Below are 72,089 nucleotides of genomic sequence, written 5' to 3' on the forward strand. Positions count from 1 at the left end.
TACTCCACCCTGATGGGAGAGAATTCTGTCTGCAAACATTTTTGACTGTGAGCTCAGTATTAGAAAAAATTTTATGTGTATTATTTCTAACTGTGCTTCATTATGAATATATGTCTCTTCCTAGGAACTGTAATGGGGTGCTAAATTGTAACTATGTCCATCTTTGTTTTGTGAGAAATTCCAAGAAAATAGATGCCATCTTCCTTGCTATTCAAAATATAAGATTTGATAAGCTTACATGACTTTTAACCACAAACCTGTGATCTAAGAATTTCAGCTTTATCCTCCCTGGTTTTCTAATAACATCCCTCAGCCAACACCCTGGATAATCCCTATATATTTCAGCCTCACAAATGCAGCCATGCCTGGGGTTTGGGGTCACAGAAACATCAGGACAATGAGAAGCTGCAAAATCTGAGGCTCCAGGTCTCCTGTACTCTCATGATAGATAACTTATAAACTGAATTTTCCCTCCAGATGATCCTCCTATTCATAAAGATCCAAGATATTGAATGGAATATGGCATAAATGCTACAAACACCAGAAAATTCCCCCCCTAATACAGACAGTGACTGCATTTTTGCTGGATTATTTTTCCCTTTTCTGGGATGCCCAGAATTTCTGGATCAGTCCCTTGTAATTTCATCACAACTTTATGACTATCAAATCATAACTTCTCAGTGTAGCCTTCTAAGTCCCCCCGTTCTCCAATTGTTTTATCCTGCCCTGTAACATACATTTGATGATGTGCCTTTGCAGCTTCACCTGTAAAGTGGCAGAGTCTTTGAATATGCACTGGTCCTGTGAATTGCATTGATCAGTACAATGCAACAAAAACAACAGAAAATGTTCTGATTCTATGTTTCAAGAGACAAAGAATAGTTGCAAAATGATGTGACCATCCCAAATCCCCAGGTTCCTGATCCACTGTTTCAGATGAGAGATTTGCAAACTTGAAGATATTTTTCCTACAGTGAGATCCTCCTATACAGATACTGAGTTAAAGTGGTATATGAAATAAATGCTAGAAGCACCTGAAAACATAATCACGAACCTAAAAAAGAAAAAATGAATTTCTCTGATACAGTAAGAGACTTTTCCCCTCCTACATTCCCTTAGATCACTTACTTTAAAAAATTCTAATTGAAAACTAGTTCCATGTGCCTTGAAGATGTATGCAATTTTTAAAGCTAATTAAGCCTCTTCCCTGCTTTACAATCAGGAGTGTCTTTCTCAGACACCTGGGAACCACCTCTTTGAAATGGAACCATCAGGAAGGTTGTGCTGTTCTCTCCCATTTCTCTGGGAATGTAGGAGTCTAATTTACATGGACACCTGGTTCTAAGTTGCAAACCTATGTCCTGTCATAAAGTTATGAGATTATCTTCCTTTGAATAAATGCAATTCACTAAGGTGAGCATCACCCATATAACAAGGTGAATTTAGGAAGAATTATGTGTGATGTGTCATGTCCTTTTTCTGGAGCACTAGTTATCATTTCCCTCGAGAACATGCAGGTAATCTGTGGCATCCATCTGGCTTGAAGAAAAGGTGAGATTTTTTTCTGTCTTTGCAGTCATTTTAGGGTACTGTCTGGATGTGCATTATATTCTGGTTTGATTCAATAATCAAACCATTTCCTTTGTGGAGAGGTTTCACAGATTGCCAGGATAGTTTTCCCTTGTTATAAAGTACTTTTATTGCATTGATGTGGACATACTGTAGGTCAAACAATATTTCCCAAAGATTACAATATGGACTTTAAAGGCCAACATAAAATTAGTAGCTTCAGAAGTGTTAGTGATATCCCCAGCAAGAGCCTGATAAAATAATTCAACTCTAGAAATATAGAACTCTAAGTCTAGTTGGAAACTGGGAAATTATTTAGCTTAATATCCTCATTTTTTAAGTGAGAAGACTACTCAATGATTAAATAATTTGTCCAAGCTTACATACCTACTAGTAATAAAGGTAGAAGTAAAGCTAATTTTTCCTAAAACTAAAACTCTATCAATGATATTTCAACTGGCTTCCTATCACCTGAAAGTCTAGGCTTTTCTCTAATGTTCCCTACTACTGTGACATGAAAGAGTGGTAAGACAATACAGTAAATCATAGTCTCAGAATTTGGGCCTCAAGGGGCTTTACTAAATAAGTAAGCCAGCCCTCTCTTTTTCAGGGGGAAATGTATGTGAAGTGACTTACCAAATGTTTCTTAGTAGAGATGTCTGGATTAAAATCCAGATAATGACAAATTCACTCCCCAAATCCCATCTCTAGTTTCATGGCCCACCTATTGAATCATGTGCCCCTTTTAAATCTCATGTGTTCAGGGTTTAATTACACAAAAACCCTTTCTAGTCAAATAGAAGAAATAATTCAAATATATAGAGAAAAACCAAACTTTGTTTCATTATTTCAATGAGTATCACACATAGTTCATTTTCCAACCACTGAGACGGCTGACAGATATTACTAACCTATATCACCCATTTCAGAGATTCAGAGATCCTTTATCTCCCCAATTGACTTCCTGAGCAGAAGGACTACATGGGGAAATCAATGGAAACAGGAATGAGAAGAGAAACAAAATGAAAAATTGGTTGATTTTGTGCATTGGGTACTTTTGGACTTCTAAACATTCTTTGAGTTCCTCCACATGAGATTTCAATATCAATCTAACTAAAAAAGAAAAGCCTATAAAAAGATACTGAGCCACTCAGTTCCACCCCCTCCCCATTGCTCACTGCAGTCCAGCTGCCTGGCCCCTCCCTCCCTTCAACTCCAGCAAGTCCTCCCAGGCTCAGGCCTTGGCTTTCTGCCAGCTGGTGCTTCTCATCCTTCTGCTCTTGACTCCAATGCCTCCCCTTAGAAATGCCTTCCCTGACTGCTACCTAATGTTGCCTCCAATCCCAACCCATCCCACCACTCTAAATCACTACCCTATTTTTCTTGATAGCACTTTAATCTCTACTGCAAACCACATTAATAATTTGCTTACTTCCTTATCTGTCGTATGTGTCCTCCACCAGAAGGAAATTCCATGAGAGCAGGGACCTTGTCTTATTCAGTGCTATTCCCAGCACCTAGCCCAGTTCCTGGCACAGTGGAGGCATTCAATAAATATTTGCTTAATGAATGAATGAAGAAAAGAATGATGGATTAACAACAGAAATCATGCTTAAAGAGGAATTGATATATAATCCTCAATGAAGCATCAGAGAGGACTTCTACACATTATTGCCTAAGTTGCAGAACCAGAGACTATATATTATTAGTGGCTCCTCCTACTATCCACTACTCATAAGGTCCCCCCTAGCTACATAATGGGCCCCCATATGGTACAAAAGGAGCTGGAAAGGGCAATTCTGGGTAGAGAAAATTTCTAACTTTGTTTGATTCTTACTCCCTGCTATTTATGTTCAGCTATTTAAAAAAAAATTCAAGTTAAAAATATGTGATGTAGCCACACAGGATAAGTCTAATACAGAGACACAATGATTAAAAGAATCACAAAATTAAGGAAAATTGTTCATGAAAAGTTCAAGGGCATGTGTGCCTGCCAATAACTTCATTGACAGGCCAAGTGAATGATATTATGAGTCATCTAAAATCTAAAATGAAGTTCAATGTTACCTAGGAAGGGGTGGATATTTAAGGATATTTTGAGAACATAGAGTGGGTTCAAAAATAATGGAATATAAGGAAAGATACATCAGAGCTCATTTAAGTGGTAACTTCAGAAATACCAGAGTGCTATTTTAGTGGGAGTTGTCTGTTTCAATTACATTAACCAGTATGCTTGAATTAAGAGGAATGAACGTTATGAGCTCCTAAAGGGGAAAGTATCAGATAATTTTTAAATAAAGAGTAGATCAAAGATGACTCAGAAGTTAGGGCAATGATCATGAATTTTTATGTAGCATTTCAACTATTGAGGTATACTGCCTGAAATCCAGGAAATGCATATTCATGACTGGAACCTGATATGGTCTGATATTCAGAGGGATTTTGTATTAAAAGTCAAGTTATGGAACACACATGGCATGAATAAAAATCAACTCCATATTACACATCTTCAAAAAGAATTTTCTGCTGGGGATTGCTGTATTTTTGGGTCAATGTGGGTAATTACAGGATTTCCTTCCTAGTGGCATTTAGGGGTTTCAAGTTTCTTTAACTGTTAGAAAAACTTTTTATATAACTGATATTGTGAGATGGTTTCTCTCTTTTGTGTGGACACTGATGGATGCAAAGTCTTGAATTCTGACTGAAGGCCTTACTCTCTTATGAATCTGAAGATGTGAGCTCCAGTTGAAGGCTTTTCCAAACTCATAACATTTATAGGGTTTCTCCAATGTGTGGATTTATTTATGTTTATTCAATTTTGTTGTAGTAGTAAGATCCTTACCACAGTCATCACAGTTATAGATGATATCTCCTGTGTGGTCACTCCAATGAATATGAAGTTCTGATATATGGAAGAAACACTTATCAAACATATCACATTTATGGGTCTCCTCAGCTGTGTGAATTTTGTGATGCATAAAGGTCTACTGTCTCAGAAAAGAATGCCCTATACATGGGGCACTTGTAGATCATTTTTCCTATTTGTTATTGTGATTCAGAGGAGAAATTTTCCTTGCAACTACTATACTTGCAGGATTGCTGTTTCATGAAGTCTCTTATTTGGCTGTTTTGGCAGATTTGCTCGGTCTTGCTGTATTTGGTAATTTTCAGGTCAGCCTAAGCTTTTCCCTGCCTGACTTTCTATGGAAGGCATCTTCCTGCATAGTGTTCCTCACTCATTGTTTTTACTAATTATAAAGTGACATTTACTTCCACATGAATTCTGCAAATCATTAACACAGAACATTGTTTTAGATCCTGAGTGCTCAATATTCCAAGGGACTCCCAAGACGTAAACCTTTGTTTTTCTAAGCCCTTGGAATCTTCCTCTTGTTCAATAATCAGATACTTCACACATCTAGACAAAGTACTGTACAGTGTCCCCTGTAGCTGAGGATGAGATACTGCTTGTTGGTCTCGATGCCTTAAAGCCTCCCGTCGAAGAGTCAGTGTGATGTCCTGCCTCCTACACATCAGACAAGGAATGTTTCCAGGAAGAAGATCCTTGGATTCCAGGTACATCCATCTCTCTTACTGAGGACTCCCCACATAGCTACCACTCAAGTCTCCTTCTTTATCTTGAGAATGAAGCTCTCTTACCTTCCAGGGTGATTTATCACTTGGATATGTAGATCACAGTAACAAGAGTCAAAACCCCCAAGACATAATTTAATTTGGTTAAGGAAGGAAATGAGAATATCACACATGTAGGGCAAGAGAATACAGTTTTGTTAATATTTTTTTTAGAAAAGCTAAAATCATGATTCTTATACAAGTATAAAAATTAATATAATTTATTTTGCTCATAATGATATGAGGGAACCAGTCCAATATTATAATCAGTTCAAAGGAAAAGTCAAAACACTAAAGATATATTTAGAGAAAAGGAATGTAGAGATGAATTGCAAATGGAAATAAAAGTGCCTTTTTAAGGGGAAGGGGGCAATTTCATGATCACCAGATAGGATAGAATCTATCTATTGCCTACAATTTACAAAATTTTGGAAATAGTAAAAGGACCATGAACAGGGCAATAATCTGACAACACAAAAGTTTAAGTTATAGATGATGGATAGTTTTCAACTGAAGCTTTTGATAAAATTTTGAGTTATTTTTAATCTTTTAATACAACAAAGGATGTTATGAAGACCAACCTTGTGTATGTGTCATTTCACACATGTGGGAATATGATGACTTGAACACAAAACCTCTGACAATATAGGTAACAGTGAACTTTTAGTGAGTTTTTACGGGTCACCCACCTTAAAAGAGAATTATAGAAATAGGACAACAATCAAAGGAATATGAAATTCAGTAAAAAGTTTTGCATACAACATAAGATCAACACCTTCCACTTAATCAGCATCATCCACTATGATTTAAGCATTTTTCAGTGAGCATAGATAGTTAAGGCATTTACGATTGTTATTTTAATGCAATGATAAATAAAAATGCTTATCAAACAAAGAAGTTAGAGCTGGAAACCAACTTAAATAACAATGACCAGAGAGGCTTGACTGGAAAACAGGCTCCATGAAAGTAAAATGTAAGGGAGAAAGGTGACCTGCCATGTGGGAAGACATTTTTAAATTTTTTTAAATTTTTTAAATTCAATTTTACTGAGATTGTTCACATACTATACAGTCATCCAAAGTGCACAATCAGTTGCCCATAGTACCATCATACAGCTGTGCATCTATCACCATGATTAATTTTTTTTCAATGTTTAGAACATTTCATTACTCCAGAAAAGAAATAAAGACAAAAAAGAAAACAGAGTTTCTCCCATAGCCATATCCAACCCCCCTCCATTATTGACTCATAGTATTGGTATGGTACATTTGTTACTGTTGATGAAAGAATGCTAAAATACTACTAACTATAGTACATAGTTTGCAATTGGTATATTTTCCCTATATGCACCTCTATTATTGTTTTAGATATAGTGTCGTATATTATTTCTACTTCATGAAAGAGGTTTCTAATAGTTGTACAGTTAATCATGGACATTCACCACAAGATTCACTGTTTTATACATTCCCATCTTTTAACCTCCAACTTGCCTTCTCATGACATACATGACTCTGAGCTTCCCCTTTCCACCACATTCACACACCATTCAACACTGGTAGTTTTTCTCACAATAACATGTTACCATCACTTCTGTCCATTTCCAAACATTTAAGTTCAATCTAGTTAAACATTCTGCTCATAAAAAGCAACCATTCCCCATTCTTTAGACTCATTCTATATCCTGGTAACTTATATTTCATGTCTATGAGTTTACATATTATAATTAGTTCATATCAGTGAGACTATAAAATATAAAATATTTGTCCTTCTGTGTCTTATGTCTTTCACTCAATGTAGTGCTCTCAACATTTCTTCATCAGCCCCCTTTTTTCTTTATGTTTGTTTTTTTAAGATGGTTTCCTTCACCCACCATACATTCCATCCAGAGTAAACAGTCAATGATTCCCTTTGTAATCACATATTTATGCATTCTCCACCATCACCACTGTCTGTATAAGAACATCTCCATTTCTTCCACAAAGAAGGAGGAAGAGTCAAGTAAGGCAGAGAGACAAAAGAAAACAGGAAAAGAAAGGAAAAAAAGACAGCTAAAAATCAAGAAAAAGAAAGACAGAATTAAACTTAAGTACAATAAAAGTCAGACCATATCACCAATACCAAAAGTCTAGATCCCTTTCTTATGTCCCCATCGTATAGGCATTTAGCTTTGGTATATTGCCTTTGTTACGTTAAAGAAAGAATAAAACAGTGTTTCTGTTAACTATTGTCTCTAGTTCACACTGTATTTTTCCCCAATATCACCCAATTTTTAACACCTTGCAAGTTTGACATTCATTTGTTCTAACTCACATAAAATATATATTTGTACATTTTATCACAATTGTTGAACACTAGGTTTCACTGAGTTATACAGTCCAGGATTTATCTTTCCTCTTTCCTTCTGGTCTCCCACATGTTCCTAACTTTCCTCTTGCAACTATAATTGCAGTCATCTTTGTCCAGTGTAAATACAGTGTTGTGCTACCATCACCAAGAATTGTGTTCCAAACCTCTCACTCCTGTTTTTTCCTATCTGTCTGTAGTCTTCCCTTTAGTATTTCCTATACAGCAGGTCTCTTATTGATAAACTCTGTCATTGTCTGTTTGTCAGAGAATATTTTAAACTCTCCCTCATATTTGAAGGACAGTTTGCCAGACATTGGATTCTTGTTTGGTGGTTTTTCTCTTTCAGTATCTTAAATATATCACACCACTTCCTTCTTGCTTCCATTGTTTATAATGAGAAATCCACACAGTCTTATCAAGCTCCCTTTCTATGTGATGGATTGCTTTTCTTTTGCTGCCATCAAGATTCTCTCTTTGTCTTTGATGTTTGATAATCTGATTAAGTGTCTTGGCATTGGTCTATTCACTTCTATTCTTTTTGGGGAATGCTGCACTTCTTGGATCTGTAATGTAATGTCTTTCATAAGAGATGGAAATTTTCATTGATTATTTCCTCTATTATTGCTTCTGCCCCTTTTCCTTTCTCTTCTCCTTCTGGGACATCCATGGCATGTACATTAATGTGCTTCATGTTGTCATTCAATTCCTTGAGATGTTGCTCATATTTTTCCATTCTTTTCCCTATCTATTCTTTTGTGTGTAGGATTTCAGGTGTCTTGTTCCCCAGTTCCTGAGTGTTTTCTTCTGCCTCTTGAGGTGTGTGTTGTATGTCTCCACTGTGTTTTTCATCTCTTTTGTTATGCCTTTCATTTCTATAGATTCTGCCAGTTGTTTTATCAAATTTTTGATTTCTCCCTTATGTTCACCCAGTGTTTTCTTTATATCCTTCATCTCTTTTGCCATAATGTCCTTGAACTCATTGATTCGGTTTTTCAATTGATTTACCATATTTCTTTGAAAACTTTAATTGGTTGTTTCATTGAACTGAAGCAATATCTCAACTGTATCTTAATTGAGGTGTTAGTTTGTTCCTTTGACTGGGCCATACCTTCATTTTTCCTAGTGTAATTTGCAGTTTTCTGTTGTCTAAGCATCATTCCTTGGTTACCCCAATCAGATTTTTCCACATCAGAGTGGGTTCAAGTCTCAGAAAGGGGTTATATTTAGCTTCAATTTTCCCTGAGGGCATATCTTAGACTGACAGTCTTTCCTGTGAGGCCTCTAGTCTCTCTGCTTTTACTAACATGCCCAGCAAGTGGTGCCTGTCAACCTGTCAGTCCCAATTTGTTTAAGGAAGTGTGACCCCTTTAGTTCACAGCTTAGGTTGTTTCTGTTTTGGCTGTTTTCCCCCAGGTGCTGGGGTCCAAGTTCTGAAGGGAAGGCTGGCACTAGATCTGGTCCCACCTCCTTCCTTTTAGGGAAGATACACCAACTAGGGAGTTATCATCTGCATTTGAAATACTCCTTCGTCTCTCTGACTCTGTTAACTCCACCCCTGCCTGGGTCAAAGGGGTGCAAACTGAAAATTGTTGAAGCTTTCTCCATTGAGCCACTTACATAGAGAAAGAGAAAAAGGGAAAGAAAGCCACCTTTCAGAGCTAGTCCATGGAACCCTGGTTTTGCCTATTAGAGAGAGCACCTGGTCTTCTCAGCTCCCTTTACTGGGGCCAAGTGTTTTCTGGCTCTTTAAGGTGAGTCATCTCTAAAAGCCTCTGTATTTTTCCATCTTTTTTAAAAATGTTTATTTTTCCATCAGCCCCATCTTCTGTCCACTGGGAGTGACCTCAGGGTACTTTGCTGCTTGTTAGGGTCTTGTCTATGTTTGTAGCTTGTGTTCAGCAGTCCACATTTGTTAATTAAAACCCCAGTTGGAGCTGGGCTGAGCTATATTCACTTGCTCTGGGAATGCTGCTTTCTCCTACAATGAGGTCTTGCCACTCAGCCTTCTGTGGGAGGAGGGGGCTCCCGGTGAGTCTCCACAGTTTTTAATCACAGATTTTATGCTGCAATCTCAGCCATTGCACCCAATCCAGGTTGGTGTACAATGGGAGGATGATCAAGGTTGTCCCCAAGCAGTTGTACCAGATTATTTACTTGTTGTTCCTGGTTGTTTATTTACTAGTCATTCCTGCACCAGGGGACTAACTAAATTATATACCTCTCTATGCTGCCATCTTGCTGCTCACCAAGGGGGAATTTTGAATATGAAGGATCAAAAGTTTAATATTGGGAAGCTCCATTATTAGAAGGTGATGTCACAACTGGAAAAAGATTATAGGAGGAGTAATTAAAATGGGAAAATTTTCTTCATCAAGAAAGCACATGCAAGTGAGAATCAATTCATCAGGGTGTAAAATTTACTAGATGTTTCCCCAGAGTGTAGAGAAAGAATTTTATTGGTCCTGTCAATTGTTCTATCAATAAAACTGATGAAGGTTTCTTTAATGCAAACTTTTGAAAACATTTATAAAAGATTTCACACTATTTTGTTCTTTAATATCTATAAACAAGGGATTCAGAAAAAGCTAAGTCAATTAATACTTTGCTTTCCCTGAAAACCTTCCCAGGAATGAGGCAGGAGATGAGGCTTCTCAGATGGAGGAAACATAAATATATATGGCTGTTTTGGGAAGAAGCAACTGGCACTGCAGGACTCAATGAACCATAGCCCTGTGAGGAGGTTTGTGTTTTAGGCTGAAGCACTGAGTACCAGGAAGATGAGGAGTTGGATTGTAATACCATCTTGCTCACCCATCTGAGGCACTCAGGCTCCATCTCCAGGGAAACCTCATTAATAGAGTCTGAGCAGACAACCTAGACCCCAGGAGTGCATGAAACTCATCAGAGACTATGAAGGCAAACATGCCTGTTCATTGAGTTGTGACAACAAATAATGAAAGAAAGGAAATAAAAATATCATTACTACAGGAATTGTAATTTTATTTCTGCAAAATTCCCAGAAATCATCTTAGGACTAATTTCTATCAAAGTTCATCAAAATAGCCACATTGTATATATATTTATTGTCAATGATACTTTTTAAACCAGTTGCAATCAACTTGAAAACATAAACTTTTTAAAATAAAATATATGTGTCTGTGAGTGCAAAATTTCAGAACTTAATGGAACTTATAAATATGATATCAGAACAATCAGAACTGACAGGTATTGTGCATCTGCTACCAGGCCACTGCAATAAAGTGTTTAATACAATTTTTTTTCTAGTGCATATAAAATTTATGTTTGTACTACAAGGTAGCTTTTAACTCTTTGGTAGTATGAAGTTTTAAAAATAATGTACACATCTTAATTAAAAACACAATGCTGCTAAAAAATGACAACAATAAACTGAGCTCTCAGCAAGTCATAACATTTTGGCAAGTATATGGTTTTGTCATGATCTGGATGGCTGTTGAATGATCAGGGTGTAGTTGCTGAAGGTTTGTGATGGCAGTGTTAACCGTTTAAAATAAGGTAATAAAGTGTCACATTTGTTGATGCATATTTTCAAGCAAGATTTCTCTGTAGCATGTGGTGCTGTTTGATAACATTTTACCCACAATAGTTCCTCTTTCAAAATTGAAGTATATCCTCTCAAACCCTGTCACTGCCTTGTCAACTAGTGTTATGCAATATTTTAAAACCTTTGCTGATGTTTCAGTAATGTTCAGGGCACCTTAACCAGGAATAGATTCCATCCCAGGAAAACAGTTTCTTTGCTGATCCATAAGAAGAAATTCCTCACTCATTAAACTAATTCAGAGCCTCTTCAGACTCTACTTGTAATTCTAGTCATCTTGCTATTTCCACCACATTTGTAGTTACTACCCTGCAAAGTCATCCATGGTGGTTGGACTCTACTTCTTCCAACCTTCTGTTAATGTTGATATTTGTTTTCTTCACATGAATCACTAGTGTATTTAGTGGGACCTAGAATGGAGTGTCCTTTCAAGAAGGTTAAGAAGGTTTTCAACCAGCTGTGCCCAGACCCATCAGAGGAATCACTATCTATGGCAACTATAGCCCTTTCAGATATGCTTCTAAAATAATAAGTTCTGAGAGAAAAATGACTCCTTGTTCCATGGCTTGTGAATGGATGTGTTATCAGATCTCTCATTTTACCTCTCCATCACTGTTCTTGGGTGGAAAATTGCACTACTATTTTGAAAGAGATCTTTTATTTCTGAGCAGTAGATCTAACAGTGGGCTTAAAATATTCATTAACCATTTTGTAAGCATTTGTTGTGTCTTCCAGGCATTCTTGTTCCATTTATAGGACACAGGCAGCACATATTTAGCATAATTCTTAACAGTGCTAGGGTTTTGGAATAGTAAATGAGCTTTGCATTCAACTTGAAGTCACCAATTTCAAACGCCCCCAACAAGAGTTTCAGCCTGTTCTTTCAAGTGGAAGCAGCAGAGAAAGGAGGTTTCTATGAATGTGAAAGTGTCTTTAATTTTCACATTTCCATTTTTCTCAACCTTTCCTTCTGCCTATCCATATGACTTCTTCATTTCCTTTAAAAAAGTGTGCTGATTCCAAAAATCCCAGTAATTAATTTGCTTGAGATGAAGTGCAGCAAATAAGTTAATTTATCCAAATCAAAAGAATCTTCCTCAGGCAAAATCAAGATGGTATTCTCATAAACCCATTCCCAGTATGACAGAGAGAGATGTTACTTCTTTAAGAGAAGTAACTAAAGGAAACATTCTGGATTTCCTTATTATCCAGCGCAGTGGTGATCCTGATGGAATTTTAGAACACATAATACGCTTGCTTACTCAATAATGTGGTTCATCTCTTTAGTTCTCCCAAATACTGATGGGCTAGAAGGAATGCTGTATAATCTGGAGTCTCTTAACAGTGTTATAAAGCCCCAAGTCCTTCAGATGATCTGAAGATTTCAGGAATTTAAAGAGGAAGTTCAAAACTGATGAAAATGTCACGGAGAGAGCTCATATATATCCAGGGAAATAGGGTTAAAGAATAAGAGAAATGCTGTTGGAAAATGAGTATCATGAAGGACATGGAAAGAAGGGAAAATAGCACTAAACAGAAATAGTGTAGGAAAGGACTCTCAGTGACATTGGCACTTACATTTGAAGGGAAACAGGGAAAGAGGGTGTGTGGGAGAAAAGAGTAAGAGTGGAAGACAATCTTCTATGCACAGGGCTTAGAAGATGAAACGCCATATGTTGGAAGGACCAAGGATAGAGGGTAATTGCAAAGGAAGAAGGAAAACTGGGAGATGATGGCATCAAAATCAAATACAAAACTTCCAGAGTCTTGGAGGCACACAGAAGAGAATCATCTGTCACACTGGACACTTCTTTACAGGGTAGAGATAGAAGTTTATTTGCTCAGAAATGTGATCTGTCTGTGTGAAACATGGAGGTTTTTTTTGTCACAGAAAATGCTTCACAATGTCTGTAAAATAACTTTACAGCATTTTTCTTTAGTAATCTTCCACAAAGAGATCCAGAATATGTCAAGTCCCTTAACATTCCCCTCTTTCTGAAACCTTCTGAGAAATCATTCAGGAGACACAGGCTTTGGGGCAGACAGAGGAAGTGTGCATGTTCAGGGCTGTGAGGGAGGAAACAGCTGCTGCAGCAGGACTCACTGACCAACAGCTCTGGGGAGGAGGTTTGTGTTCAAGGATGAAACACTGTGGGAGGAGAGCTGTAATCTTGCTGACAGTAATACTCAGCTGCATCCTCAGGCTGGAAACCACTGATGGTGAGAGTGAAATCTGTCCCAGACCCACTGCCACTGAATCGGTTGGGGATCCCAGATGCCCGGGTGGATGCGTAGTAGATGAGCAGTTTAGGAGGCTGTCCTGGTTTCTTCTGGAACCAATTTAAATAGTTCTTCTTGTCAGAGCTGTACAAAATACTCTGACTCGACTTGCAGTTGATGGTGGTGGTCTCTCCTGGAGACACAGCCAGGGAGGCTGGAGACTGGGTCATCACAATGTCTCCAATGGCACCTGCAAACAAGAATGGACAAAGATCACATATTGAATATAACATATATTACAATATTTATGTTAAATTTTGATTTCTTATGTATCATAAGTTTTAGACCAATTTTGGATGAGTTTGATCTTTCACATATTAAAATCATTTTTCCAACTTTTTAATGATCCTAGTCCTCTGAACCTCTCACCTGAGACCCAGAGCACCAGGAGGATGAGGAGTTGGGACAGTGGCTGCATCTTGCTCACCCGTTTGAGGCTCTCAGTCCCCATCAAAAGCGAAACCCCATTAATAGAGTCTGAGCAGCCAGGCTTGTATCCCAGCAGTCTATGCAAAGCATCAGAGAGTATGAAAGCAAATATGCCTGTGCAGTGAGTTGTGAAGACAAAGAAGAGAGAAAGGAGACAAAAAATATCACTAACATAGGAAATTGTTTACATGCCAAAGGATCAGAATTTAATTTGACCATAAATTTCAAAACACTTAGCAAAATTTGAAATTTAAAATATTTTGTAATCAACTCAATTTTTCAAACCAAATGCAATCAACTTGAAAACATAAACTAATTTTGTAATTGAATATATGTGTTCAGGAATGTATGATTTCAAGATGTGATATCATGAATATACATGGGATGTATATTCGCTAGATATATTCAGTAGAAACTTTGGAATACATGTCAGTGGATAGAATGAGGTTGTATTGCACAGATTTATATCTTTGTCTCGGATTCTTTGGTGAATTTTAAATTTATACATGAAGCTTCTATTGGACATCTCAAGGCCCCTGAATATGTCCAAATCCAGACTTAGGATAGCTCCCTTTAAGCAAACAGTATATGAAAATGAGTCACCAGATGCCTAGCAATCACTGTAGACATGGACCTTTAGATCAGCCAGATTCTCAAATCACAATTTAAGTCATTCCAAACCACTTTGTCAATCACAGACATGTCAGGTGTCACAGCTCCACCTGGGGGCTAATGAGGGAAATAACTTCATTTCCCAAATTCTAATGGAAGAGTTCTTCATTCATTTTGTAGAAAAACAAAATGAAACAGAACAAAAACAAAATTAGCCATACCATGAATCTTCTGGGCACGGTGTTAAGTTACAAAGAAATCAAACAGAACCCCTGACCTCATAAAGCTTTCCTTTCATTGGGAGGGACAGATAATAAACATAGAAATCAACTCTGCCACCTTTTTGAACCTGAACCCTCTGGGATTTCTTACCTGTGGCAATGTTGGGACTCAGGGTAAGTGGGGCAATACATGTTCAACTATTTCATTTCATTATTATCATCCCTCACCATGAAAGGGCTCAGACAAACAGAGAACATTTTCATTGGCAACAAAATTCTTCCTCTCTCAGGATTTCAAATTTAGCAACAGAGAAACACCTCTAAAATACACAAGGACTTCTGTTGAGGAGCACCTTCCCAAGCATGTTTTATTTTTCCATGTCTAATAAATGAGTCCATTTCTCTATAGTTCATCTTCCTATGAGAGCATCACTTTAGGTGAGGATCCCTTTGTCAGGAATTCAGGAATGAGTTTCAGCACAGACCCACTGCCCCTTGAAAGTATTCTTACCCAGTCAAATGCTTGCAGGGTTACTGGTCCAACACATGCTGGGTTTACTGGGTGACAGTATACAATTTTGCCTTCATTTCCCTGTGTTTTGCCTTGTCTTCCAGGCAGATATCTTTACATTTATATAAATTCTTATATCTTCTAATGTAAACTTTGACACTATTCCTTAACATTGATAATTTTACTGCTTCGATACAGTAGACTCACTTTCCCAACATTATAAATATTGAAATATTTCATATACTAATGAATGACAATTTGATAAAACAGCATATAAAATAGACAGTGAATGGTGCAGGGGTCCAGCTTAAAATGTGGGGCCAGGAATGTCCATTTTGACAAGGAAACAACTGAGCTGATGCCTGGATGCTTGAGGGAGTTGGCCATGCAAAGTTCTGGGAGGAGTAGAGAACCTCTTCAAATGCAGAAGACCTGGGAGAGGACATGATTTGGCATGTTCAGGGAGGAACAGAACAGTGTATGGAGAAGTTTAAATGCAAGAACATATGGGTCAATGGTGGTAATTAATTCATGCATTTACCAAATATTTTATATGGCATATTAACAGTACAAAGAAAGAGAAATGTGGAAGCCATAAGCATTTCTATGCCAACTGGGAAGTTACACTTCCATCTTCTCCTTCTTTGAAGTCATGTAATGATTTTAAAAACAAAATTGTCCAAATATTACCCAATGTCAAAGATACAATTGGGGCCATGTGTTATCTGGTAAATAATGCAGTAGGATAATATGCTGTGTCCTAAGCTGGCCTTGAAGATTTCTCACCCCTGATTATACATGCCTCTCCCAGCTCTTCAATTTGACAGTAATTTTTGTTCTGCTGAGAAGGGGTTGTCCAGATGTAAGGAATTCAGTCACGTAGGAAGATTATCACAGATGTATTGAACTAATCACAAAAGCCTTTTATCTGAGTGTAGAGGTTGGAAAGAGTGATGCCAGAAAGATTCAAAACATGAGAAGTTTCAACAAGAGAAAGATTCTCTGATGCTGAATTTTGAATGGAGAAGGCAATGGCAAGGAATGGGTGCAGCCTCTGGGAACTGTCAGCTGACAAGGAAACAGGGACCTCAAACATACAATTCCAAAGAACTGATTCTGTCACAACTATGTGGGATTGGAAGAAGATATCAAATTCTGGAAAGAATGTAGCCCCAATGACAACTTGATTTTTGCCCTGAAATACCCCAAGGAGAGAACCCACCACCTATGCCAGGACTTCTGATCTACAAAAGTGAGCTAATATCCTGCTATCTGGTAATTTGTTATGAAGCAATAGAGACCAATTACAGATAAAAATGAACCACAGGTTGAAAAGTGGGTCCTAAATCCAGATAGAAGAAGTTATCATCCCACTTCCCTCATGGTGAAGATGAGGCTGAAACCTCCATCTCCTGATGTGATGTGATGTGCCCTCTTCCTCACACAGTAATTTCCTAAATGTGTCCATGGCCACACGGTCAGGGCTGAATATTGCTCCATGAAAATACAAATAGGAAAAGAATCACATTTGAAGGTAGTCCTGGTCTCTGCTTTCTTGTTCTCCACAGTCATGTTCTGTGACTACTGATGAAACTCCAAGAAGGGAAATCTCCAAGAAAAGTCAGTGACCAGGCAGATATCAAAGTAGACTGTCTTTACTGCTGCCTGCAAATTGGATTAAGGCTCAGAAGTTCCAGATGCACAAATAAGAATATCTCTCTTAATATGAGGTGTCCCTGAACTGTCTGAATTGTCTTGATTTAAGGGGAAAGAACATGATATTCTTTAATTTGTTTTAGAATTTATAATTCTGAATCAGGGTTCAAAAATTTCACACCCCCCAATGTTCAAATGACATAAATCTCCTAATTATAGATAAAATCTATATGACAACCCATTGTACATTTTCTCAACAGAACTCACTCTACCCCACACTCTTACTGGGTAACACTCAAAACAACCATTTTACTCTTTCAGATATACCATTAGCATGAGCAAGTTTGGAGGTGATGATGACCCTCCTCCAGCTTCAACATCTTCAGGGTCCTCCAACACTTGCACATGCTCCATGAGACCTTTGGTCCACACTGTATACCCAATGCACAAAACAGGTTCTTAATTAATGTTTTAGATAAATAAGTGAATGGAATTAGTTATGAAATACTTAATTCGGGGACACAATTTTTTCAAACATTGAGATTTTATAGATAGATGCAATATTTGAGGAGTTGAAGGTAGAATTTTATTGCCAAACCATACGTATCCTTATTCTGGACTGAGTTTTCCCAAACTCTTTTAGTTTCCAAAACAGATACAGTGCTGCATTATAACCTTTGCAAAGAAATCTCAGGTGCCATTACTCTTATGCATATTTCAGGAAGCAGGTTTGGTATTCTAGCTTTGAGAACCAGATTAATCATTGACCTTGAATGATCAGATTTGGTGGCAAAAGCATAGAATATTGATATAATCAATTAACTGTTACCCTGCACATTTAAATTGCATTGCATTAACAGCAGCCATGGAATATTTTTATTTTCAGCGTACCTTATTGTCCATAATTAAATCCATGGAAATCAAATACAGCACAGCGTCCTGGATTCAATCCTTCACCAGTAAAAGGACAATAGTGAAAAGATACTTAATCTAAAACAAGGTCTGCGGTTTAGTTAATATTGATAAACAAATGTAAATTTCATCATTTTGAGAAAAGGCACCAAAGTTATATCAAATGTTAACATTTAGGGAAACTGGAGGAATTGTATATGGCAAGTCTGTAATATCCCTGCAGACTTCTATAAATCTAAAATAATTCCAAAATTAATTTTATTTAAAAAGCTCATGGAAAGATGCATTTGTAAAGCTGCTTAAACACTGGGTGGAACAAACTGACATCTGCACAAGGTTCTGTTGTGTAAGATAACCTTTCCACAAAGCCAGAACCCATTTTGACTGACATTGTAGATACTGCCTCAAATATTCAGTGTCAATCTTTGGAAGGTAAAACTGAGCATTACCTGCTAATTTTCTTTTGCTCATTTGACCCTTCATTTCAAACACATGTCCTTTAAGCAACCATTTTCAAACCAGGCATGTGGAACACAGGTGTGTTCAAAGATTTTCCAAGGTGTTCCTGGGAATGAATAAGTTTAAGGGAATTAATTTCTAGATATAAGTGTTCTGCTAAAACACTTCCTAAAGGGGATATGACCAAAAGAGTTAAGTTGTTTTGCTGACCAAGTTCACAGTCCTCCTGCTGCAATCTAATAAAGAAAGCTGGCACTCATCTTTCCTTGGGCATTTCATGCAGCATCAAACAAGAGAACTTTCTCAAATCACATCAGGATCAACATTGGGAAAGTGAATGATTCTAGAAAATAGGCAACAATCCCTCTCGAAGTCCTGTTGTTTCCAAAGTTTTGCCTTTCAACAATAATTAAGGAATACCTAATGTAATTGTCAACCCAAATACTCCAAAATGCTATCATGGAATTTGAAAATTAAATCATTGCTGGAAGTCTCTCATTTTTATTTCTTCAATTTCTGCCTTGCTTTTAATGTTTGCAATCTTTGTTTCTCCTAATTAAAATTCTCTGAGAACTGAAAAACTGACATTTTTGGCACTCTGTTGAATAACTTGATTAAAGATTTCCCTCTGAATTTCAAGAATATTTGAACAAAAGTTAGAAGATTTTTTTTAAAAGTTCATTTTCCTTGATCATGTCCACTTAGACTTAACTATGTACTTCTTGAATGGCACGAAATTTTATGTAATTCAACTGATAAATGGCAGCCAAGATAAAAGTTGTACACTGAAGTATATTTGTTTTCGTTCAGCATCTGCATATGTAAAAGTTGTTATTCAGTGATTTTGTGTGTACATGTGAGTATGCTAGTACATTTGTGTGTACAAAAGTCTATAATATCTGAATGTGCAGGACAAGCTTAACCAGGTAGCACTATTTGGGTGGCTTAAAAACAAAAGAATTTTATTATCTCTCTGCAGTTCTGAAGACTAGAAATCATAGATCAAGGTGTAGGCAGGGCCATGCCCCATGCACAGTCTCTAGTAAAGAATCTGTTCCATGCCTCTTTCCTGGTCCTGGTGGTGGCACCAACCCTTGATGTTCCTTGGCTTTTGACATCTTAATGCCAATCTCTGCCTGCAGGTTCACCTGGTCTCCTCTGCTGGGGCTGTCTGTGTCTGGTACAATTGTTCTCTTCTTTAGGGACCCCAGGCATATTGGGTAAGGGCCCACCTCCTCCAGGATGACCTCATCCTAATTTATCTAATCCACCCTGCAATGAGCCCAATGTCACATTCTGAGATCCTGGAGCTTAGGCTTCAACATATACTCTGGGGCACATCACACCTGTCTCAATACGTAGCATTTGCTGATTTTCACCAAATCAGCTTCCTTTTCAATTAATAACATTTACAAGTTATTTGAAGTAAGGAGATAGTAGGAGAGTGGAAACAGGTGTTAGAAGGTGATGCCCTTGAAAACAGAAGCAAGTCAGCCCCAGCAATCACAGAAAAAATTCCTTGCATTAAATCTGTCAATATGTGTCCTAAGCTCTATGTCTGTGGTGGAATCTTGACTGACACAGAGTTTGGTAACAAGAATGAGTTGCTGCTATAACAAATACCAAAATATGTGGAAGTGATTTTGAAATTGGATAACAGGTAGAGGCTGACAGAATTTTGAGGCAAAAGATTAAAAAGCCTAGATTTCCTCAAGCAGAGTACTGATAGAAATATGCACATTGAAGCTGCTTCTGTTGAGGGCTCAGAAGGAGATTAGGAACCATAACCTTAAACTGATAATTTTACTCAAGGTCACTTAATCAACAAGAATAATCACTGTTTCCTAGATTAGCTGCATATCACAATCACGTGGGAAGTTGTTGAAAATAAGAAAGTTCAGCAACATTTGGTCAAACCAGATGGAATTCCTACAATTAGAGTTTGGAAGTCTACAATTTAACAAAGTCTCCAGATTTTCTTTTAGACTATCTGCATCAGTCAGTGATTGTGCATTTAGAAACCAACAATGAAACATATAAGCAGTCCCAATGTCAACAAGAATAACAACAAAACCTATCTGAAATAGTTTTATGAAGATTAAATGATATATGTAATGCATATGACATTAAAATTTTAATTCCCTAGATATTCAACTAATGATTTAAATAAAATGACTGCTCAATTTTGAAATTAAAGATTTGTAGTTGCTATCATTGTGAGGTTGGTGAAACAGCAAGATGCTGAGAGTATTCAAGAGAATACAAGGCAAACTAGGTGATTCTGAGGTTTGAGGATATACTTATATTACAATAAAAATTGAGGATGTAATAGCCTGAGAAGGAAGAGGCACTTGTGCAGCATGGAAATGATGGTGCTCCCTAGTGTGGTCTGGGTTCCAGGCACTGCTCAATGCATTTTACATGTATTGACTCATGGCTCACAGCAACCCTACAAAATACATACAATTGTTATAACCACTGTAATATGAGACAGCCAACCCAGAGAGTAGTAAAATAGCTTAACTTCCCAGATCTAGCAAGGGAGAAAACTATAAAAACTAAAATTCATATTTAGGGATCAAGGTCATTGGGAAATTTGTACTCATTTGTTGATAGTTAGGTTTAGAGAGTAAGAGAAAGGTCCTTAGAAGGAATATGAATAAGAGATGACTTTTCATCTTTATTTATTTTCTTTGTTTTCAGAAGAAAATGCAGGAGTGAGCAAAGATGAGGTAGGAGTTTAAACAGCACAATCAGAAGACATTGAGCAGAAAGGTCTGGCTGGAAAGAGGGTCCAGTAGGGAGGGAGGGAAGGAGCAGTTCAGTGGTAAGGATTCTGAACCTGAAAGTATGAGTATTGTATCTTGGAAAACCCCCAGATATGGAGGAAAATAGCAGGGAACAGTGGAAGGGAAGGAGACTGAGAACAAGTTAAAATAGGAAAGTTTAATATCAAGAACTTAGGCAAGTGGATGTTGATTCATCAGGGTATCAATCTCACTGGTCCTATAAACCAGCAGGTGGACCTGAGGCATTGCATACTTCAATCATGTGCATCATCTGTACGGAACATGCTGACAGCATTCCTGACAATCCTCCTGACAATGTAAGGAACACAGAAGGTTCAGGTAGTCAGAATAATATCCCGCAAACATGTTCACAACCTAATCCTGGAGCCTGTGAATATGTTACCATAGATGACAAAAGGGACTTTGAAGCTGTCACTAAAGTATGGACCTTGAGATGGGGAGATTCTCCTGTATTATCCAGCTGGGCCCAATCTAGTCACATGAGTCCATAAAAGCAAAGAGCCTTTTCCTGCTGTGGCCTGAGGGTGATTGTGAGTATAGATGGTCAGAGAGGTGCAACATTGATAAGTATGAAGATCCTGGAAGAGGTTGACCAGCCAAGGAATTTTGTGGCCTGTAGGAGTTAGAAAAAAAGGAAGCAGATTCTCTCCTGAGGGTACCAGAATGTAATTAGCCCTGCTGTTCCCTAAATTTTATACTACTGAGACCCACTTTGGAGTAATGAATGTCAGAATTATAAAGTGAAAATTCCTTCATGTTTAAGTCACTAAGTGCATGGGAATTTGTTACAGGAGCAATAGGCAACTAATACAGAAATCTTTACTACATTTTCTTACAGTGACCTTAAAAAGAGATTAAAATGACAAGGAATCACTAATTGTCTCCTGAACCTTGAAAATTCTTCCCGAAATAAGTTAGGAGACACAAACTTCAAGGAGAAATGTGGATAATTCCAGGGCTGTGTGGACAGGAAACAGCTGCTGCTGCAGAGAATCACTGACAGAGCTACAGGGAAGCGGTTTGTGTTGGAGGCTGCAGCACTGTGGAAGGAGAACTATTATGTTTCTGACAATAAACTTCAAGTGTACCTGCCACTTGGAATCTGAAGATGTTAAGAGTAAATTCTGTCCTAGGCCCACTGGCACTGCATTGGTCTGAACACCAGATGTTGCAGGGGATGCCCAGGAGATGAGCAGCTTAGGGACCTTCCCCATTTATTTCTGGTACCAGGCTTGTTAGTCCTTGTGGTTGGAGATGGATACAATATTCTTGATGGACTAGCAGTTGATGTTGACAGACTGCCCTAGAGACACAGCCAAGGAGACTAGAGACTCAGTAATCACAGTGACCCCACTGGCACCTGCAATGAGAATGAACAATTACCAAACAGGAATGGATTATGTCAGCAAATTAAAAAAAACATATTGTTAACAATATTTTTCTTATGGTGTTACTTGCAACACTGACCCTATTTTATGTAGTACCCTCTATATGGGAAACAACTGTTAGTTCAGTTCAGTCTGCATTGAAAATCATGTTTCCTAAGCACAAGGCTATAAATCTGGTTCATTTAGGTTCTTTAACAACTTTCACTGGAGGACCCTAGCAGGAAAATCAGGAGCAGCTGGGTCTTTCCTATCATCTTTCTGCCATGGTTCACCAGTTGTAGCTGTGTTCACATTACACAGGAAGAAACCTACTTATAAAGCTATGGGCAGCTTGCTAAGTCCCAGAAGGGCCTATGAAAAGCTCACTGTGATGATGGAAGTCAATTGCAAAGACTGTGTGATGTGCATGTATAGAATGAAAGGAAGAGCTAAAAATATTATCACAGGAAATGTGAATGTTTGCCTAATGAAAGCCCAAATCAATGGATATCAATGGACAAAATTTCCAATAAAAGTTCATAAACAAGTTGAAATACAATATGTAATTTCAAAATCAATAATATTATGTTACACAAGCTACAAAGAGTACAAGGCAAAAAAAAGAAGAATCTCATTATTATGCATGTTTCCTTAAAAAAATTATAGATCAATGAAAAGATAGTGGGTTTCCTATAACCAACAAACATTTTAATACCAAAAGAGATTTGTTGTGAATATACCATACTCATTGTAAAGGAGAAATACTCAAAGAATTATTTCCCTTATAAGAGATTATTTATCAAAAGGTGAATTTGTAAATGAAAGGCGATCATTGACAACTGCCACAAACATTAACAAGAATTGACCATAACGCATCTGCAAATGGCTTAAAATTAAGCAAAATGTAATCAACCTCAATTTCTATGAGCACTTCATGTTGTAACACTTAAAAAGTCTAATAATCTAAAATATTGGCTGGTTAGTGCAACACCAAAGACATCTCACACAATACTGATGTGTGAACATAAATACATACATCAACTGCCTTTGTGTCTGTGGACACAGGACAATACATACAATAGTTCTGATGAATAGTGAGACATGGTCCAGTAAAGATCCTGATGCATTTACTCTGTGAGGAGGAAAATCCATTTAGAGGTATATTCCCTGAAGACATGTGTGCTTGGGTGCCCCAGTGAATACAAAGAGGAATTTTCAAAGCAGTTTTTTTTTTTTATCATAAATGCCAGGAAACAGAAAAGAAAAATAAATGCCAACAAAAGTAGATTTTGTATGTGGTATCATTGGAATGGTGATGTAAACACTTACTGGAAACCTCTCCCCCAAGTTTCAATGAAATAAAAGGACAATTCTCACTTGTTCAGAACTCTGGAGGAAGGTAAAGACTGGAGGAAGATCCCAAAAATGGTGAATCAAGAAAAAGAAAAATATCAGGTAGGAAACTTCTGTCCCAAACTGGCTGGTATCTCCTCTCCACCTCACTCAGTCTCACACAGCTTGGTGAGTGTCCAGAGGCAGCAACCAGGATGCCTTCCAATTCCAAATGGGGACAAAGCTTATGATATCTCACATCAGTGAGGCAGATCCACACTTATATCCAGAAACTGAGACCAAAGCGCACCTGGACACATGGCGGGGCTCAAGTCACAGGGGAGTAAGGAATGCAAAATGACAACAAGAAGGAGCTTCCAAAATGGAGGATCAGGGATGGAACCACAATATCCTCCCCCAAAACTGCAAGCAACCAGGTAGAATCTACCCAAATCAAATGTTTGGGAATAGGGGAGGATATTCAAGACCCAGGTCAGTGAAGAATGAAGAATCGGGAAAACAGAGACTCTGTTTCCAGCTATGGTAAACCAGTATCAAAAAAAATAGCCTTTAATTGCAAATATGTTCTAACAGATAAAAAAGGACCCTATGTTGGAAAAAAAGGGGCAATTCAACAAGAAGAAATAACAATTGTAAATATCAATACTCCTAATCACAGTGTCCTAAAATACATGAGGCAAACAAAAGAAAACTGAAGCAGTCGTAGAGGACTATACCATAATAGTGGGAGATAAAACATCCCACTGTCTCCAATAGTTAGAACCACTATCCAGATATTCAAAAAAGAAACAGAAAATCTAAATAATATGACAAATGAACTAGACTTAATAGTGCATCCAAATCCATCAGGATAAGCCTTCTTCTCTAGTGCTCATGGAGCATTCTCAAGGAAAGAAAGTATGCTAGGGCACAAAACAGGTCTTAAGAAATTTCAAAACCCTGAAGTTATATGAAGCACTTTCTTTGATAATAATGCAATGGAGTTGGAAAAAAGTAACAAGTGGAGAACTGGAAAATACCCAAATTTATGGAAGTTAAACAAGCTCTTAAACAACCAGTGGGTTAAATAATTTTCAAGAGAAATCATCAAGTAGTTGAGATGAAAGAAACAAGAAAATAATGTACAAACCTTATGGTATGAGTGATAGCAGTACTGAGAGGGAAATTTATATCCCTAAACACTTACATCAAAAACATAGGAAAGTGCTAAATACAACGACCTAACTGAACAATTAGAGAAACTGGAGAAAGAACAGCAAACTAATACCACAGCAACAAAGAAATAAGAAATATTAGTGCAGATATAAATGAAAGAGAGAATAAAAACAACAGAATCAATAAAACCAGAAGTTGATCTTTGAGATCAATAAAATTGAACAATCATGTAGATTGAGAGAAACAAAGAGAAGCTGAAAATACGTAAAATCAGAAATGAGAGCATTTCCATGAACTCTGAAAAAATAATAAAAAAAAAACAAGAGATTTCTACAAATAACTCCATGTCAACAACATAGACAAATTAGAATAGATGGGCAGCTTCCTACACACACAAGAAAAATCTATTCTGATTAGAGAAGAAATAGAGGAACTCAAGAAACCAATGACAAAAAAAAGAGACCAAATCAAACATTAACAGCCTAGGAACAAAGTAAAGGCCAGGCCAGGAAGGCTTTACAGGTGAGTTTTACCAAGCATTCCAAGAAGAATTAATAGTATTCCTGCTCAAAATATTCCAAAAAATTGAAAAAGAGTAAACACTACCAATCTCATTCTACGAAGCCAACATCACCCTAATACAAATCCAAATAAAGGAACTACAGGAAAAGAAATCTTCAGAGCAATTTCTCAAATGAATATAGATGTAAAAGTCCTCAAAAAATACTTCTAAATTGAGTGAAATGGAGGATTAAAGAATTGTACACCACAGCCAAATTGTTTTATCCCATGTATGCAAGGGTTGGGAAACACAAGAAAATCAATTAACATAAGACATTACATTAGCCTATCAAAAGGGACAAACCACAAGGTCACCTTGATCTGTGCAGAAAAGGCATTTAAAAAAAAAAGGCATTTAGAGCTTCAGTGATAAAAGTACTTCAAAAAGTAGGAATCCAAGGAAACTTCTTAACATGATAAAGCATTTATATGAAAAAAAACAAAGCTAACATCACACTCCATGGTGAGAGATGGAAAGCTTTCTCTCTAAGATCAGGAGCAAGACAAGGATACCCACTGTTATCACTGTTGTTAAATATTGTTCTAGTTCTACCTAGAGAACTAGGCAAGAAAAAAATTAAAATGTCATGTGAATTGGAAAGGATGAATTAAAACTAACACTACTTACAGATGACATGATCCTTTATTTGGATAATCCTGAAAAAAAAAATAACAACAGAACTACTGTGGCTAACAAACAATTTCGGCAAAGTGGTAGGATAGATCAAAACACAAAAATCAGTTGTATTTTTTACACTAGTAATGAGCTATATGAAGAAGTATAGAAGGATAAATCTATTCACAATAGTAACTAAAATAATCAAATATCTAGGAATAAACTTACCAAAGGATGTAAAAGTCCTGTATGCAGAAAATGACAAAACATGCCAAAAGAAATGAAAGAAGGCCTAAAAAAGTGGAAAATATTCCATCTTCATGTCATTAAGATGTCAATTCCACCTAGATTGATGTACAGATTCAATGCAATACCAATCAAAATTCCAACCACCCACATTGCAGAATTGGAAAATCAAGTTATCAAATATATTTGGAAGGTAAAGAGGCCTGAAATAGCCATAAACCTCTTGAAAATGAAGAATAAAGTGTTAAGGATCTAATTTTGTGTCCTTAAAGCATATTAGAAAATCACTGGTCAAAAGAGCATGGTACTGGCATATAGATGATTCATCAATGGAATCAAATTGAGATTTAAGAAATAGACCCTCGGATGTTTGGTCAATAGATTTTTGACAAGGCCCCCAAGTGCACTCTATTGGGACAGAACAGTCTCTTCAATAAGTGGTATTTGGAGAACTGGATCCATATGCAAAAGAATTAAAAAGGACACCTACTTCATTCCCTATATAAAGATGAACTCAAAATGGATCAAAGACCTAAATAAAAGAGCCAATACCATAAAAGTCTATGAAGAAAATATAGAGAAACATCTTCAAACCAAGTGTTAGGAGGTAGTGTCTTAGACTTTACACCCCAAGCACAAGCAACAAAACAACAATAACAAAACAGGTAAATGGGAAATCCTCAAAACTGAATACTTCTGTATTTCAGGGTATGTTATCAAAAGTGTGAAAAGGCAGCCAAATCAATGGGAGAAAATATTTGGAAACCACATATCTGATAAAGGGTTTATATCCAGAATATACAATGAAATCCTACAAATCAAAAATGAAAAAAAAAAATTTAAAAATAAGCAAAAGACGTGAATAGGCTTTTTCCAAGGAGAAAATACAAATGGCCTAAAAGCACATGAAAAGATGTTCATGTTCACTAGGTATTAGGAAAATGCAAATCAAAACCAAAAGGAAAGGTATCGTCTCACCCCCATTAGAATGGGCACTATTAAATAAAACTGGAAACTAATAGTGATGGGGAGGATGTGAAGGAAAAGGAAGATTTATTCACTGCTGATGGGAATGTAAATGGTACAGTCAGTGTGGAACACAGGTTGCTGGTCCCTCAGAAAATAAATATACAGTTGTGCAATGACTTGGCAATCTAGCTATTCAGTGTATACCCAGACCTAAAAGCAGGGACACAGACATTTTGCACACCAATGTTTATAGCATTATTATTGACAATTGTGATAGGCTGGAAGCAGCACATGACCAAAAATTGATGAATGATTAAACAAAATACGGAATGTAAATACAATGGAATATTATTCAACAGTAAAAAGGAATGAGTTCTGATATATGAGAGATGATGAATAATACCTTGAAGATATCATATTGAGTGAACTAAGGCAGACACAAAAAGACTAATATTGTATGTCCTCACTGACACACAATGAATTAGAATAAGCAAACTCATAGAAACAGAATCTAGAATGTAGGTTACAACTGGACCATGTGGGTGTGGGGAATGGGAACTTAAGTCTTGAAATGAACACATTTCCTATTTGGAAGATGGAAATATTTTTGTAATGCTGATGGTTGCACAATAATGTGAACATAATTAGCCACACTAAAATATATACATGAATGTGATTAAAAGGGAAAATGTTATCCACTTATCCCTTCCACATTGCAATTTTCCAATCACAATTTTGCAATATCAATGGTCAGCAAAATAACTTATAAGATAATTTGGGGGATATTTTCAGAAGCTGTAAAATGGGTACTGTGGTTAGCCACCATTACAGTGTTAATGTGCTGTCCAGAAGGCAAGAGAGAAGGAAATACACAAATCTTTTTCTGCAGCTATACCAACATCTGTGAAGCGTCTGCAAAAACCGCAAGATCCTCATCTCTCTCACATAAAAAAGGCAGAATTGTTGTTAAAATGGCATTCCAGTAGACCAGGGTATCATAGAGAAAAGGCTGCCCTTATATTGTTTCCTAAAAGAAAATGAAGGTGAAGGGTCTATACCTATGGATTTTCAGGCCAGCAAAGGCTGGTTTGAAATTTTTAAAAAGGGTTTAGCCTACGCAAGGTAAATATAACGAGAAAGGTACTGTAATGATTGAAGAATTCTCTTCTGTTACAAAAGGAGGGCCAAGAAATTTCTGTGAATTATCCATATTGCTGAGGCACCACACCCTTAACCCATGTGGAAGGGATAATTGTATTGCTTGTATGATAACATGTTAAATATATAAATAAAAATATGGAAGTATATTACAGAAACATAAAACCCTAAATTACACCCTGAGTTATAGTTAAAAAACACAAATATTAAAATATGGTTTTATTATTCATAACAAATATTTCACCCTTAATCAAAGTGTTAGTAACAACATGGTATATTGGAGTCTTATATTTTATGCCTCATTGTTTCTGCAAACTCACAACTTATTTAATAAAGAAAAACTTTCAAAATCTTTCATTATTTATAGGGCAAAGACACAAAAGTCTGAGAAGGCCCTTCCTTATTGCCTCATACTTGTATTTTAAACCTCAAATTTTGAATTTTTCAGCATTTTTTTTTCATCAAGGGCTATTTCCCTTACCAGTGATGCTCCTGAGATCAAAGCTTTGGTTGTTCACTGGTTACCACCATTTTTATAACCATTAGACACGGAAGAAAACCCTCTATGTAGTAGGTTCTCAAAGTATTGCTTACCAAATGCATGAATGGAAAGATCAATAAATGAAGAAATGCATCAAACCTATACAGTTTATTTACAAAAATAATGTAAGCATTAGCAATACACTAAAGAGGGTACTTTTTTGGCAATTCCAAAATTATTCTAATTTTCAATTGAAGTGTAAAGAGGTTAGTACAGACATAAATATTCCAAGGGGATAAATTTTGATAAAAATCAAATGCTGTCAAATATATGACCACATTTTTTTGTTCATCAGAACTTTTGAATGCTAACAACAAAAACTAATGGTTACTAGCCTATGCAGTAAATGAAAAGACTGAAAGAATATCATATTGTTAACAAATTTTGTTGATAATTTGGTGAACATGGTGTAGAAAATGTCATGGGTGTTAGATGGCATGAATGGAGGTCAGGACAAACCACAGAATAAGATTCTGTATGATACCACTCCCACCACAGAAGGACAGTGGACAGTTCATTTTGTAGCACCAATGACATACTAGGGTCATGGGGAATTTGACACTGGATGTGTCTACTGCTGCCCTCAAGGAGAGATGTCTGTTTGCAAACATTTTAGACATAATTGCTGAAAATTAGGGCAATGTACTTATATATTATTTTCCTAAATGTTTTATCATTAATATATTTCTGCCTTAGCAGTAGTAATGGGGCTGTGAATATAATTACATTCATTTTGTATGTCAGATGGTCCAAAAAAATAGGTGCCAACTGCTCTAATATTCAAAATTAAGAAAGAAAAGACCAGCCTACACAATTTTAAGCCGCCACTGTGATCTAAATATTTCACCTTCATCCTCCTTGTTTTATTGCAGAAACATCACCCGCCCAACATGCTGTATTAGTCTTATGATTTTAGCCTCAAAAAATGGAGCTATTTCTGAGATTGAATCTTTAGAAATATCACACAAATGATAAGCTACAAGATGGATTCACCATCCAAGATCCTCAGACTCCTGCTCTTCTGTGTTACTCATGAAAGAATATTTGCCAACCTGGTGATGGAATATTTCCTCCAGAGAGATCTGCCTAATCAACTTATCCATGACAAACAAATGGGACATTAATAAGCCTAAGAAGATGCATAACACTGTCCATATACCATAGTGAGAGACTGTATTTCTGATTTGAACTTTTTCTTCTATCTCTAAGTAGAACCACATCTCTGAATCATTCTTTGAGTCATTTCCTCACCAATATTAAGACTTCGAACAAATCACAACTTGTCATCGTAGCCTTCCTTGACCATCTGTGATATATCAATTGCAAAATGCCAACAAATCTTCATCCCTCACTCTATCCATGCATTTTGCAATGAGACTTTACAGCTTCTCCTATAAAGAGGTCTGGGGCTAATTGTTCTCCTCTTGAATATAAGCTAGTCTCATGGATTGCTATGATCCATACAATGCTGCAAAAGGCACATTGTGCCAAGATTCAATCTAGGATTCAGGAAAATTTATAAGCTTTTATTTCCTTTTTGCATCCTGAAAAAAGCCATCTGAAAAATTTAGAATTGGTCTCCCAGGTGGTGAGATACATGCCGCCCAAACATAAGCCCAGCTGATAGCCAGCTAACAGACACATGGAGGAAATTAAAGACATTTAAGTTGAGATCAGCTAGAGCTCAGTAGACCAATCAGACATTGTAAATCCAAGAGCAAGCCCAGATAAGTGAGTCTAACCTGCCCATATCACCCAACTGCACAAATAACCAAAATCAACAGCTTTAGGATTCTGCTAATGGTTTAGGGTGTGGTATATCACATGGCAGTAGCCAACTGATAAATTATTGTCTTTTAAATCACTGTCCATTCTTAACCCATCAAGCTCTTCTGCCTTCCCAGCTTTATTTTTCTTCCCAGCACTTACAAAATAACATAGAAATATTTTATTAATGCATGTGTTTATTTACTCTTCCACTGACTAGAATGATAGGAGGGATATTCACATGTGACACAGAGTAAGCACTCAATATTTCTTGATTGAATGAATGACATGGATTCCTTAATATCAATAATTTAAAAATGCCTCTAATTACTAGCAGAGGAGCAGTTATGTGTGTCAGGATGTTAGTGTATTCTCCTCAGGTTTGATGACATATATGCTGAGACTGTATTTCATTCACCATATTGTGTTTGGAAGTTGTTACAGAAATAATATGAGAATATCTGGGTTTTTTCTACTTCTCCACTAAAGTAAAATCAATTTCTTCATTAAAATTTACCCAATGCATTCAGGTTACAGCAGACTTAAGAAACATGATTGCCTTCAGTTCCCAGGGGATGATTAGAGAGAAAGTTGACAATTGCTGAAAACTTCAGGGGAAATTTGTCACATATTTGTAGAGGGATTGAGTTAAAGAATTTGATAATTGCTTTTAAAAGAAAGAGAATGACTGAAAGATTTGGAGACAAGGAAAAGTGCAGTGAATAGTTAACATACAGCATATTCTTTTTTTCATTTTCCTTTTTATTTTGTTTTCCTTTTTTTACACAAATGGAATATATAACATTTAACTGTTTTTTTTTATTTTACACTTTATCATTGAAATCAGGCAGTACTAATTAATTTTTACAAATTTGCTTACTCAATTTTTAAAGGCTATATTCTATCATATAAACATAACTAGCCTCATATTTATGGAAATATGAGCTACTTTTTATCTTTTACTACAACAAGCAAAATTTTAAGGAATAATCTTGCACTGGTGTCTTTTCACACGTATGAGGATGTGATGAAATGGACCCAAATACTATGATGATATAGATAACATTGAAGTTTTAGGGAGATTTATGCTACAACCATTGTATAAAAGAACTATAGAAATATGGTGACATGCTTAGGAAAATAAACATTATTTGAAAAGTTTACATCCAATCTAAGACCAATATATATCATTTGATGACCATTATCCCCTTTATATAAGCATTCTTCAGTGAATTGGATAGTAAGGCATTCACAATTATTATTTGATTGCAATAACATATGAGAAAGTTAACTAAAGAAAAAAAAGGAAGGCAGACAAATAAAATTCTATGACATTGATCAGATTGGCTTGCCCTGAAATCATATCCAAGGAAGGAAAATTAAGGGATAAAGATGACCTTTCATATGGGAAGTTTTGAATATGAGGATCAAGGATTTAATATTGGGAAGGTCCAGACTGGAGGATGATGCCAGAGAAGGAAGAAGACTGAAGAAATAAGGAAATAAGTTGGGAAATTTTTCAGCACTAAGGAGACACATTGAAGAGAAAATCAGTCCTTCAGGATTTAAAATTTATTGGACCCAAACCAAAGTGTGAGAGACAGAAATTTATTGGCCCAGTTATTTTTTCTACCAGTTCAAAACATGCTGGTTTCGATCATAGAAGCCACTAAAAGATGATGCTTCTCAGACAGAATGAGGAAGCAAAGAATTTCAGGTCTCTCTGAGGAGGAAGCAGCTGGTGCTACTGGACTCACAGACCTACAGCCCTGGGAAGGAGGTTTTTGTTTGGGGCTGAAGCACTGTGGGAGGAGTGCTGTAATCTTGCTGACAGTAATAATGTCCTGCATCCTCAGGCTGGACACTGGTGATGGTGAAAGTGAAATCTCTCCCTGACCCACTGCCACTGAATCGGTCAGGGACCCCAGATGCCTGGTTATCTGCATCATAGATGAGCAGTTTAGGAACCTCTCCAGGTTTCTGCTGGTACCAGGCTACATAGTCGCTAACACTCTCATTGGACTTGCAGCTCATGCTGATGGTTTCTCCTGGAGACCCAACCACAGAGTCTGGAGACTGGGTCATCACGGTATCCCCACTGGTACCTACATTCAGAAAAGTATATAGATCCCACATTATTTCACAATACATAAAATATATATCTCAATGTAGGTTTTCTGACTAATTGTATACAATCAGATCTCTTTAGATGAAACAGTTTGTTCAATATGCAAGTAAAAAACATTTTCTAATGGTATTAGGATATTGCTCCTCTGAACCTCTCACCTGAGACCCAGAGCACCAGGAAGATGAGGAGTTGTGACTGTGACACCATCTTGCTCACCATCTAGTGCACTCAGGCCCCATCTCCAGGGAAACCTCATTAATAGAGTCTGAGAAGCCAGGCCAGTCCCAGAGGAGCCCATGCAAAGCATCAGAGAGTATAAAGGCAAACATGCCTGTGCAGTGGGTTGTGAAGACAAACAATGAAAGGAAGGAGATAAAAAAATATCATTACCATAGGCAATGTGATTGCAGGCCTGGAAAATCCCCAGAAATGAACTTAAATCTATAATTTTCAACAAACCAGCAAAATTGCCAAATTTAAAACACTGTTATTATCAACTTTGTACTTCAAACCAAGTTTGACTTAAATTAATTTTGTAATAAAATAAATATGTCTGTAAATGTATAATTTCTCAACTGAATTGAAATTTATATGTATGGTTCCAGAAACTATGGAACAAATTCATATTGTTTGATAGAATGAGCATGTAGTATGCAAATTATAGGTCCATCTCAGTATATTCTTGATTTTAAATGCATATTTGAAGTTCCTCTTGGACATCTCAAAGATACCTCAATGTGTCCCAATATAGACCACTGCTATTTCCCTCAATAAAAATATTATCTTTGAAAATATGTCCATCAGATATTTACAAGTCTACTTTGTCACTACTTCCTGCTCAACCAGTTTCTCAAATCACAAATGAAGTGATTAGCAGACCTAAGATGTAACAGCCCCCACTAGTGGTATTAGGTAAAACAGCTCAGCTTCCAAAATCTCACAGAGCAGGTTCTTCATTTATTTCTACTCAAAATCATTGATATTTATAGAACTATACAAATAATATCATGAATACATTCATCTATAGGATTTTAAATTATGAACAAATAAAAGAGAACCCCTGACCCCATAAAACTTTTTCTGGAAGAGGCAGACAATGAACAAAGAACATTTCTGCAGCCTCTTCTACACTGCTTCTCTGAGATTCCCCCCTGTAGTAAAGATGTTATTCAGGACAAGTGGGGCAATGAGCATACTTGTACAATTCTTGGGTCAACCCTCACCATAAATACAGTCAGAGGAAGACACAAAAAATATTGGGGTTGTTTTGCAATTTTATAAATTACAAATTTTTTCATCTCACATGATTTCAATTTTACCTGCAAAGAAAGAACCCTTATGCCCTAAGAAGTTTCCGTTGGTATAGAGTGTCCTAAGTCATTTATTGTTCTTATTCTAATTAACAACAAGTTCATTTTTTCTCCTTCAGAGCCCATTACTTGAAAATGTTCAAAAATTGACTGGGTGATATATGTGCAACTATATGATGATAGCGTGTAAAATTGATTGTTCCCTTTGGATGACTGTATGGTATGTGACTATATCTCAATAAAATTTCAAGGGAAAAAATGATCATTACCTTATGTTAGTCTCTCCTTACCAGACATTCAGCTGTGGTTAGTCACAGACCTGAATCAGCCAAGAAGACTATCCTACCTGATCAAAGGTCCACCACATCTTTGAGTTCAGAAGATGCCAATACTTTCTTCAGGTTTTCCCTCATCCCCCATCCTCCTCTTCCATGAAGCTACACTTAATGTACATATATTCTTAAGAGTATTTATTTACAATAGAGTTAAACTTCCTAACTGATAGGATTCCTGCTTCAATAGAATACAATCTTCTTCCCAAGCCTACAAAATTAGGAAATGTGAGACAGCCAGGGATGATATGATAATTATCAGGATGCATCATGCAGGGTGACTGGGTCAGAGGGGAACCATAGAACATGGGATATGGAAATGTCCTCTTTGAAGAGGGGACGGTTGACCTCATGCATGAATAAAAGAGGGAGTTGGCATGCAAAGCTCAAGGAAAAGCACCTCAGAAAATGAACAGGAACTGGGAGAAATTGGTCTTGGATGTTAAAGAAGGGCACACGAAACAGTGTGAAATCCACATGATGTCTATCCTAGGGAACCATTAAAGTTTGAATGAAATCTTGGGATTAAGATTAAGTGCAATGAGATTCCATGGAATAGTAGAATAATTTTTAGCAAATATTTTCCAGGTCATTTTACATAACTTAACACTAGAAGGAAGATAAATTTGTAGAATCATGTTTCTCCATCATTGTGATTTGAAAAAGTGAAATTGTCTCAATGCTACTCACTCCCAAAGATACAGTTGAGAACAAATCTCTCTCTGCTAAATGATAAAAAAGATATTGTGGTTGGTAGATTTCTAAGAGGATCCTCAAGATTTCCGGCCACTGGTATATACACATCTTCTCCTAACTGTACAACCATTAATTTAGGTTCTGCTATGAAGGTATTTTGCATATGTTATGAAATCTGTTGACTTTTAAAGGAGATTAACCAAGAGGGCTTGTCCTTTTCACATGAGCCAATTACATCTTGCTGTTCTGGGTAGAGGAAAAGAACTCAGTAAGATTCATAGATTAGAAAGATTTGACACAGCTGGAAATCTGATTTTGGTTACAGAGGTAAAGGGGGTCAAGAGGCAAGGAAGGAGAGGAGCCTCTAGGAGATGAAATCCCACAGCCTTAAGGAAAAAAGATCTCAGTCCTACCTCCTAAGGAACTGGTTCTACCAAATACCATGAGCTTGGAAGAGAACTCCAAGCTCTGGAAAGAATGTAGCCCCACTGACTACTTGATTTCAGCCTTGTTAGAATCTCGGTATAGAAACCTGTACACTATGCCCAGACTCTTGATCTATAGCACTGTGAGTTAACATACTGCTAAAAAGTTATTAAATGACAGAAAATGTGTGTGTGTGTGTGTGTGTGTGTGTGTGTATCTATATATACACACACATATATCTATATCTATATCATTTATATCTATATATACATATATATATCAATGAGCCACATGATTAAATGAGAATCATAATTCCACAGAGAAGAACTGATCATTCCATTTACCTCATGACCGAATGATGCTGACACCTCCCTCTTCTTGTGCAATGTAGTGTGTTTTACATCTTGTTTACCCACAGATATTTTCATCTCATGTGACCACATCCACAGGATCAGGGCTTAATACCTTACTATGAGACATAAGTTTGAACAGAATTAGCTTTGAGAATTGTCAGGATCTGTCTCATCTTTGAATAAAGAGGATGTTCTCTTATAATTGAAGGAACTCTGGGAAGGACTGTCTGTAAGAGAAGGGAGTGATCTAGGGACATTCCAAGTAGACCTGGACAACAGTGATGCTTCCATATTTGTTTAAATGCCAAGAATGTTTCAGATTCCCAAATATGTGTGTGCCTGTTTAAATGTATTGTCCCACAAAATGCCATTATCTTCCATGTAATCTTGTGGGGCAGACATTTTAGTGTTGATTAGATTGGAATCCTTTGAGTGTTTCCATGGAGATGTGACCCAGCCAACTGTAGGTGATAACTCTGATGAGATAATTTCCATTGAGGTGTGGTCCCACCCATTCAGCATGGGTCTTGATTACTGGAGCGGTATATAAGCTCAGACAAAGGAGAAAGCTTGCTACAGCCAAGAGGGAGGCTTTGAAGAATGCACTGCAACTGAGAAAGGAGGTTCATCTTACAGAGACATTTTGGAGATGGCCTTTGAAAGCAGACTTTTGCTCTGGAGAAGCTATGAGTGGACAAATGCCTTAAGAACAACTGAGAGTGACATTTTGGAGAGAAGCTGAAGCCTAGAGAGGAACACCCTGGAAGAAAGCCATTTTGAAACCAGAACTCCTGAGCAGACACCAGCCATTTGCCTTCCCAGCTAACAGAGGTTTTCTGGACACTATTGGCCATCCTCCAGTGAAGGTACCTGATAGTTGATGTATTACCTTGGACACTTTATGGACTTAAGACTGTAACTGTGTAACCAAATAAACCCCTTTTAAAAAATCCAACCCATTTCTGGGTTTTGCATTCTGGAAGCATTAGCAAACTAAACAGTGTGTGTCTCCTTCAACATGGGACCACATGAGAATGTTTCTATTTTGTCTTTATGTAAGAAATGATGGGTGTTATTCTTCCATTTCATTTAGAATTTATAATTCTAACTGCTGGAGTTAATATTGAAGACATTCATTGTTCAAATGGCAAAAAAATCTTAATAATAGATAAAATTCAATATGGTATCCCATTATCCATTTACTTGGCAGAGCTCCCACTAACCCAGGTTAGTGGGTTAACCAAGTGGGGTTCATTCCAGGCATGCAAGGATGGTTCAACATAAGAAAATCAATCAATGTATTACAACACATTAACAAATCAAAAGAGAAAAATCAAATGATCATCTCAATAGATGCTGAAAATACATTCAACAAAATCCAACATCCCTTTTTGATAAAAGCACTTCAAAAGGTAGGAATTGAAGGAAACTTCCTCAATATGATAAAGAGCATGTATGAAAAACCCACAACCAGTATAGTACTCAATAGAGAGAGACTGAAAGCCTTCCCTCTAAGATCAGGAACAAGACAAGGATGCCCACTGTCACCACTGTAATTCAACATTGTGCTGGAAGTGCTAGCCAGGACAATCCAGCAAGACAAAGAAAGAAAAGTCATCCAAATTGGAAAGGAAGAAGTAAAACTTTCATTGCTTGTAGATGATATGATCTTATATCTGGAAAACCCTGAGAAATCGACGATACAGCTACTAGAGCTAATAAACAAATTTAGCAAAGTAGCGGGATACAAGATTAGTGCACATAAGTCAGTAATGTTTCTATATGGAAGAAATGAACAAACTGAAGAGACACTCAAGAAAAAGACATCATTTTCAATAGCAACTAAAAAATCAAGTACCTAGGAATAAACTTAACCAAAGATGTAAAAGACCTATACAAAGAAAACAATGTAACTCTACTAAAAAATATAGAAGAGGACCTTAAAAGATGGAAAAATATTCCATGTTGATGGATAGGAAGGCTAAATGTCATTAAGATGTCAATTCTTCCCAAACTCATCTGCAGATTCAATGCAATCCCAATCAAAATTCCAACAACCTACTTTGCAGACTTGGAAAAACCAGTAATCAAATTTATTTGGAAAGGGAAGGTGCCTTGAATTGCTAAAGACACTCTAAAGAAGAAAAACATAGTGGGAGGACTTACACTCCCTGACTTTGAAGTCTTATTATAAAGCCACAACTGTCAAAACAGCATGATACTGACACAAAGATAGACATATTGATCAATGGAATCTAATTGAGAATTCAGAGATAGACCCCCAGATCTATGGCTGACTGATCTTTGATAAGACCCCCAAAGTCACGGAACTGGGTGATAACAGTCTTTTCAACAAATGGGTCTGTGAGAGTTGGATATCCATATCCAAAAGAATGAAAGAGGACCCCTACCTCACACCCTACACAAAAATTAAGTCAAAATGGATCAAAGATCTCAGTGTAAAAGACAGTACCATAAAATCCTAGAATATAATGTAGGGAAACATCTTCAAGACCTTGTATTAGGGAGCCACTTCCTAGACTTTACACCCAAAGCACAAGCAACAAAAGAAAAAATAGATAAATGGGGACTCCTCAAGCTTAGAAGTTTCTGTATCTCAAAGGAATTTGTCAAAAACATGAAGAGGCAGCCAACTCAATGGGAAAAAATTTTTGGAAACCATGTATCTGACAAAAGACTGATGTCTTGCATATATAAAGAAATCCTACAACTCAATGACAATAGTACAGACAGCCCAATTGTAAAATGTGCAAAAGATATGAAAAGACAGTTCTCTGAAGAAGAAATACAAATGGCCAAGAAACACATGAAAAAAATGTTAGCTTCACTAGCTATTAAGGAGTTGCAAGTTAAGACCACAATGAGATACCATCTCACAGCAATTAGAATGGCTGCCATTAAAGAAACAGGAAACTACAAATGCTGGAGAGGATGTGGAGAAATTGGAACTCTTATTCATTGTTGGTGGGACTGCATAATGGTTCAGCCACACTGGAAGTCACTTCCTGAGAAAACTATATATAGAGTTACCCTTCAATCCAGTGATTACACTTCTCGGTATATACCTGGAAGTTGTGAAAGCAGTGACACAAACAGATATCTGCATACCAATGTTCATAGCAGCATTATTCAGAATGGCCAAGAGATGGAAACAACCTAAATGTCCTTCAACAGATAAGTGGATAAATAGAATGTGGTAGATACACACAATGGAATACTAGGCAGCAGTAAGAAGGAACAATGTCATGAAACATATGAAACATGGATGAACCTTGAAGACATAATGCTGAGCAAAATAAGCCAGGCACAAAAAGAGAAATATTGTATGCTACCACTAATGTGAACATTGAAAAATGTAAAATAAATGGTTTATACTGTAGAATGTAGGGGAACTAATGATAGAGAGCAATTAAGGAAAGGGAAATGATAATTGAATAAGAACAGGTAAGCTATCATGGGTAAATTTAACGTTCTGGGAATGCCCAGGAATGACTATGGTCTATTAATTTCTGATGGGTATAATAGGAACAAGTTCACAGAAATGTTGCTATATTAGGTTACTTTCTTGGGGTAGAGTAGGAACATGTTGGAAGTAAAGTAGTTATCTTAGGTTAGTTGTCTTTTTCTTACTCCCTTTTTATGTTCTGTTTGAAATGTTCTTTTATTGTATGTTTTTTCAAATTTAAAAAAAAGTGAAGAAAGAGACAAAGATATTATACCAGAAATTATGTATTGTATGACATTTATTTTTTTTAATTATCTTCTTTTATTATTCACCAAAAAAAAAAACCTTTCTTTCATAGTAATCAATATGTTAAACTGCTGACTGTGGTGATAAATATACAACTATATTGTGATACTGTGAACAACTGGTTGTACAATGTGGATAATTGTATGGTATGAGAATATATCTCAATAAAATTACATGGAAAAGATAAATAAGGATAAAACTGCTGGAGAAAACATGGAGAGAGGGATGTACATGTTTACTGTTGATGAGGAGGCAGAATGGTGTAGCCTTTCTGAAGGAGAGTGTGGTGGTTCCACAAGAAGCTAAATATATGGTGGCCATAAGGTCTTGCAGCATCATTATGGGGTATGTACTTGGAAGATCTGAGAGCAGAGATATGAATGCACATTTGCAGACTAATGTTTATGGAGGCAGTAGGCATGATTTGTGATGGGAGGAGGTGGCCTACGGATACATTGACAGAGGAACAGAGGAGTAAACTGTGGTGTATGCATACAATGTGATATTGAACAACCATGAGAAGGAGGGAAATTGTGAGACATGCAATGAGGTGACTGGATCCTGCAGACAGAATTTTGAGTGAAGTACTACAGTAACAAAGGCAAACATTATAATGCTTCACTCATATGGATTAACTACAATGCGTAGACTCAGAATTGAGTCTAAGAGAACAGCCTATGATGGGAATGATTATTGTAATGCTCTTACAGCTGTCAAATCTATTCCTGATTTGTGATGTCTACTACCAAACTCTGAGATGATGATCCCTTCATGCATATACTGATCAGTCACTGGAAAGTTTGGTATCTGTGTGACACCTGAAACTTGGAGCTAGAGTTTGTTAGATATGAATGTGAGTATAGTGCATACCACAACTCTCCGCTAAAAAGCTGAAAGAGAGTTCAGACTTCAATAAGAGGTATGAATGAATCAGAACTGGATAGACTAGGGCAAATTGGGCCAAAAGGTAAAAGTCTAAACTGACTGTTTTAAAACTTCAATTTCCATGTGACACCAAAAGAAGAGAATGTTTATTTAGTCAGGATATCCATTTTATAAACAATATATTTTCTACAGTTAGTTTGTTCAAACACCATAATTACATGGAACTTTGTATAGGAAGTGAGATATGGTAGGTTTGTATAGCTTAGAGTGTAATAATAGTGACACATCCCAAAGTAATTCGGGGAGAGAATAAATACATATATGCAGGACCCTCCTGAGGATCTAGGGGAAAATTCAGATGTGTTGGACACCCTTACCTGGGTTGTGGCTGAAGTTCTTACACACATTTAGGACCGATTGGTATGCCAAGCTGTCTATCTTGGGGCTTACACTTATGAAGCTCATCACTGCAAAGGACAGGCTAAATCTGCTTATAATTGTGCCTATGATTCTCTACATGAGTACCTCTTTGTTGCTTAGATGTGGCCCTCTCTTTCTAAATAAGCCAACTTGGCAGGTGACATCACTGCGCTCCCCACTACATGGGACCTTACTCCCAGGGGTGGAAATATCCCTAGCAACACAGAATATGACTCCTGATGATGAATCTGGACCTGACATCATGGGAATGAGAACATCTTCTTGAACAAAGAGGAGGATGCAAAATGAAACAAAGTAAACGTTCAGTGGCTGAGAGATTTCAGATGGAGTCAAGAGGTCACTCTGGTGGGCATTCTTATGCACTATATAGGTAACGCTTTTTAGTTTTTAATGTATTGGAATAGCTAGAAGTAAATACCTGAAACTATCAAACTACAACCCAGTAACCTTGACTCTCGAACATGATTGTATAACAATGTAGCTTACAATGGGTGACAGTGTGATTGCAAAAATGTTGTGTATCGTACTCCCTTTTTCCTGTGTATGGATGGATGAGTAGAAAAATGGGGAAAAAAATGAAAAGAAAAATAGAGTGGGATGGGAGTGATTTGTGTGTGCTTTTTTATTTCTTTTTTATTCTTATTCTTTCTGTTATAAGGAGAATGTTCAAAAACAGATTGGGGTGATAAATGCATAACTATATGATGAGACTATGAACATTGATTGTACAACATGGATGATTGTATGGTATGTGAATATATCTCAATAAAACTGAATCTAATTTTAAAAAAAGAATAAAAATTGTAGAACTATCATTTTTCATTATTGTTCCTAATTAACATTTCAGTGATGCCAGTTCCACTTCTCCATGGGTAGACACATCATCTGGACACACTGCCAAATATGGTAGCCATTTTTCATATAAGGCTATTGATCCCTTAATATGTGGCTGGTACATTCGAGGAACTGATTTCTTTTATTTTATTTAATTTTTATCAGTTTAAATTTTAAAACCAATACTTGATTCAGTTATTGAAGATTTTTTTTAAAATCTGTTCAGAAAAAAAAAATTGAGTATATATTTACTATTTCAGCTGTAAGTTTTATGAAGTCTAAATACAGATCAAGTATTTCTGATGAAAATTTAGTATCCAAATTGGTGTGCTGTCTGTGTAAAATAAATACAGAATTTTGAGAACTTCATATGAAAAAAAGAATGTAAACTCTCTCATTAGGAATTTGCTATATTTATCACATTGAAATGATAGAATTTTGTATATATTGGGCTAAATAAAATACAAATTTGAAGTTAAAAAAAGTAAGGGAGGAGGATGACCTTCCATGTGGGAAGTTTTGAATATGAAGCTCAAGGATTTAAGGTTGGGAAGGTCCAGACTTGGAGCATGAAGACAGAGAAGGAAGAAGACTGAAGGAACAAGGAATTAAGATGAGAACATTTTCAGTATTAAAGAGGCACATTCAAGTGAGAATCAATTCAACAGTGTGTAGAACTCACTGGAACCAACTCCAGGCAGTATTCGATAGAAATTTACTGTCCCAGGATTTTGATCTATCTATGCAAATCATGCAGGTTTCTATGATAAAATCCCCACAAAGATGAAACTTCTCGTGCAGATGGAGGAAGCAAACAAGCTCAGGACTCTGTTCTGAGGAAGCAGCTGGAGCTGTTGGACTCACTGACCTACAGCCCTGGAAAGGAGGCTTATGTTTGAGGCTGAAACTTTGTGTGTGGCAAAATCTTAGATTGCATACAGTAATAATCTGCTATATCTTCAGCCTGCAGGCTGCTGATGGTGTGTATGAACTCTGTCCCAGACCCACTGACACTGACTCAGTTGGAGACCCCAGACACCCCAGTGTATGCACCATAGATGAGCAGTTTAGGAGTCTGCCCTGATTTCTGCTGGTACCAGGCTAAATAGCTGCTAACACTCTGACTGGACTTGCAGTTCATGGTGATGGACTTTCCTGGAGAACAAGTAATGAATACTGAAGAGTGAGTCATTATTATGTCCCCACTGGCACCTGCAATTAGAAAAGAACATAGATCATATGTTAAATCACAAATATATAAAACATAAATATAAATGTAGATTTTCTTATTTGACCTATATAATCAGACCAGTTTTAGATGAAATAGTGTGTTCCCTCTACATGTTAAAAACATCTCCAACTTTATAAGGATACTAATCCTCTGAACCACTTGTCTGAGGTGCACAGGACCAGGAAGATGAAGATTTGTGACCATGACACCATCTTGCTCACTGTCTGGTGCACTCAGGCCCCATCTCCAGGGGAACCCCATTAATAGAGTCTGAGCACCTTGCCCTGAGCAGCCTAAGCAAAACATCATAGAGAATAAAGGCAAACAAGCCTGTGCAGTCAGTTGTGACAACAAATAATGAACTGAAGGAGATAAAAATTTAATTAACACAGGACATCTGACTGCATACCTGCAAGAGACCCAGTTTCAACTTAAGACTGCAATTTTCAACACTGTTCAGCACAATTGCCAAATTTTAAATATTTTCATTATCAACTTTACTCACCCATACCACCTGCAATCAACTTGTAAACCTAAATTAATTATGTAATGTGTCTGTGAGTGTAGAATTTCAGAACCTAAGTGAACCTCATAAATATGCTGCCAGAAAATGGGTGGAATGTATTCATACCATTGGATATACTGATGCTGTAGTATACAAATTATATGTCTACATCAGATTCTTGGGAATTTTAAATGCATATTTGAAGTTTTTTGGACATCTCAAAGGCACTTCAATATGTCCAAAACCAAACAGACCTCTGATGGAGCCCTCAACAAAACACTATCTTCAAAATGAGTCCTGAGATACTGACAATTCATGCTTGACACTGCACATTAGATCAACCAGTTTTTCAAGTCACAAGTGAAGTGATTAGCAGTCTTAAGGTGTAAAGCCCCACCTTGCACTAATAAGTAAAATATCTTCATCTACCAAGGTCTCAAGGATCAGATTCTTTATTGAGCCTACTCAAAATCAGTGAAATTATAGAATTATGCTAATCATTATAGAATTATGCTAATCATACTATCATGAACTCTTCTCAGCTTAGGACAATTATTTATGAACAAAGAAACAAAACCCTTGTTCTCATAAAGCTTTCATCTTACAGGAAGGTCACACAATAAACAAATACAATTTCTGCAGTTCCTCCTATCCTGCTTGTCTGAGAATTCCCCCCCCACCCCCCACCCCTGTAGCTAAGATGTTACTCAGGAAAATTCAAAGTATATCCCCATCCATTTCATGGGTCATCCCTCTTCATGAAGAGAGTCACAGGAAAAGAGAAAAATTGAGGCACCTTAACAATAGTATACATAACAAAATTCTTCCTCACTCCTGATTTCAACTTTTCCTGCAGAGAAACCTCCCTAATGACACAAAGAATTTCCATGTCTTTTCCAGAGTTCTAAGGAACATATTTTTCTAATTCTGATGAATAACTTCAGTTTTCTGTCTCCATGTGAGGTCACTTTATTAAGTGATTTCCCTTAACCAGGCATAAAGGAATGGTTTGTTTCAGACCCACATCATCCTGGAATGAATTGCTCCTTGCTCAAATGTTCAACCTTTTCTTGGTTCTCCACATACTTGCATGTAGAATTTGCCAATATTTTCTTCTAATTTGACCTAATTCCCTGTGTTTTTATTCTACTCTTCTAGGAAGTTACATTTAATATACATTCTTATGTATAGTGATTTTAAATTGCTTCCTAATTGACAGGTTTCCTGCTTGAATAAAATAGGATCCACTCCCCATCATTAAAGCATTCAAAAATTTCAGATAGTCACCATTGACAAGAGGATAAAACTGGAGGTTTGATACAGGGTGGCTGGGTCAGAGGGGTCCACATAAAACATGGGGGTGTGGAAATGTTCTCTTTGTGAAGGAACAGATGAAATCTTTCATCAAAAAAAGGAGGGAGTTGTGGGGAACTGAGTCTTCCATGTTGCCTGAGGCATATCTGGGGTGGTGGCTTAGAATGCTGAGCCGCAGGCCTGCATAGAATGCCATGCAGGCCGGCCCTGTAAAGATGTGTGTCTTGTGACTACCATTGTCTTAAACCTAGATTGTATGCACCTGATGTAAATACAACTGATGTAAACGTAGGTATCTGGTGGGCTCTCCCCCACCTGAGCACCTTTAGCATATACACCTGATCTTCTGAAATAAATAGCTGGAGCAAGGCTGCATTGTCGTCCACTTAGCACGAGATGCAAGTGGGCCCTCTGCTCCCTTAATTCTTAGCTTTGTGTCTGTGTCTCATTTCTGCGTCGCCCTGTCAGCAATAGGGAGTTTGCATGGAAAGCTCATGGAAGAGCACTTCAGATACTACACAGAACCAAGAGTGGTGTCCTCAGTATGGTGATGTAAGCAAGCTCCTGGAAAAGCCTCCCCAGAAAGTCAGTGAGTAAAAGGAAAAATCTCACTTTTGTAGAATTAGAGTACAGTAAAGAATAGAGGACTCCACAAAAGCAAAATAAAAGAAAAGAGTAAAATATCAGATAGGGAATTTCAATCCAATACTTTCTAGTCCATTTACCTCCCACTCACTTGGGTCCAAGAAGCTTAGGAATCATGCAGAGGCAGTGACCTAGATCCCTCCCACCAAACACAGAGACAATGGAGCAATTCACAGGAAACATTAGAACCCCATGTATATCCAGATGTATCTACCCATATCCCCAGGGACACAGTGTGGAACACAAACTTCAAAGTTCTGCTGCATAGAAAAGGGCCTTAGTGGGGTTGGAGGAGGCCACAGAACAGCTCTTGAGAAAAAGTGGGCTCAGTGATTCTTGTTTCTGTATGCTGGAACACTTAAATGCTAAAGGGACTTTTCTGGAGTGACCCCTTTTCTAGATTGACTCCATCTGGCTCCAGGGGATGGCACATTGTAACAGGGAAAAGCCAGAGAGAAAAAGGCCTCATAGTGAAAAAAGGAGGAAATTAAACTGAGCTGCTGGAGACAGAACGTGTCACTGATTTGAAAAGTGTAAGGAAAAGTGGGAACTGAATGAAGGAAAGAACATAAACAAATCTCAGATTTGGGGAAAAGCTCTGCACATAAACAAAGAGACAGATCAAGATTCCCAGAGAAGGAACAGAGGAAAGGAAACATTCTCCTGAAGGTGAAACAATTATACAAAAATTGCAATCTTAAATATTGTGCAGCATGTCTAGGACTAGAAACATATAAAAAATAGATGAGAAAATCTCATCAGTTAAACATGGGCTATTCTAAGGGCTCAGAATAAATGGGACAAAGTGTCAAAAAAGCAGCCTTAACAAAAAGACAATTTACAATAAAACCTGAGACAACAGGGAGTAACTGGCCATCAGTTATCACATCACGGTAATCAGATGCCCATATATCAGCCAAAGATTACAAGCCATACACAGAAACAGGAAGATATTGCCCAAAGGAACAAATTCAAACTTCAGAGGAGTCACATAATTTGGAGCAATTAATCAAATAAAGTCAAACAAACCTCTAAATCCATTCAAGGAGATGGAGGAAAATATGGATGAAGAGCTAAAGTTCTTAAAGACAGTGTTTGAGCATAAAGAGGAGTTGGAAAATATAAGAAACATAACAGAAGTCATGGGAATGGCTAGAACAACAGTAGAGATTAAAAGCACACTAGAGATGCATATTTGCAGAGATTGATCAACACTTTGGTTGTGAATCCTTGAAAGCAAGAAAAGAATATTACTCTCTTTATCTCTCTACAAGCAAGGACAAGGTGGGGTTTTGGGGAATGCTAGGTTCAGTTTTTCTCTGAGGATAGTTAGGAAATAGCCTGGAACTGTTTGAAAACAACTTTTTGTGGGAGCTGAGAAGACTGGAAAACACTGTACCCCTTCCAGGGATGAGCAGAAGTAAGAGACTGATAAACTGTGGTGAATAACTGTAATCAGATCTCCCGCAGGTATGGAAGGCTGCCTTGGGAGCCAGTACCTGGCTGGAAATAGAAGACCTCTTTCCCAAGATAGGGGTGGTGGTACAGACAGGTAATGATTGTGAGTTTTTATTAATGAATTCAGACAGTTGTGTTCCAATACTGAGAAGAGCTGAAGTCTAAACATGCCTGGGAAAGAAAGAACCTAATAGGTACTCTTTCAACACCACACTGCGCAGTAGCAGGGCTGCTTGGGAGACACTGTAACTTCTTTGGTATGTGAGGAATATTTCTCTGAAGGGCAGCTCTTCCCCAAGAAAAAGGGGGGTTCAATCCAGCACAGTTTGTGGTTTCTGACTGCAGAATTCAGATAGCAGGATTTGGTATCTGAGCAACAGTTTCAACAAAACCTGGCCCAAACTGATGGGCAGCCTATGTCTTGTCCATGCACTAGGCAGGGGCAGAGAAGTTGAGATTGAAAGTCACAGCATCACTTTAAGACTTCAGGGAACAGTTCACTGAGGAGTGTCATCTGCTGGGCACACCAAGAAAGTACATTTCTGTGGAAACATCATAGAGAAGACTGGCATCCATTGATGTGTCCCCTTATGCCACATTGAAAGAAGTCTACACCCATTCTGTAGGTCCCTGTGCATGTTTGATCTGGGATAAATTGAACTGAGAAATTCCTCCCTGGGTTTACTCTTCTCCCAGGATTAATCATATACTTAAAAGTATCCTATAATTAAAAGCATCCTATAGTTAAAAGTATTCTATAGTTAAAATTGTGGCATAATAGGAGAGCCAGAGGAATCCTCTACCCCATGAATAACTAGAGAAAAGGCAGAAAATGGCAGAGACAGTGGTTCCAGAGTTTGAGGAGCCAGAGAAGGACCTTTGCAATGCATAGTGGGGTCTTGACTGACAGAGCATGGAAATTACATGTGAAAAGATGGTTTGAGTCTGTTCATCTTGGACTGGTGCCATGCTGGCAGCTGCAAGCTAGTCAGCCAAGCTGGAGAGGGACAATCCTTTCACTTCCACACACCCATCTCAGCAATTAACCCTTCTCAGTCTGGCAACTGGGAGCTCCTGGGAGGGAACTTGGGAAGCACTGGAACTGTGTTGGCTACATACAGAAAACTTGGTGCATTACTTTTCCTCCTCAGAGGTCCACAGGGTTCATGGGTTAGAGGTGGGAGAAGCTGGGGTGCCACATGCCCAGAGGCTTATGGGTGAATGGTGGGCAGGCAATAGGGCACTTTTGAGGTGGCTGATGGCTGGGGCAGGTGAGACTCACACCCCACCAAATAAGAGTGATACACTTGGGGCCTGGGAATCATAAGACACAGTGTATCCTTAAGCAGAATTTCTGCCAAACTGCACAGAGTCAACACTCAGAACCATCAGTCTTCAGTGCACATAGAGTAGCACTGGATTCCCACTTGCTTTGGACTCCATCCAGCAGCAGCCATAATCAGGGAAATGCAGGCCTGAGGGAAGAGGTAGCTCAAGGGCACCACTGCTGGAAAGACAGGGAAAGTGCACTCCAGCAAGCAGTGGTTCTGCCAAAATTTTGTATAAAAGACTAAATAGTCCTGCATTTCCCCAAGATAATTTTATCAAGATAAACAAATGACAGGAAGTCAACAGAAAATCACAATGTATATGAAGATCAAAGAAGGTAAGGACAAGTCAGAAGACCAAATTAGAAAGACAAAGGAGACATAAACATTGAACAATTAATCAAAGCAGTACACATAATTCTCCAAAAACACTTTTATGTGTTGGCTAAAGACATGAAGGACATCAATAAGACTCTAGAAGAGCATAGGGAAGAATTTGAAAGAGGAAATAGAAAAATGGAAGATCTTATGGAAATTAGAGGTAATGTAGATCAAATTAAAAAGATGCTAGAGACACGCAACAGCTGATTTGATCAGGCAGAAGAGACAATAACTGAGCTAGGGGACAGTAAGAGAGAAATTTATAGCTCTCAATGCAAACATTAAAAAGGAAGAAATATCTAAAATTAAAAACCTAACTGAACAACTGAAGAAGATAATGAACAACAAAATAACCCTAAGAAAGTAAAAGGAAAAATAACAAAGATTAAAGCAGAAATAGATGATCTGGAGAACAAGAAAAACAGGGAATAAATGAAACCAAAAGTTGGTACTTTGAGATCAACAAGATTGACAAACCTTATCTAGACTGACAAAACAAAAAGAGAGATGACCAAAATAAACATAATCAGAAATGAGAAGAGGTCATTACTATGGGTCCAGATGAAATTATTAAAATCATAAGAGGATACTATGAATAACACTATGCCAAAAACTAGGCAACTTAGAGTAAATATGCAATTTCCTGGAAACACATGAAAAACCTAGGCTGACTCAAGAAGAAATAGAAGACCTCAACAAATCAATCACTAGCAAAGGCATACAATGAATCATAAAAATCTTCCCACAAAGAAAAGCCCAGGACCAAATGACTTCACAGAGAAAATTTACCAAACATTCCTAAAAGAACTGACACCATTCTTGCTCAAGCTCTTTCAAAAAATTGAAGGAAAGGGAACACTATATAACTCATTTTATGAAGCTAACATCACACTCCGAAAACAAGATAAAGATACTATAAGACATGAAAACTACAGGCCACTATGCTAATGATGATAGATGCAAAAATTCTTAAAAAAAAAAAAAAATACTTGCAAGTTGAATCCAAATGCACATTGAAATAACTATACACCATGACCAAGTGGGGTTAATTGCAGGCATGCAAGGTGCTTCAACATAAGAAAATCAATAAACACAATATAACACGTTAACAAATCAAAAGGGAAACACCAAATGATCATCTAGGTAGAAGCTGAAAAAGCATTTGATAAAATTCAGCATTCTTTTTTGGCTAAAAACATTTCAAAAATTAGGAATGGAAGGAAACATCTTCAATAGGATAAAGAGCATATATAAAAAAACACAGCCAACATAGTACTCAATTGTGAGAAACTGAATGCCTTCCTCCTAAGATCAGGAAAGAGACAAGGATGCTTGTTTTCACCACTGTCATTCAACATTGGGCTAGAAGTTCTAGCCAGAGTAATTAGGAAAGAAAAATAAATAAAATCATACATAAAGCATAGGAAGAAGCAAAACTGTCATTATTTGCAGATGATAGGCTCCTATGCTTGGAAAAGCCTGAGAAATCAATGAAAAAGCTACTTGAACTAATAAGTTCAGCAGTGTAAAAGGATACAAGATTAATGTGCAAAATTCAGTAATCTTCTTATAAAGTTTTAATGACCTAATGAAGAGGCAATCAACAAAAATTTACATTCATAATAGCAACTAAAAGATTAAAGCACATAGGTATAAACCTAACCAAGTAGGTAAAATACCTCCATACAGAAAATTACAAAACTTTTCTAAAAGAAATCAAAGAGGACCTAAATAGGTGGAAAGATTTTCCACGTTTATGAATAGCATGGCTAAAAATCATTCAGATATCAATTTTACCCAAACTGATCTACAGGGTCAACAAAATTCCGTTCAAAATCCCAACAGCCTAATTTGCAGATTTGGAAAATCAAGTTATCACATTTGCTTGGAAGTGAAAGGGGCCTTGAACTGCCAAAAAAACTTTCTAAATAAGAAGAACAAATTGGACAGACTTACATTTCATGACTTTAAGCCTACTATAAAGCTATACTGGTCAAAACAGCATAGTAGTGGCACAAGCATAGACATATTGATCAATGGTATTGAACCAAGAGTTTGGAAAAAGACCCCCAGATCTGTGATTAACTGATTTTTGACAAGGCCCCCAAATCCACTGAACTGGGACAGAATAGTCTCTTCAATAAATGGGGCTAGGAGAACTGGATATCCATATTCAAATGAATGAAAAAGGACATCTCACTCACACACTATACAAAAGTTAACTCAAAGTGGATCAAAGACCTCAATATAAGAGACAGTACAATAATACTTCTAGAAGATAAATTGGGAAGCTTCTTTAAGCTCTATTAATAGGAGATAGATTCTTAGATCTTACACTCAAAGCACAAGCAATGAAAGAAAAAATAGATAAAATAGCAAGTATGTAAAATCAAGAGCACCTGTGCCTCAAAGGACTTTGTCAAGAAGATGAAGACACAGGAAACTCCATGGGAGAAAATATTTGGAAGCAATATATCTGTTAAGAGACTGATATGTAGCATATATATACTATAACTCAATGACAATAGTACAAATAGCCCATTTATAAAATTTGCAAAAGACATGGAAAGATATTTTGACAAAAAGGAAAGGGAAATGCCTAGAAAGCACATGGAAAAAAATTGTCATCTCACTAGCTTTTAGGGGAACACAAATCAAAACCAAATAAGAGTTGGAAATAAATAACAGGCAGAAAATTGTAAAATTCACAAATATATGGAAACTAAACAACACACTCTTCGAAAATCAGCAGGTAAAGAAAGAAATTAGAAGAGAAAATAGTAAATACCTTGAGGCAAATGACAATGAAAACACAACACATCAAAACTTATGGGATGCAGCAAAGGAAGTGCAGAGAGGGAAATTTATTGCTCTGATGCCTATATGAAAAGAGAAGAAAAAACAAAAATTGAGGAATTAACTGTCCACCTGGAGAAACTAGAGAAAGAATGGCCAACTAACTCTAAAGCAAACAGAGGGAAAGAAATAGATTAGAGCAGAAATGAATGAAACTGAGAACAGGAAAACAAAAGAGAGAATCAACAAAAACAGAAGTCTGTTCTTCAAGAAAATCAACAAAATTGATGGATCCCTAGCTAGGCTAATAAAACAAAAAGGGAGGGGTGCAGAGAGAGAGAGTGGGTGTAAATAATGCAATCAGAAATGGGAACGAAAACATAACTACTGAACCTGAAGAAATAAAGGAGATAATGAGAAGATACTAGGAGCATCTATACGCTAAGAAACTAGAAAACTTACATGAAATGGACAACTTCATAGAAAAGCATAAACAACCACCACTGACCTGAGAAGAAATAGATGACCTCAACAAACCAATCACATGAGATTGAGTCAGTTATCTAAAGCTCCCAAAAAAAGAAAAGCCCAGGACCAAATGGCTTCACAAGTGAATTTTCCCAAGCATTCAAGAGAGAATTAATACTAATCCTGCTCAAACTCTTCAAAATCATTGAAGAGGGAAATATACCCAACTCATTCTATGAAGCCAACATCATCCTTAAAACAAAAATCAAAGATCCTACACACACAAAAAATATATAGACCAAACTATTTAATGATTATAGATGCAAAAATCCTCAACAAATAGTTGCAAATCAAATCCAGCAGCACATTAAAAGAATTATACACCATGATCAGGTTGGATTAATTCCAGGTATTCAAGGCTGGTTCAACTCAAGAAAATCGATTAATAACATACACCACACCAATAAATCAAAGAGAAGAACCACATGATCATCTCAGTTGAGGCAGAAAAGGCATTTGACAAAATTCAACGTCCTTTCTTGATAAAAACATTTGAAAAGATAGGAATAGAAATGGATTTTCTCAATATGATAAAGGCAGTATATGAAAAACCCACAGCTAACATCATACTTAATGGGGAAAGATTGCAGCCTTTCCCTCTAAGATCAGGAACAAGGCAGGGATGCCCAACATCACCATTGTTATTCATCATTGTGCGGGAAGTTCTAGCCAGAGCATTTAGACAGGAAAAGTAATTAAAGGCATCCAAATTGGAGAAGAAGAAGTAAAACATTCGCACTTTGAAGATGACATGATTCTATGTGTAGAAAAGCCAGAAAAATCTACAACACAGCTATTAAAACTAATCAATGAATATAGCAAATTGGCAGGCTGCAAGGTGAATGTGCAAAAGTCTGTGGTGTTTTAATACAAAATTCATGTGCAACAACAGGAAGTGATTAAGAAAAATTCCACTTACAATAGCGACCAAAAAAGCTAGGTATTTGGAATAAATTTAATGAAGGCCACAAAAGACCTAGAGAAAGAAAAGTACAATTAAATGCTAAAAGAAATCACAGTACCTAAATAAATGGAAGAACATGCTGTGTTCATGGATTGGAAGACTAAATATAATTAAGATGGCAATTCTACCTAAACTGATTTATAGATTACATGCAATACCAATTAAAATCACAACTTACTTTACAGAAATTGAAAAACCAATAACCAAAGTTATTTGGAGGGGCAAGGCGTCCAGAATAGCCAAAAATATCTTGAGAAAGATGAAGAAAGTGGGAAGTCTCACATTACCTGACTTTGAAGCATATTACAAGTGACAGTGGTCAAAACACCATGGTACTGGCATAAGGATAGGTTACTGACCAATGTAACAGAACTGAGTGTTCATAAATAGACTCTCACATCCACAGACAACTGATCTTTGATAAGGCAGTCAAGTCAAAACAACTGGGACAGAGCAGCCTCTTCAATAAATGGTGTTTGAAGAATTGGATATCCATTTCCAAAAGAATGAAAGAGGACTCCTACCTCATACCTTACATGAAAATTAACTCAAAATGGATCAAAGACCTAAACATTAGGGCTAAGACCATAAGACTCTTAGAAGAAAATGTAGGACAATTTCTTAAAGATCTTTTGATAGGAGGTGGTCTCCTAGACCTTACACCCAAAGCGTGAGCAACAAAGAACAAATAGACAAATGGGATCTCTTCAAAATTAAACACTTTTGTGCATCAAATGACTGCCAAAAAAGTAAAAAGGCAGACTCCACAGTAGGAAACAATATTTGGAAACCACATATCAGGTAACTGAATATATAAAATGATACTGCAACTCAACAAAGAAAGGAAAACAACCCAATCAAAAAATGTGCAGAAGACTTACACAGACTTTTTTCTGAATTGAAAATACAAATGGCTCGAAAACATATGAAAAGAGACACCACTTCACTGGCTATTAGGGAAATGCAAATCAAAACCACAATGATATATCATCTCACACCTACAAGAATGGCCATTGTAAAAAAAAAAAGAAAATTATAAATGCTGGATAGGATGTGGAGAAAGAGGCAGACTTATTCACAGTTTGTGGGAATATAGAATGGTGCAAACACTCTGGAAGTCAGTGTTGCAGGTCCACAGGAAGCTAAGAATTGATTTGCCATATGACCCACCTATTTCATTACTAGGTATATACTCAGAGGAACTGAAAGTTAAATATGAACCTACATTTGTAAACCAATATATATTGCAGTATTATTCATAACAGCCATAGTTGAAAACACCCCAAATTCCCATCAATGGATGAGGGGATGAACAAACTGGTACATACACATGATGGAATATTATGCAGCTGTAAGGCAGAACAAAGACATGGAACATATAATAATGTGGATGAGACTTGAGGACATTACGTTGTGTGAATTTACTCAGAAACAAAAGGACAACTACTGTATGGTCTCACCAACATGAACTAACTTTAAGGAGCAAACTTTAAGAGTTAAAAGCTAATATCACATGCTACCAAGAGATAGAAAGAGGGAACACATAGGTCATTTGACGATCAAGGCCTACAGAATGTTCAGCAGGCTTGATTGTATAGACCCAGAAGTAGCATAATACTGCGTGATGGTAGCACAATATTGTAACTACACTGAACAAAGATGTCCAGGAGGAAAGCTAAAAGGGTTGTTAGGAGCATGTATGACAGCCAAGGTAAAGACAGAAGATAAAGACTGTGACTATTTAACTTAGCAAAAACTGGAGTGGTCAATGATTGTGACTAAATGTACAAATACAGAATTGTTCCTGCATGCGGGAGAACAAATGAATGTCAACCATGCAGAGTGTTGGAAAGGAGGTGGTAGTGGGGAATAAATATAATCAAAGCAAACTGGAGTCTATGGTCAACAGTAACATTGTAATATGCTTCCATTAAATGTAGCAAAAGCAATATACCAAAGCTAAATCAGTATGAGAGGAGGATACAAGGGAGGAGTGTGGGATACTTGGTAGTGGTGTTGTTATCTGACTATACTATTATATTGTATTGTATGATTTTTTCTTTTTGTTATCTTTTTATTATTAAAAAAACAAAATATTCTGTAGTAATCAATATGTTCAAGTGCTGATTGTGGTGATAAAGGCACAACTGTATGATAACACCATGAACAACTGACTGTATACTGTGGATAATTATATGGTATATGAATATAACTCTATAAAACTGTATGGAGGAGAACCTAAGATTGTGGCTAGGTGAGACAGGGCAAATAAACATCTCCATGAAAAATGCTAGATAAAAACCAGTAAGTGACCCAGAACACCAGTTCCAGTGATGCACCAGCTGGACAAGGTCTGCTAAAACAACAGTGGCCATGCACCTGGTGAAACCAGGAGTCTGCATTCTGAAATGAGTGAGTAAGCTGGCTGAAAGTCCCATGGCCATGCTGCAGTGTGGGGAAACTGCAGGTTGGAGTTTGGAGATGGACTAGTTGTTTTTAAAAAAGAAAAACCTGGGAGCGACTGCAGATACGGCCATGAGAACCACACAGTGAAGCACTGCAGGAGTGGGCTGTAGACAACACCTTAGTGTCTGCCATGGAGGATAGCCCTCCCCACACCTGCTGCTGATTGTCCAGGGTGCAGAGGGATAGAGGGGAGAGCCAAAAGGAGAAAAAAACTGTACCCCATGCAGCCATCTTCCCACCATGCTGGTGCCACTCCTGCCCAGGCCGGACCTACAACCCAGAGCCACACCAGGAAACCCAGTATGACAGGGAGTGTATCCCATGGCACCATGCACATGCCACAATATCAGCTTGGACAACGGCCTTGGGTGCAGCCACAGTTAGTGGTCTCAGAGCTGGGAAGGTGGAGCTGTGCAAAAAGGGGGTTGAGGTGCCCCATTCAGCCATGTTTGCATGAGGCTGGGAGCACCCCTGGATGTCCCAGAGGCCTGGGGCTTCCCCTGAGGGAAGGCATGCACTTGTGACATAGCACTTGTGACATAGCACTTGTGACATAGGACCTCAGCAGAGGTCCTAGAAGATCACAGCTATCAAGCAAAGCAAATGTCAAGAGGCCAAAAACAACAGAAAATCTTAAAGCATTTGATAAAACCAGATGATATGGAGAACCCAATCCCAAACACCCAAATCAAATGATCAGGAGAGACACAGTACTTTGTGCAGTTAATCAAAGGACCACAGTCAAAGAATGAGAGCATGGCACCGGATATAAAGGACATGAAGAAGAACATGGCACAGAATATAAAGGACATAAAGAAGACCCTAGAAGAGCATAAAGAAGAAATTTCAAGAGTAAATAAAAAAATAGAAGATCTTATGGAAATAAAAGAAACTGTTGGCCAAATGAAAAAGACTCTGGATACTCATAATACAAGATTAGAGGAAGGTGAACAACAACTCAGCCTCCTCAAGGACCACAGAACAGAAAATGAAAGAACAAAAGAAAGAATGGAGAAAAAAAACTGAAAAAAATTGAAATGGATATCAGGGATATGACACATAAAAGAAAACATCCAAATTTAAGACTCATTGGTGTCCCAGAAGGGGAAGAGAAGGGTAAAGGTCTAGAAAGAGTATTCAAAGAAATTGCTGGGGAAAACTTCCCCAACCTTCTACACAATGTAAATACACAGAGCATAAATGCCCAGCAAATCCCAAATAGAATAAATCCAAATAAACCCACTCCGAGACATATTCTGATCAGACTGTCAAATACTGAAGAGAAGGAGCAAGTTCTGAAAGCAGCAAGAGAAAAGCAATTCACCACATACAAAGGAAACAACATAAGGCTAAGTAGTGACTACTCAGCAGCCACCATGGAGGCGAGAGGGCAGTGGCATGACATATTTAAAATTCTGAGAGACAAAAATTTCCAACCAAGAATACTTTATCCAGTAAAACTCTCCTTCAAATTTGAGGGAGAGCTTAAATTTTTGCAGACAAACAAATGCTGAGAGATTTTGCCAATAAAAGACCTGCCCTACTTCAGATACTAAAGGGAGCCCTACTGACAGAGAAACAAAGAAAGGAGAGAGAGATATAGAGAATTTTAACAGACCTATATAGAACCTTATATTCCAAATCACTAGGACACACATTTTTCTCTAGTAATCACAGATCTTTCTCCAGAATAGACCATATGCTGGGACATAAAACACGCCTCAATAAACTAAAAAAAAAAAAAAAAAAAAAAAAAAAAAAAAAATTAAAATTTTAAATGCACATTCTCTGACCACAATGGAATACAAATAGAAGTCAATAATTTCTGATTTGTAACTCCACTATTTACTTCCTACAGGTTATAAAATACATAAACTCTAATGACACATCAGTGGTTTTGGACTCAATGTAAAATATGTAATGTTTGACAAGAACTATATAAAGGTGGGGGAATGGAGGAGTATAGGAACATAGTTTATGTGTCCTATTGAAGTTAAGTTGGTGCCAAAGAAAAACAAGATTCTTACAGATTTAAGAGGTTAAATTTAAGCCCCACAGTAAACACAAAGAAATTATCACAGAATATGACCATAGAGATGAAAAGTAGAATATGGGTTATGAGAAGTGGAGGAAGGGACAATGGGGAGTTAAGAAATGAGTGTAGGGTTGCTGTTTCAGATGAAGGGAAGTTTCTAGTAATGGATGGTGGGAAGATGATAGCATTACAACATTCTGAATGTGATTACTCCCACTAATGGAATGCTAGGAAGGGGTTGGAATGGGCAGATTTGGGCTGTATATATGTTTCCTCAATTGAATAAAAAGGAAAAAGAAAAAGACAGTCTAAAAAGCAATGACAATTAAATGCCAAGGATAATCCTGGATGGGATCTGAAGTTGGGGGAGAGGAGTCTCAAAGGGACACAGTTGGGACATAAGGGAAAAAAAAAGGAAATACAGACTGTAAGATTTGTATGAATGTTGAATTGCTTGAACTTCTTAGCTGAGCTTAATGGGATTGCATAAAAGAATGTTCTTGTTCATAGGAATTGTATATGTGAATTCTAGTGTTTGTTCAAGGATGTTTGCAGCTGGCTCTCATATGTTCAGAAGACAGAGCAATAGGTGATGGATGATAGGGAGGGAGAGAAAGAAAGAAATGGTGGTGTGACAGCATGTTAAAGTTGATGGATGGGGGTATTGGGGGAGGGGGGTCAGGGTATGCTGTGTATGGGGTTCTTTTTGCAACTGTTCCTGTAACTTGGAATTTATTAAAAAATAAAATTAAAAAAAAGAAAAAAAACTGTATGGAAAAATATAAACCGGGATAAAAGTGCTGGAGAAAACATGGAGTGAAGGATGTATATATTTACTCTTGGTTAGGAGACAGAATGTTATAGCCTTTCTGGAGGGCAGGGGGTGGTTCCACATGAAGCTAAGTTCCTGCAACCACATTAGGGGACAGTTGCTTGGAGGATCTGAGGGCAGAGCCATGAATGGGCATTTACACGCTGGTGTTTATGGAGAGAGTATACATGATTTGCAATGGGTGGAAGTGTCCTAAGGGTACATCGACGGAGGAGCAGAAAAGTGAATTGTGTGTGCCTACAAGGAAATACTGAGCAACTGTGAGACAAAGTGAAGTTGTGAGACATGCAATGAGGTGAATGGAACCTGTAAACAGTACTTTGAGTGCACTACACCAGAAAAAAAAGTCATACACTATAATGTCTCACCAATATTTATTAACTACAATGTGTAAACTCAGAATTGAACCCTGGAGCAAAGCTTATCAGGGAAACACTTATTGTAACAGTCCCTAGATTGTAAGCCATTACAGCAGTCACATCTGTTCCTGAATTGTAATGGTTATCTCCAGATTCTGACATACTGCTCCCTTTGTGTATAACCTGATCGATCCCTGGAACTTTGGGTATCTGTGTGACACCTGAAAGTCAGAGCTAGAACTTGGCAGATATGGATGTCAGTATTATCACATACAGCAACTGTTAAAAAGCTGAAAAGGAATCCAGACTCCAACTAAAGTTATGCATGAAGCAGATGTGTTTAGGACTAGGGCTAATCAGGTCTAATGGTAAAGGACAATACTGACTGCATTTTCAACACTTCAAATTCCATGTGAGACCAAGGGAAGAGAAGCTTAGTTGGTGCAAGATCTGTATTTCCTAAACAGTTTAACTTGCACATTTCATTCAAATACCATAATTACATGGAACTTTTAATAGGAAGTGAGATCTGGTAGGTTTGCATAGGTTAGTGTGAAATAGTGACCCATTTCAAAGTAAGTTGGATAGAGAATAAATATATATATGCAGGGCCTCCCTGAAGAGCTGGGGGGAAATGCAGAGATGTTGGACTTCCTCACCTGGATTGTTGCTGATGTTCTCACAAACACTGAGGACAGGCAAATTGATGTGCTGAGCCCTCTATCATGGGATTTGCCCTTATGAAGCTTGTCACTGCAAAGGATAGGCTCAATCTGCTTAAACTTTGTCTGTCTCCCCCTGTGTACCTCTTTGTTGCTCAGGTATGGCCCTTTCACTGTAGCTAGGTCAACTTGGTGGGTGAACTCACTGCCTTCTTCCCTATGCAGGATCTGACTCCCAGGGGTGTAAATCTCCCTGACAATGCAGGATATGACTCCAGGGGATGAATCTGGACCCAACATTGTATAATTGAGAACATTTTCTTGACCAAAATGGGATGTGAAATGAAATGAAATAAAGTTTCAGGGGCTGAGAGATTCCAAATGGAATTGAGAGGTCACTCTGGTGGGCAATCTTGTGCACTATATAGACAACCATTTTTAGGTTTTTATGCACTGGAGTAGCTAGAAGTAAATATCTGAAACTATCAAACTGCAACCCACTAACCTTGACACATGAAGATGAATGTATAGCAATGTAGCTTAAAAGAGGTTATAGTGTGACTGCGAAAGCCTATTGAGAACACCACCTTTATCCAGTGAATGAATGGATGAGTAGAAAAATGGGGACAAAAACAAAATGAAAAATAAGGTGGGTGGGGTGTGTTGTGGGGGTTCTTTACTTTTAATTTTTACTCTTATTTTCACATTTTCTGGTATAAGAAAAATGTTCAAAAATAGATTGGGGTGATGATGCACAACTATATGATGGTGCTGTGAACAATTGATTGTACACTTTGGTTGATTGCATGATATGTGAATATATCTCAATAAAATTGAATTAAAAAAACAAATGATATTTCATCTTACATCAATAAGAATGGCAGCCATTTAACAAACAAGAAACTGAAAATGCTGGAGAGGAAGTGGAGAAATTCAATCTCTTATCAACTTGCATGTGAATGTATAATGGCACAGCCTATGTGGAAGCCAGTTGGGGTTTCCTCAGAAAATAAATATTGAGTTACTCTAGCACCCAATAATTCCACTGGTGGAATATATATACTAGGTGTATACCCAGAAGATCTGAACAGAGATTTGCACCATGTTCATTGTGGCATTGTCCACAATTGTCAAATAATGGAAGGAATCCAAGTGTCCATTTGCAGATGAGTGGATAAACAAAATGTGGTCTATACACACAATGGAATACTATGCAGCAGTAAAAGGAATGAGGTCCTGAAACATGTTACTGTTTAGATGAACCTTGAGGACATAATGCTGAGTGAAATGTCAGACAAAAAAAGGAGAGCTATTGTATGTTATCACTGGTATGAACTCCTTGAATAATGTAAACTCAGTGTCCTAAAATGTAGAATATCAGAGTTCTAGACATAGACAGAGCAAGTGAAGGAGGAATGACTTTCTTACCTAGACAGACCTGACAGCAAGGTTGAACTTAAAGGTATGGGAATGGATGGGGATGATGATAGTTTGTTAATAGGATTATAAGTAAGAGTGCTATATTGAAGGGCATCATGACTAAAAGAGCTTGTTTAAAGGCAAATATGCCACAGATTAGCACAACAACTATAAATAAGTTACAAAGAGTTAACAACAGAGTGCTATATGGGAAAGACAATCTTTTGCATATTATTGGCTATATTTAATAGGAATACCTTACCAATTCTACACTAATATTTGGGATAAATAATTAGAATCTGACAAGAGCATGGAGTGTTTTGGGTTATGATATATGTATAAAATTGAGAGTGATGATTGTACAATAAAGTGAAGATAATGTGAGAACTTGATGGTTTAACTTGGACATAATATATGTTATTCAATATTAGGAACCCCATAGTTAATCAGTCAAGGCATCAAACTTGAGGTTTGCTCTTGTGAAACTTATCATTGCAGAGGGTTGGCTAAGCCTATGTATGGTTGTGTTGAAGAGTCACTTCCAGAGATCATCTTTTGTTGTTCAGATGTGGCATTTCCTTCTCTAAGCCCAACTCTGCAAATAAATTCATTACACTCTGCTACATGGAACATGACTCCAAGGGGAATTAGTCTCCTTGATGACATGGGACATAACTCCAAGGAATGAGCCTGGCAGAGGCATTGAAGGATTGAGAGTGCCTTCTTATACAAAAAGGTGAATAGAAATACAACAAAATAATGTTTTGGTGGCTAAGAGATTTCAAGTAGAGTTAAGAGGCAGGCTACCCTGGAGGTTACACTTATGCAAGCTTCAGCTAGATATCCCATATGGTCACAATATTCCAACCTCAAATTAACAATAGTCCCTAAAATCCTAAAGAATACTAAGGTCACTTCCTGAATCACTATAAAAGTTTCATTCACTAAGTTAATTCTTCAGAAACTTAAAGCTTTCTGAGTGTTCCTATGCCAGGTAACTCCCAAAACACAGAGGCAATAGCCTGTTCAAGAATATCATCCAATGCACCATCCTTCCACATAATGTTGACACCACCTTTCAATGTGAACATGTTAGGGTGGTCACTGCCCAGTTATCCCTGAAGATTGAGACAGTGATCAGACAAGAATGAGGAGTAGCAACAGACAAGATAGAATTTAACAAACAATTATGAAAATTGAATCTTTATATAAGTAAGTTTTTTCCAACTTTAGGGTATTAGAACCACAAGAATGAAATAACTGAAATGGTGGATCTGTAGTTCATAGCATTCTTTCCTCTATAACTGTTTGTTAAATCATAATTTGGAAGTTATCACTTTATGTATGCATGTTATATTTCACTAGAAGTAAATAACTGACATTGTGGAATGTTAACCCATAACATTCTTTGAAATTTGCTCTATAAGTATGTTAAATCATTCTTTGAATGTTATAACATATATATGTGTGTTTTATATATATATAATATATATTTATATATATATAATTTATATATATATAATATATATATAAATATATATATATAAAACACACAATATTATTATAAATATATATATATATATATTATAGTCCACAATTAAAATATTTTAAAAAAATATCTAGAGATAATGAAAGGAGAGTTAAATCACAAAGAAGCAAATCAAAAACAAACAGAACAGGTCAATACTCCTGAAGGAAGAATAAGGGCAAGGTTGAAATAATTGCACAAACAGTGCAATCCACAAATCATGCCATATATCTAGGGCAAGAAGCAGATAAAAAGAGCTGAAAAATTCTGATCCTTCAAGAATGAGCTATTCCAAAGGTCTCACATAAGTTGTATGAAAAGTCAAAGAAGAGCTTAAGCACAAAACCAACCAACAGGAAAACTGTAAGCAAGAGAGAAAAACTGACCTCCAGATGATACTCAGAATAAAATCAAGTGTCTGGTCACCAAAAAAATTACAAGCCATATAAAGAAAGAAGAAAATGTGTCCCCTTCAAAGGAACAAATTAAAACTTCAGATGAAAAGCAGTGTTTGAAATGTCCAATCAGGGCTATTCAATAAAATTGCCTAAATCAATTCCAGAAAATGAAGGGAAATATGACAAAAACATAAAGGATATTAGGAAGTCACTGGGTGAGCATAAAGAATAATTTGAAAGCATGCAAAAACATAACAGAACTTATGCAAATGAAAGGCAAACTAGAAGAGATTAAAATACCTTAGAGACATGCAAGAGCAGATTTGAACATGCAGAAGAAAGGATCAGGAAACTATAGGGTGGGACATCTGAAACCTTACAGTCAGAATAGATAGTGAAAAGAGTAAAATTTACCAAGGTCTCAAAGGATTGCATAATTGTACAAAGCATACAAATACATCATCATGAGTGTCCTAGAAGGAGATGATAGGAGAAAAGGGGCTTAAAGAATATTTCAAGAAGTATTTGATAAATATTTCATTGCCAAAAATGTCCCACCTCTTACGAAAGGCATAATGGTATATGTCCAAGAATCACAGCATACCTCCAAACAAAATAATTCCTAGTAGAATTTCCCCAAGGCACACACTAATCAGAATGCCAAATGCCAAAAACAAAGAGAAATTTTGAAAGCAGCAAGAGAAAAGCAACTCATCACATACCATGAACACTCAATTAAAATAAGTACCAACCTCTCATCAGAAACAATGGAGGTGAGTAGGCAGTGGCATGGTATATTTTGGGTACTGAAAGAGAAAAACTGTGAGTGAAGAATTCTTTATCTGGCAAAATTGTCCTTCAAAAATGAGGAAGAGTTTAAAATATTCATAGATGATAAGAACCTGAGAGAGTTCATCAACAATAGAATTATCCTACAAGCAAGAAATGCTAAAGGGAGCACAACAGGCTGAAAGAAAGGACAAAGAGGCTTGGAGGAGAGTGCAGAAATGAAGAATATCAGAAAGTGTAACTAAAGTTGTAAAAAATACAAAAATAAGGTATGACATATAAAAACCAAGGATGAAATAGATAATGCAAATACTGCCTTTACAGTAATAACATTGCATAGTAATGGATTAAACTCCCCAATCAAGGATTCAGATTGGGTGAATGGAAAAAATAAATATGATCCACCTATGTACTGTTTAGAAAGATTCACCTTATATCCAAGAACACAAATAGGTTGAAAGTGGAAGTTTAGAAAAAGATATTCCACAAGAGTAACAAAAAAACTGAAGTAGGTATATTAATATTGAACAAAATAGACTTTATGTATGTAAGAGAAAAAGTGGGACAACATTTTTAATTAAAGGGGTAATCAATGAAAAGAAATAACAATCATAAATATTTTTGCACCTAACCACAGTGCCCAAAATTACATGAGGCAAACACTGGAAATGCTAAAAGGATGAATGGACACCTCTATAATAATACTTGGAGATCAATACACTGCTCTTATCTATAGATGAAACATCAAGTCAGAATATCAATATGGAAACAGAGAACTTGAATGATACGGTAAATGAAGTAGAACTAACAGACATATTCATGATACTGTACCTCAACACAGCAGGAAGTGCATTCTCCTCAAGTGTACATAGATCATTCTTTAGGAAAGACCAAATGCTGGGACACAAAACAATCATAAATAAATTTAGAAATATCAAAATTATACAAAAAGCTTAAACATCTTGCAAAAGGAGAACAATGTTGAAGAACTCACAGTTCCCAATCTTAAAACTTATTAAAAAGCCACAGTAATCAAAGAAGCAATGTACTGGCCTAAGGACACATGTATGGAAAAATGCAGTGGAGTTGAGAGCTAACAAATCAACCTTCCAATATATAGCCAACTGATTTTTGACAACATGGCAAGACAATTCAATTGGGAAAGAATAGTCTCATCCACAAATGATGCTGGAAAAACTGGACAACAATTTGCCAAAACACACACACTCACAGAAAAAGGACCCTTAACTCACACCACATACAAGTCAAAATGGTTCAAAGATCTTAACATAAGGGCACGATATATCAAAAATCCTAGAAGAAAGCATAGGGAAGTAACTTTAGTGCCATGGGTTGGGCAATGGTTTCTTAGAGTTTACACCAAAAGCACAAAACAAGAAAAGAAATAAAAAAGATAAATGGGACCTCATCAAAATTAAAAATGTTTCCTCTTCAAAAGAATTCATCATGAAAGTAAAATGATAACATATAAAGTGAGAAAATATTTGGAAGCCATGTATCTGATAAAGCATTAATATCCATAATATATGAAGAAATTCAACTTAGCAACAAAATGCAAACAACACAATTTTAAAATGTGTATATCTTGAAAGAAGATATACAAATGGCCAGAAAGCACATGAATAGATGCTGATAATCATTAGACATCAGGGAAATGCAAATGAAAACCACAGTGAGATACTATTTCATTCTGATTAGAATGACTTCTATTAAAAAATAGAAAATAATAAGTGTTAAAGAGGATGTGGAGAAGCAGGAACACTCATCCATTGCCCTTGGGAATGTAAAATCATATGTCTCATTTGGAGGACTGTTTGGCAGTTCCTCAGGAAGCTAAGTATGGAGTTACCATATAACTTGTGAATCCTGTTACTAGGTATATACCCAGAAGAATTGAAAGCAGGTATTTGAATAGCTTTGCACACCAATGTTCAAAGGGGCATTAATCACAATTGCTGGATGGTGTAAGTAATCCATGTATCCATCAAGTGATGAATGGACAAATAAAATGAGGGAAAATCATACAATGGAATATTATTCAGCTGCAAAAAGGAATGAAGTCCTGATTCATGCAACAACTTGGATGAACCTTGAGGACATCATGCTGAGTGAACAAAGCCAGACACAAAAGGACAAATATTGTATGATCTCACCACTAGAATCAATTATAATCAGCAAAGGCATAGAGCTTTTATCTAAAATATAGGTTACCAGGAGATGGATTTGGGTATAGATTTGGGAGTTGACAGTTAATTTAAAAAATAGTTTCTGTTTAGATTGATAATAAAGTTTGGAAATGGATGTTGGTGATTGTAGCACATTATTGTTAGTGAAATTATCAACACTGAATTTTATGTGTGTGTGTGGCTAAAAGGGAAATTTTAGGTAGTAAATGCTGATAGAGTAAAAACTAAAAGGAAAAAAACAGGACTAAATAACAGTGAACTCTATTTTAGACCCTGGACTATAGTTAGTACAAATTTAAGAATGATTTTTAATAAAGTGTAACAAATATAAGACACTAATACATGGGAATAATAGTAGACTGGAAAATTCACCTCATGTAAATTATGGAATATATTTAATTATATACTTTTAATATCCTTTCATTAATTATAAAAAAGGTACCAATTCTAATGCAAAGTGTCACCAATGGGGGGGCATATGGAACACTGTGTTCTTTACATGAATTTTTTAATATGTATAATTTTTTATATTAAAAAAACTGAAAAATAACAATGAAAAATCCAACACAATGGAGAAAAGAAGAAAATACACTGGATCTGCATAAAAGATGGGCTTGAATGTTCAAGAATGACAAAGGAAAAAGTGTTTAAAAGCAGTCAAGGGGCTGATCCTAGGTGACCATTAAACTCTGGATGAAAGTTTAGGGCTTAAATTAAGGGCAGTGAGAATCCACAGAACAATAGATAGAATTATTTTTGGAGACACTTTCTGGGTCATTTTATGTACAGTAAAACTGCTAGGAAGCAGAAAGTGTGGAAGCCATTTCCTTTCTTTAATAGTTGGGAAGCTAACTCTATAACCCTCTCCTTGCCTGAAATCATATAATGATTTTTAAAAGTGAAATTGTCCAAATCTTCCTCAGTGAAAATGATACAATTAATGTTCAATCTTTGGTAAATGGTAAAATAAATATATTGTAGTATGAGAATTCTAAGAGTGCTCTGAAGTTTCATGACTGCTGGTATATACCCACTTCTCCCAGCTATTCAAACAATAATTTAGATTCTGCTGTGAAGGGATTTTGCAAATGTAATGAGATCTGTTTGCTCTAAAAGATTCATAGATAAGTAGGATAGAAAGTATCTGATGTTGGCTATGGAGCCAGCTTTAACAAGCATCAGGGTCCTCAAACAATTGTATGTGGTCTATGGGAACCACATTCCCCATTGAAACTATGGCACCCCAATGATGGTGCCCCATTACTTTTTTGGATGAATGAATCCATGCGATGAGTTAGCAAGTTGCTAATATAGAGGCAAAAAATAATCAATGTTCACATAATGAGAATTGTTGGCAAACTTTTAGATTGCATATGTTGAGAATACCATGTGAGGTTATTCATTTCAAATGGAAGCACTGCATTAACAGTGACCATGACATTATTCTGTAAATGTCACCCCATATTTCTGTTCTAAACTCATGGAAACCAAATGCATCATGGTTTCCTGTTTGCATCCTGGAACAAGAAAATGAAATTAGAAAAAAAAGTATTAAACCCAAATAAAATCTGCAGTGCAGTTAATATTATTGTTCCAATGTAAATCTCTTTGTTTGACAAATGAACCATGAATATGTAAGATGTTAACATTGGAGAAAACTGATGAGGGCACTCTGAGAACTCTTTTTACTATTCAACATTTTCTGAAAATCTAAAACTATTACAAAATAAAAAAAATATTTTAAATACACTTGGAGAGGTGGGGCAAGATGGCAGCATAAGGAAGTATGGAATTTATTTAGTCCTTTAGAGCAACTAGTAAATAGACCAGAACAACCAGCAAATAGCCTGAAACAAAAGTTTGGGGCCATCTGTGACTGGACATAATCCTACACAAGTATGGAATGGGTGGAATGCCTGAGATCACAGCATAGAACTGTAAGTAAAGCACCCCAAACAGAGGAATGGATGCCCCTTACCCACTGGTACACCAGGCTGAGTTGGAACACTTCCCTGGGGGTAAAAGAAGCAGTCTCTAATGGGAGCAAGGGAATGTAGTGCAACAAAGCTCCAGTAGTGTTTTTAATTAGCAATTTGGGCCTACTGAATACAAGCTATCAGCACAGATAAACCCGCAGCAATCGGGAAAAGGAACACAGAGATATCTCCTGGCAGAGAGGAGGTGTGGCTGATAGAAAAATAATAATAAATATGAACAGAAACTTTGGAGTCAGCTGAGCTCAGAATACTGAAAAAGGGTTGTGTCCCAAGAAGAGGGGCACATAGAACTGGTACTAACTCCTGATGTAAATGCTGAAACTGGGGGCTGGGGACTGGCTCAGGAAAGGGTATTTCTTTATTTTTAACTTTTTTCTTTTTTTCTTTCATTCTAAGTAGCTCATTAGAGGAAGCCACAGGCATTTTTAATTTTCAACACTGACCCATGCATCTGAGTCATGATAATCAGACAAAGGAAGAAGTGAAGCAAAGCAGATTATTCCATAAAGGGCTTATATGTCCAAAGAAAAGGAGGGATGGTACCTCAATTGGTTTCCCTCCCTCAAAGAATTCAGAACCAAAGGATTTGGGGAAAAGTAAAAGAGAAACAGCTTAAGCTTGGCTTCCAGTTCACCTTGGTCTCTGGCAGGGACAGAGTCTGCTGAAAATTAAAAGCACATAAACTCTTTATGCTGGTGGGGAGCTATGAGCTGTGCAGGATAGGAAAAGACCAGAGTCTATAGGTCTCACAGTAATGTCTGACAATGTGCTGGACTGCATCTTCAGAGAAACTTCACATTGGCTACATGCTCCTCCTGAGACCTGGGCCCATCTGGTCTGGGAAAATCTGATGGGGTAATAAAAGAAACCTGATATCTAGGCAGAAAAAAATTGTGAATCACACTAGGAAAAATAAAGATATGGCTGAGTCAAAGGAACAAACTTAGACTTCAAATGAGATACAGCAGTAGAAACAGCTAATTAGATGTTCAAACAAATAGGCTAAATCAATTCAAATATCAAATCAAGAAGTTGAGGGAAGATATTTCAAAAGACATGAAGGATATAAAGAAGACATTGGATGAATATGAGGAAGAACTCAAAAGTTTGAAAAAACAACTGGCAGAAATTATGGGAATTAAAGGCACATACAAGAGATGAAAAACACAGTGGAGACCTAAAACAGCAAATTTGAAGAGGTGGAAGAAAGGATTCATGGTCTAGAGAATAGGACATCTGAAATCCTACACACAAAAAGAGCAGATAGGGAATAGAATGAAACATATGAGCAGGGTCTCAGGGAATGGAAGGGCAACATGAAGTGCATGAATGTACATGTTATAGTATGCCACAAGGAGAAGAGGAGGGAAAATGGGCAGAAAGAATAATGGAGGAAATAATCACAGAAAATTTCCCATCTCTAATGAAAGACATAAAATTACAGATCCAAGAAGCACAGAGTACTCCAGAAAGAATAGATGCTATCAGACCTACTCCAAGACACTTTATAATCAGATTATCAAGTATCAAAGAGACTATGAGAATTCTGAAATCAGTAAGAAGAAAATGGTCTATCACATACAAGGAAGAATCTGTGCAGATTTCTCAGTAGCAACCAGGGAGACAAGAAGGCAAGTGGTATGATATATAAAAGATACAGAAAGAGAACAGCTGTCAACCAAGTATTCTATATCTAGCAAAAATGTCATTCAAGAATGAGGAACAGCTTAAAGTATTTTCAGACAAGCAGATATTGAGAGAAGTTGTGAACAAGATACCTGCTCCAAAAGAAATATTAAAGGAGCACTACAGGCAGATAGGAAATGCAAGGAGCAAGAAGTTTGTAGAAGAGTGAAGTAAGGGTAGAAAGAGAGAGAGAGAAAAAATAAAAATAAAATAATACATGATATAGAAAATCCAAAAGACAATGGTAGACATTAGACATTATTTTGAGTTAAATTAGCCAGAAAAAAAGGATGGATAATATATGTTCTTATTAATATGGAGTAATAATGATGAGTGAATTTTGAGAGTTAATGTTGAGGACAGAGGATATCAGACAATAGAAAGAGGGCATAAGTCAAGCATTTTATACTGAAGGAGTTTAGAATGTTCAACAGGACTGACTGTTTAGATCTGAAAATGGGTAGTGGAATACTGTGTGTGATGGTTGCACAATATTGTAATTCTCTGAAAATACAAGATTGGGTATGGTTGATAGAGGAAGGCTATGAGCATGTATGACACCAGAAGAAAACATAGAAGATAAATAAGACTGAGATTGTATACCTTAGAGAAACCTAGCGTGGTCAGCAATGGTGATTAAATATACAAATATAAGAATGTTTTTACATGAGGGAGAACAAATGAATGTCAGCACTGTAAGGTGCAGAAAATTGGATGATATAGCTGAAAAATACAATCTTTGCAAACTAGAGTCTATAGTTAACAATAACATTGTAAGGTGCCTCCTTTAATTATAAAAAAGGCAATATGACAAAACTAATTGTCTATAAAGGTGGATATAAGGGTGTGAAATGGGATTCTTGGTGTTTTTGTTTTCTGACATTTCACTGTATTTTATTTTATTTGTATTTTTGTTATATCCTTTACTTTTTATTCTTCATTTTTTTCTCCTCTTCATCTTTCTTTGTGGTAGAAATGGAAATGTTCTCATATTGATTGTGGTGGTGAATGCATAACTATGTTATTATACCAGGAATCACTGAATATTTATTTAGGATGGATTTCATGATGTAGGAATAAAACTGTTTGGAAACTAAACAGAGGGATACAAGTGCTGTAAAAAATGTGGAGAGAGGGATGTACCTATTCACTGTTGGTGGGTAGAGTGGTGCAGCATATCTGGAGGGCTGTGTGGTAACCACAGGAAGCTAAGAATGAAGTTGCTTCATGGTGCTGCAACCCTGTTACTGGGTTTACACTTGGAAAAAATAAGGGCAGGGACATGAATGGACATTAGCACACTAGTGTTTCTAGTGGCAGTATTCAACAATTTGCAACTGATGGAGATGGCCTAAGGGTTCATAGACAGATGAATGGAATAGCGAATTGTGGTGTATACATGCAGTGGATTATTAAGTGGTGGCTAGAGGGAAACAATTTGTGAGATATGCAACCAGATGAATGAGACTTGAGGACAGTATGCTAAGTGAAATAAGCCAGAATTCAAAAGGCAAACCTTACATTGCCTCACTAATATGGACTAATTATAATGTGTAAACCCTGAGAATTGAATCTTAGAGCATAGGTTATCAGGGGAAGGCTTATTGTAAACGTTTCCAGATGGTAAGCTCTTACAGCAGTCACATCTATTCATGAGTTGCAACGATTTTTTTTTCTAAATTCTGAGATGCTGAGCTGTTTGTGTATGATCTTGTTGGTCCCTGAAATGTTGGGTATTTGTGTGACACCTGAGCCTCAGGGTCAGACTTTGGAAGCTATGAATGTCAGTATTACCCTATACAGCAACTTTTAAAAAAGATTAAAAAGAGTTCAGACTTCAGTTAGATACATGAATGAAGCTGATCTGTTAGAGCCAAGGCAAATTAGACTAACAGGTAAAGGTCAATAATGATGGTGTTTTAAAATTTCAACTTCTGTTTGAGACTAAATGAAGAGATGTTTATTTATTGGAAAACCTATATTTTCTGTAGCAAACACCATAATTACATGGAACTTTCAATAGCGAGTGTGCTCTTGTTGGTTTGTACATGTTATTGTGAAGTTCTGATGCATCTCAAAGTAATTTGGGAAGAGAATAAGAATATATTTGTAAAGCCCCCTTGAGAGACTGGTGGGAAATGTGGAAATATGAAACTTCCTCATATGAGGAATTACTGATATTCTCACAAGCATTGGATACTATCAATTTGGAAGGCCAAGTCTTTAATCTTGGGGCTTGCCCTTATGAAGCTTGTTACTGCAAAGAAGAGGCTAAGCCTACTCATAATTATGCCTAAGAGTCACTCCTAGAGAACCTCTCAGATGTGGCCTGCCTCTCAAAGCCAACTCTGCACATAAATACTTTGCCCTCCCTGCTAAGTGGACCAAGACTCCCAGGGATGTAAATCTCCCCGGCAAAGTGGGAGATGAGTCCCAGGGATGAGCTGGACCCAGTATCATAGGATTGAGAAAGGCTTCTTGATGAAGTGTATGATAAATGACATAAAATAATGTTTCAATGGCTGAGAGATTTCAAATGGAGGTGAGAGGTCATTCTGGAGGTTATTCTTATGCATTGCATAGATATTCCTTTTTAGTTTTTAGTGTATTAGAACAGCCAGAATGAAATACCT

At 36.9% G+C, this 72,089-nt stretch overlaps 2 gene segments (V, D, J or C); both read right to left on the reverse strand.

Annotated features, from left to right (window-relative positions):
• Positions 1-13,166: 13,166 nt before the first annotated feature.
• Positions 13,167-13,901, reverse strand: LOC119512265. The segment is given in 2 exon segments: positions 13,167-13,598; positions 13,778-13,901. Coding segments are annotated over 2 exon segments (417 nt in total).
• Positions 13,902-32,471: 18,570 nt separating this feature from the next.
• On the reverse strand, positions 32,472-33,116 carry LOC119512266. The segment is given in 2 exon segments: positions 32,472-32,856; positions 33,038-33,116. Coding segments are annotated over 2 exon segments (405 nt in total).
• Positions 33,117-72,089: the final 38,973 nt, after the last annotated feature.

The sequence above is a fragment of the Choloepus didactylus genome, chromosome 17, assembly GCF_015220235.1.
Source record: "Choloepus didactylus isolate mChoDid1 chromosome 17, mChoDid1.pri, whole genome shotgun sequence".
NCBI lineage: Eukaryota > Metazoa > Chordata > Mammalia > Pilosa > Megalonychidae > Choloepus > Choloepus didactylus.